This window comes from Monodon monoceros, unplaced genomic scaffold (assembly GCF_005190385.1).
Source record: "Monodon monoceros isolate NGI ecotype Baffin Bay Population unplaced genomic scaffold, NGI_Narwhal_1 Super_Scaffold_11, whole genome shotgun sequence".
Lineage (NCBI taxonomy): Eukaryota > Metazoa > Chordata > Mammalia > Artiodactyla > Monodontidae > Monodon > Monodon monoceros.
In genome coordinates, this window is record NW_021703767.1 from 114,728,780 (window position 1) to 114,790,670 (window position 61,891).

General features: G+C 37.9%; 1 protein-coding gene across 1 annotated transcript; it reads right to left on the minus strand.

The window, feature by feature from the left end:
* Nucleotides 1-30,193: 30,193 nt before the first annotated feature.
* On the minus strand, nucleotides 30,194-60,213 carry CPA3 (carboxypeptidase A3). Its single transcript, XM_029215143.1, is given in 14 exon segments — nucleotides 30,194-30,381; nucleotides 42,069-42,099; nucleotides 42,101-42,154; nucleotides 43,837-44,039; nucleotides 45,035-45,125; nucleotides 46,021-46,131; nucleotides 47,495-47,596; nucleotides 48,634-48,735; nucleotides 48,845-48,947; nucleotides 57,109-57,233; nucleotides 59,975-60,024; nucleotides 60,027-60,049; nucleotides 60,147-60,195; nucleotides 60,198-60,213. Coding segments are annotated over 14 exon segments (1,248 nt in total).
* Nucleotides 60,214-61,891: the final 1,678 nt, after the last annotated feature.

Sequence of the window (61,891 nt, forward strand, 5' to 3'; positions counted from 1 at the left end):
CTCTGAGCAGATGCGGTTGAGGCGGAGGAAGTACGGACGGCCTTCCAGTAACAACAGCCGCAAAACAGTACTGGGCCGCTAGGTCCTCGCCGCCCGCCTCGCCGCCGGGCTGCTGCCGCGGCTGGCAACCCGGAACCGGAACCCCTGACACGCATGCGCACAGTGCACAGAGCGAGGAAGCGGGAGCGGCGGTCTGCGTGGGCCTGGGAAAGCTACGACGGCCTTGCGTCTTTGTCCCTGTCAGTTCTAGCAGCTGGACGCACCCAGATATGTCCCTGCCCCAGGGGTCCCCAGCCCTGGCTGACCCGGCCGCAGCCGCTCTGGAGCCTGGCACCAGCCAGAGACCGGCAGTGGATTGGCCCTGCCCGGACCCTCCTGGAGAGCTTAACCACTGCACCCGAGGAGGCCGTGCCCGGCACAGGTAACCTTGTCCGTCATTGAGTTTGGAGTCATTGGCGTTGAGGATGTGAATCCCTTCCTGGCTGCAGATGCAGCGTGCTTGGCCCCTGGGCTGCACTCAGAGAGGCCCTGTTAGACTGAAACTGTTGGCTACTTGGCCACAGGCGGGTGTGTGTGGCCAAATTGGAGATGGGACTGCCGCGGGGCCTTGCCTCTTTGCGACCCTACCCCTCCTTGTGGGCTTCTCTGCTTCAGCGTACTTCAAGGACTAGGGTGAGTGGTGGCCCGGCCATGGGCCCCGCCCCTCCCTACAGGCACCACCACTCTGCGCCGGGCTGAGGCCCACTCCGTGGGCCCCATCTGGCAGCTGGATACCCACCGGGTACCCGGCAGCCAGCAGAGGAGAAGGAAAGGCGACCTTGCCCAGCATCCCCATTATTGACTGCCTGAGTGCTTGTGTAAGTAGATATGATTGAGCAGTGAAGAGAAGATTCTTTGCCAGCCTCTGTGGGATAAGCAGGTGGACACCATTGAGTGCTGCCATACTGGCAGTGGTCACCAATACACCACACATATTCAGGAGGGGGAAGTGGGTGAAATGGGTGAGGGGGTCAAAAGGTACAAACTTCTAGTTACAAAATAAATGACACGGGGATGTAATATATTGCATGATGTTAGTCTTATATTGATATATTATATCCTGTGTTTGTAGTTGTACTTAGAGGGAAGATTTGGTAAAAATACATCTGTCTTCCTGGAAGTGAAAGCTGCTTTTCTTTTTATATAGATTATTTTTATCTCTACTTATTTAGATTTTATTTTACTTATTTTTAACTTTATGTGTATATACACTGTGGTTTGTTCATCCAGTCACCTGTGGATGGATATTTGTGATGTTTCCAGGTTTTTACTAATGTGAATAAGCTGGTGTGAACAGTCTTTTACATGCATCGTGTCTTACATGTGCTAGAGTTTCTCTTAAAATATACCTAGGAGTGGATTGCTAGGCTATAGATTATGTAAATCTTAAACTATAGAAGATAATGCTAAATTATTTTTTAAAGTGGTTGCACTAATTTATGTTACTACAAGTAATGTGTTAGAGATACTACAGATCCTTACTGAGCAGCAGCCTGAAAACTTTCCCCAGGCAGTAAGCTGGGGTAATTATGGGGCTCCCCTCAAATTTTCCCCTCTCAGGCATCACTCACTGTCTGTTGTTGCCTAATGACCAATATGTAAAAGTTACTGTTCTATATTTTTGGATTTTTTTTTTTTGGTTGTTTTTGGCAGTTGAGTCAATCTGGTCCCAGATTCTCCATCTTGTTTGGAAGTAGATGTCTTTTAAAACCATTTTAGCCCCTACTTTTTTTGTAGTAATTGTCTCAGTTTTTATTTATAAAATCATTTGTGTCGTCTCTCTACTTGATTAATTTTGCTAAAGTTTTATTTTGTTAGTTTTTCCAAATAGCCATTTTTTTCTTTGTAGTCTTCTCTATTTTATGCTTTCTTTTATCCCTTATCTTGTATTTTCTTTAGTTTTTATCCTGTTATTTTTCTAACCTCTAAATTTTGGCAATTAATTTGTTAATTTTGGGGCTTTCATTTTTTTCCCTTAATATTCATGTTTAAGGCTATAAGTTTCCCTCAGATCACTACTTCTGTTAGGTCACGTGAATTTTGATATATAGTTTAAAACCCTTTAAATCAGTTCTAGATATTTTAAATTTTCATTATGACCTCGTTGTAACTCATGAGTTATTTATCAGGGTTTAAAATAGAATTTCAAATAAGTGGGGATAAAGAATTTATATTTGTTTTATTAATGTCTAACTTAGTTGCATACTTATTTTTATAAAATTATTGAGGCTTTCTTTATGACCTAATTCATGGTAAATTTCATTAGTAGTCGTATATACTTGAGAACAATATTTTGATTGTAATTGGTGGATGCAGAATTCAATGTATGTTCATTAACTTAAGTTTCTTAGTTCTGTCCTTCAGATCTTGTATATCTTGGCTGATTTTTTAAAATTAATTTTTATTTTTTTAAATTTATTTTTTGTCTGTGTTGGGTCTTCATTGCTGCATGCGGGCTTTCTCTAGTTGTGGTGAGCAGGGGCTACTCTTTGTTGTGGTGCGCAGACTTTTCATTGTGGTGGCTTCTCTTGTTGCGGAGCATGGGCTCTAGGCGTGCAGGCTTCAGTAGTTGTGGTGTGTGGGCTCAGTGGTTGTGGCTTGCAGGCTCCAGAGCACAGGCTCAGTAGTTGTAGTGCATGGGCTTAGTTGCTCTGTGACATGTGGGATCTTCCCAGACCAGGGATTGAACCTGTGTCCCCTGCATTGGCAGGCGGATTCTTAACCACTGCACCACCAGGGAAGTCCCTGCTGATTTTTTTTTTGTCTATTTGACTTCTCAAGAATTGAGAGAGGTGTGCTGAAATCTCTCACTATGATGGTGGATTTATTACTGTGTCCCTGCAGTTCCAATAAAATTAACTTCGTATGCTTTAAGGCAATTTTATTAGTAACTGTGAATTTAAAATTACTTCATCATTTTGGAGAATTGAATTAAGTAGTAAATTGAATTATCTCTCCCTAATAATACATTTTACTTTAATATTTATTTTATCTATTATTAGTATAGCTACAGCAACTTTCTTTTAGTTGTATTTACTTCATATTTCATTTTCTATCCTTTTACTTTTAACCTTTGTGTTTTCTTATGGTTTAGGTATATCTTTTATAAACAGCATATTTTAGATTTTATAAAATCCAAACTGTGACTTTTATCTTTTAAAGTTTTAGTTCATATTTATTTATGCTAATTGCTAATATACTTGGACCAGTTTTAAATATCTTAACTTATTATTTCTGTTTTTTTCTCCCATTTTTATTTCTTTCCCCCGTTTCATTTCCTTCCCTCCTTTAAATTGATAGCAGCTGTATCTGCTCAAAATACTGATCTGGGAGTTGTTTGTTACTGATCCACAATGAGGTAAGGACCTCATGCCAGAACTTAAAGCACTGCTCCCTTCATTGAGAAAGTATGTAAAAATCATATCAGCAGTGTGGGTGGTGACGTGGTTGATGTACACTCTGGTGCAAAATCCTTCTCTTGTCAAGAACTGATAAATTGTTCACAGACCAGCTCGGTGGACTGCACTTTGAGAAATACTATTTAGCGTGTTTTCACATCTCTTGTGAGATCCCAACGTTCAACATACTGATAATATCTCAGCTTTTAAATAAGGGTTGTTATGAATATGTTTCTTTTTTTACTTTGATAATAGAGTTCTTTCTTTTCCTCTCTTTAAAATAGCAACCAACTTTAAGATAACCAATATATTGGGTGTCTTTTTTTCATATATCACAGCATCTCTTGTATTTGTTCTCTTATTTAAGAATATCCCCACCCTATTTTCAACATGGATCTTTGCATGGCAAACCTTCTGAGGCCTTATATGCCTGACAGTATGTTTATCAAGCCTTTACATTTGACTGATATTGGGCTGGATATAAAATTCTAATTTCTAAGTTCTTTTCCTTCAATATTTTGGAAATTCTATTCCCATAGTCTTGTAATCAGTGTTGCTTTTTTTTTTTTTTTTTTTTGGTGGTATGCGGGCCTCTCACTGCTGTGGCCTCTCCCATTGCAGAGCACAGGCTCCGGATGCGCAGGCTCAGTGGCCATGGCTCACGGGCCCAGCCTCTCTGTGGCATGTGGGATCTTCCTGGACCGGGTCATGAACCTGTGTCCCCTGCATCGGCAGGCGGACTCTCAACCACTGCGCCACCAGGGAAGCCCAGTGTTGCTTTTCTTACTCCTTTGATTGATGTGGATATGCTTTTTCTTTTTGTTAGCTTTTAGAATTTTCTCTTTATCTTTCTTATTCTTAAATTTTAGTATAATGTGTAGATTTTTCTTTCTTCTCTTTGGTACTCTATAGGTTTTTTCAGTCTTAGTCCTGTTATCTTTTTAAAAATCTGGGATGTGTATCTACATTATTTCTTCAAATATTTACTCCTCTTTTAAAACTTTCTTTTCCTTCTGTGATTTATATTATTTGGATTTTAGCACTTCTGTTTCTATTCTTTATACCTATTGACTTTTATATTTCTCATTTCTTTGCCTTTTCTTTCTTTTCTCAGAAAATTGTCCTTTTTAAAATGTATCTTTCTGTTCTTTGTTTCAACTATTATAATCATTAAAGTATCTGCTTGACTCTTTATAATGTATTTTTTCTTTTATCATATTGATACATTCTTCCCTTTTTAAAAATATATTTCATTAAGGTGATTTAAAATTATTAGTTTAAACATTTTGCTTCTGATGGAATCTAAAATACAGATAGTTGTACTCCTCAAATATCTTATCCTCTTGGTTTGTGGGCTTGTTTTTCCTGGAGATATGTTTGACTCTGTCAAGCCATACATATATGGGAAGGCCAGACCCCTGTCTTTGTCATTACAACCAGCTCAGGGGGTGAAAGTGGCGTGTATGCACGAGTCCTAGTGTGGAGAGGTCCAGGCAGTGAGGTCCAGTCACTCCTCACTCTAAAAAAAGAAAGCAGGGCTTTGCTTGCCCCTCAGCTTTAGAGATCTTCCTTAAACATAACAACTTGCGAAAGTCATTACCTTGTTTTTCTACACCATGACACAGTGGCTTCTGCCATTGATTTTCTTTTTTTTTGAGCTCACTTATACCAAGTCTGAGTTGCTGTAGGTGTGGGGTATACTTTGTCCCAACAGTACCTTTTCTTTTTTTTTTTTTTGGTTTTGTTTTGTTTTGACTATGTGCCAAGCATTGCATTAAGTGCTTTATTTTTTTTTTTAACTTTTTATTTTATATTGGAGTATAGCCGATTAACAATGTTGTGATAGTTTCAGATGCACAGCAAAGGGACTCAGCCATACATATATGTGTATCCTTTCTCCCCCAAACTCCCCTCCCATCTAGGCTGCCACATAACATTGAACAGAGTTCCCTGTGCTATACAGTAGGTCCTTGTTGGTTATCCATTATAAATACAGCAGTGTGTACATGTCAATCCCAAACTCCCTAACCATCCCATCCCCCTGTCCTTCCCCCTGGTAACCATAAGTTCATTTGCTAAGTCCAACAGCACCTTTTCCACTTTATACTGGGCTGCCTCTTGTGCAGGTTGAAGCCACTCTTTCTCTCTTATAGTAATTCAGAACAACCTTCTGTCTTTATTTCAAGGATTTCTCATATCTTTCTCAGTCTTTGGTTGATCTTGGGTGTGAGAGCCAGTAATAGTGCCCGTTCACCTTCCTAGTAGGATCTGGAAATGGATCCACCACCCTTTGCTACTGTTTTTAGGGACTAGCATTTTTTTTTTCAGCACAAATTAACATATAGTTTTGTCTCATGGTTTTATTTTTACAAAGAGTGTTTAGCATGGAAATATAAATGTAGAATATAAAATACTATCCTGAAGCTCTTTGTGTTCCATTTCCAATCTTTAGCCATACACAATCACATTTTTTTATGCTGCAAGTTTTTTTCACCTTATTATTTTGAGTATACTTCTTTTGGTTTGTTCTTTTTGTTTATTTTAATGGTTCCAGTGTTTATTCTTAATACATTGCCTAATATTCTAAAAAATTACATACTAAAATTTATTAAAGCTCTCTTATGTTTAGGTTATTTTTACTTCTCACTACTAGAGATGATTATAACATCTTTAAAAATATATCTTTTTCTTTTGATTTATTGGTTTAGATTTATTTTAAGAATGAGGTTACAGGGTCCATGGATGTAAAAACTTTATGGCTCTTGATAAGTATTGCCAAATTGCCCTTCAAAGAATTATGTTATTCTTTGAATGGTTTTCCATACACTTATTCTGATGTATACTTAATTGCATATGCACAAACTTGTATATCACTTAAGACAATTCCTCTTCTGTCTTTTTACACTACTCTGATTACATTTTTTAAGGATACATTAAATTTAAATGGCGATGGACCATCTTCCCTTTTTTAAAACCACTATTACTTCCAAATAGCCCTGTAAAATCCTGTTAATTCTAATTCTAATTTAAGTAATTAGGAATATAAATATAAATTGAGACAATGGGTGACATTTACTCCCTCAGATTCTACCGGTATAGAGAGTATGTATTATTTATATAGTTTGAAGTCTTAGGTGTCCCAGAAAGGTACAAAATATTTTTTGAAATCAGTGTTACCTTCAGAAGTTGTCTGAACGTGTGACCCTCCCCTTCTGTTTGGAGCCACGTTAGCCCTGGGGTTTTGTTATGTAAGAAAGGGATGGGGATTGAAAAGAACAGCTGTTACGCTTCTTGCCAACCCTAATGCCTGGTATTCAAACTAGATTTAATTTGATCTAGAAAAATTGCAAAAATGTAACATTGTGTACATATTGAAGGTCTGCTATTCATACCTGCTGTTATCTTTAATGAAGACTCAGAATATATTGCTTACATTTTTATTTTCAGTGTAATTTATAAGATTCCTGAAATAATTATGGTCAATATGTGCTAAACACTGTTTTAGATACTATATGTTTAATCCTCTCTTTAATTTTTGCTGCATAACAGTGTCAGAATCTTGGGGATTTACAATAATACACATTCATTTTCTCCTTCACAGGTCTGTGGGTTGTCTGTGGCTCAGCTGGGCTCCAGGATTGGCCATCCTTGGCTCCAGGCTGTGGGTTGGATTCCCGTCTGCTTCACCAGTGCCAGCAGCTCTCTGGGGCATGCTCTCCTTATTGCAGACCACAGAAATGTAAGTCGGCAGGCCAAATCACACAACCATATTTAAAACTTCTGCTTGCATCACATCTGCTAAAATTCCATCATCCCACGCAAATCACGTGGCCAAGACCAACTGCAGTAGGCTGGGGTATATACTCTGCCCCCACTGGGAGACCCTGAAAAGTCACATGGCAAAGACTGTGGATGTGTAACTTTATTAGGCAGTGAGTGAGGAAGTGAGAATAATAATCCTATATATCGTAATCCTCAAAGCAACAGTGTAGATGATCTATTGTTAACTCACCATCATCCCCATCCCTTTTATTATATTAAAGGTGCTGATTGCACTGCATTTCATGGGGGATGCCTAGTGTATTAGTCAGCTTGGGTTGCCATAACAAAATACCATAGACTGGGTGGCGTAAACAACAGACATTTATTCCTCACAGTTCTGGAGGCTGGGAACCTGAGATGAGGGTGCCAGCACGGTTGGGTTCTGGTGAGAGCTCTCTGCCTGGCTCGCTGCCTTCTCACAGTGCCCTTATGTGGTGGGTAGTGAGAGGGAACAAGCTCTCTGGTGTCTCCTTATAGGAGCACCAATTCCATCATGGGGGGCCCACCCTAATGACCTCACTTAAACCTAATTATATGCTAAAGGCACTGTCTCTAAATACTATCACATTGGGGGTTAGGCTGTCAACATGTGAATTGGGGGACGAACACAATTCAGTCCATAGTACCTAAGAGCAACATTTCCCAGAACCCCTAGCCAGCAGAGTTCCGGCTCAGATTCTGTTGATGAGAAACATTGACTTGACATATGAAAAATGGAAAATTAGGAGAAAGCATTATTTTCTGCCAGCAGGTGGGCAGGTAAAGGGCAAATGGCAGTCATGAAGTTTACTTTGACTTCTGGGCATGTTTTTGAATCACTTGCTTTGGTGCTGGGGGCAGCTGAGAAGGATCATTAGCAGAGGTTTTCCATGATTCTTAAGCCTTCTCATCTCTGAAAGCCAGTGATGCTTTCCCTGACTTTTGCTCCCTCAGACCTTTCCATGACTTTGTAAGTACTTATAATATTTTATTGAAGTTAAGATCCCATCAGTTGTGTCACTATGAAAGAAAATAGAGCTACCAAGTAGATTAAAAAATGTTAATCCCTAGGATTTTTATTCCATACTTTTAAAAAGCGCTCTTTTAGACTTACTTAGACAGGTCTCAAAGATATGTGTGATAAAAAATATATCACAATTGTACATATATAAAAATGCAAATATGAGCACAGTAAATTTGCTGTTATTCCTGAAATAACCTCATATTCAGAATTTTGCTCCTGTGAGTAATTTTTCTCCACTTAGAGGCCTCAGTGTGTGTGTTTTTCCACTCAACAGGAGGCATCAGGAGCATTGGTAACAGATCATTTCTTTAGAGTGTTCCGTCATTATCTCCTGTCTTTTTTCTTACAAGCTGCGAACAACTGTTCTGCCAGTTTGGTTGGAGTTATCTTGATTTTATGTCAACTCGTATTCCATTCTCAAGGAGTACTCAAACGGTCTGTGGGTTCAATATGTGAGGATTTGCAATGGTTCAGTTAGGCCACTGGGAATGACCATGAGATTCTGCACTTCTCAATGGGCTTATTCTTTACCCATCTTAATACACATTTCTGCAATGTATCAAGAGCTAACCTAACTGGTGGGTTGTGTAGGGTTCCTGGATATCTATTCTGAGGACTTTTGAGTTAGCTCAGTGGCAACCCATCTATGTTTTTTGAGCACATACTATAACATTTTGGGGGAAGATCTCATTTTTGTATATCGTTTTGCAGTTTAAAATTAAATATAAAACCCATGGAATGTACAACAGCAAGAGTGAACCTTATCGTAAATAAGGACTGAGTGACAGGGATGTGTCAGTGTTGGTTCACTGATTGTAATAAATGTACACCGTGGTGGAAGATGTCACTGAGGGAGGCTTTGCACATGTGGAGGCTGGAGTTACATGGGAACTCTCTATGCTTTCTGCTCAGTTTTGCTGTGCACCTAAAACTGCTGTAAAGAATAAATAAAGTCTATTGAAAAGTAAATATAACAACAACAGTTACTGGCAATTATGCATAGCTTTGCAGGTTTCGGCTGCTTTTTATAACCTGTGTCATGATCTTGATCTCTTTAGCACCTTTATCAGTGATGATATCATCACTAGAGTTTCTTTAGCATTTTTTATTTGACTGATAAACAAATAGTTTTATTAATTTCCTCAACTGAATCACATGTTGCTGGAAATTAAGTAACTTCAGTTCACAGTTAGCCAAGAGTTTCTGACAAATTGATACGTAGGGCCTTAAGGATAATCCTGGGTGGTACGCGAATTATTCACATAAGCCTCTCTTTCTTCTCTTCTGGATGATTTGGCCATTTCTCCTGCCTTCATTTCCCTTTTAGTTTGGGTTCCCCTAAAAGCAGAGCCTGAGACAAGGATGTGGGTACATAGAGAACATATTTAGAAAGTGATCTCTGGAGGCAGGTGGCCTTCTAGGGGCATTAATGTCACCCCTGGGGGCATTTACTGTCCCTTGCCCCCCAATTTCCAGGCTTCTCTACGGTAGAAAGCAGAAACACCCTTATTGTTTTGAATAAAGGGAAAGAATGATGATAAAGACAGAGTGATGGCTACTGGGAGGTGCTAAGCTGGTTTTGTTTTTTCCATGATACTTGCTAGGCCAAAGTGCATAAACTTGAGACTTAGCATGATCTTATGACATTTATTCTCCCAGCCTGTTTGCATTTCTGCTTCTTTAACAACTGCTGGGGATGGATGCTGCTTGTCTATCCCAAGTGTGTCTACTCCACGTTCTCTAGTTCACTCCAAACCTGTATCAGCCCACTGTAAGTTAATAATTTGGCAGTCTCATTGTAGAAGTCAATCCTAGTGAGTCTGGTTGACATGCGTTCATTTAGCAGAGGCTGTTCACTCCTCATCACACTTCTGCACCTCAGATTCTGAACTGTGGTCCCTCCACCTAGGCATTGCCATCCTAGGAGGCCCTGCTGAAGCAGCCTGCCAGCGTTGGTCTTATCTTTTACCATGTCATAGATGTGGTAGGTGCTATGGGGAATAAAAAAGAAGTTTATGCAGTAGTAGCTTATTTCCAGGAGTATAGATGCATGCTCAGGAGTAACCCTACACAAGGGGTAGTTTATCAAAGTCAGTGACTCAAACTCTGGGAACAAATGCAAGGGAGGAGGCTCCCATAGACTGGAACCTTTTGGAAAGGCCCCATGAAGGGGCTGGTCTGAGCAGTGAATTTGAGTTGGATGAGTGATGTTGATAAAGACTCCTAGGACACGTTCTTTTTAGATTCTGGTCCTCCAGAGCAAATGCCATGTTAAAACTCGATCTTATTCCTCTCTGGTCACCAAATTGTCTAGTAAATTAGCTGAAGTCTGTAGACACTAAGAGCAGGCAACTTGATTGTGGGATTGAGGTTTTAATGTAGGTCCAAATGCTATGTTTGCTGAGGAGGTTGGTGACTGACATTTAGCAATGTCCTTGGAGAGGCTTGGTGGCTTACTTGTGTATGGGAAGTTCAGTTTCTGAATGCCTGGAAGCTCTGGATAAGAGCCATAGATGCAGTGGGACCCATAAAGGGGAGAACCTGGTAGCTTGCTCTTTGAGACAGCCAGATGTACTACGGTCCACACACTTGGGTCCAAGCCGTCGTGTCACCTGGGCCGGATTGCTGGGGGAATTGCTGTCCCTGGCCTGGTGGGTGACACTGACCAGCTCCTGGGTGGACCTGCACCTTCTGGAGCCATGCTCCCCTCTTCTTCATCACTACGGAAGAGCTGTAACCATTGCTTTTCCATGGGCTATGGTAGGATGGAGGCAGGGGTCTAAGGTGGCTGGGAGGAACATTAAACCTTCCTTTTGTTTACTCATTCCTTGTGAGCCTGTGGTGTCTGTAGAGTCTCACTTGTTAGGAAACGGTTCACTTTCAGTTCCAGAGGACTTGAATGAAGTACCACAAGAACTTATGGTCACTTTTGGAAGGCACTGTGTTTGGGGCTCAGACATGGGTTCAAACCTTGATGCTGCCCCTCCAGTGAAAACCACGGGTGATTCTCTTAGATTCTTTGAGTCTTGGTTTCCTCCTTTATATGGTGGTTAATTATACCTAGCTCATAGCATTGTTGGGAGATTAAATAAAATGCTGTAAGTACCTGGCATGGAGCTCCAGAAGTGTCAGCTAGCTCCCTTCTACTACAGCCTAATATGTCAGTTGTGATACCTGACGCTAAAGCCTTAAAAGTCCAATTTAAATTTAATGAAAAAATAAGATATTTATGCATTATTTTAAAAAGATACACTGTGAGGAAAATCTTTAGATTTAAGCTGAGGAACTTTGAAGGTGGAATTATAGTCTTATTTCCTAAATGCAGTTGTTTTCAGTGACTGTTTTATTCGCTTTATATGGAAAAAATATGTCATATAGAAGAGATAGCCTTGGTGTATGGGCATCTGATGAAGTGCAGCTAATTAAACACATAATTTGGTACAGACTGTGTACCCAACATATTTTGGCACATAAAATATTTGCTCTGATAGACAGAAGCTGTTACTCTGAACTGGGTCTGAGTTGTTATTGGGACTGAGTGTTTTTAATCTAGCAAACGATAATGACTTCATTACTTCTGACTTTGTGTGTCTGGTTTCAGCCTGGAATGAGATTTTATTGCTGTGCTTTCAGCTTTTGGTAAGATTGCTTGATACACTGTCTCTGCTAAGTTCCTGTTTTTGAAAAGAACATTAAATACTTTTTATCTTTTTTAAAATTTTAATTTATTTTTTATTGATGTGCAGTTGATATACAATATGATGTAAGTTACAGGTATACAATATAGTAATTCACAATTTTTTGATTAAACTCCATTTATAGTTATTATAAAATATTGGCTATGTTCCCTGTGTTCTACAATACATCCTTGTAGCTTATTTTATTTTTTTAATTTTTATTTATTTATTTATATTTTGAATTTTATTTTATTTATTTGTTTATACAGCAGGTTCTTATTAGTCATCCATTTTACACACATCAGTGTATACATGTCAATCCCAATCTCCCAATTCATCACACCAACACCCCCACGCCAGTTTCCCCCGTTGGTGTCCATACGTTTGTTCTCTACATCTGTGTCTCAATTTCTGCCCTGCAAACTGGTTCATCTGTACCATTTTTCTAGGTTCCACATATATGCATTAATATGATATTTGTTTTTCTCTTTCTGACTTCACTCTGTATGACAGTCTCTAGATTCATCCATGTCTCTACAAATGACCCAATTTCATTCCTTTTTATGGCTGAGTAATATTCCATTGTATATATGTGCCACATCTTCTTTATCCATTCATCTATCGATGGACACTTAGGTTGCTTCCATGACCCGGCTATTGTAAATAGTGCTGCAGTGAACATTGATTGCGGTGCATGTGTCTTTTTGAATTATGGTTTTCTCTGGGTATACGCCCAGTAGTGGGGTTGCTGGGTTGTATGGTAGTTCTATTTGTAGTTTTTTGAGGAACCTCCATACTGTTCTCCATAGTGGCTGTATCAATTTACATTCCCACCAGCAGTGCAAGAAGGTTCCCTTTTCTCCACACCCTCTCCAGCATTTGTTGTTTGTAGACTTTCTGATGATGCCCATTCTAATTGGTGTGAGGCGATACCTCGTTGTAGTTTTGATTTGCATTTCTCTAATATTTAGTGATGTTGAGCAGCTTTTCATGTGCTTCTTGGCCACCTGTATGTCTTCTTTGGAGAAATGTCTATTTAGGTCTTCTGCCCATTTGTGGATTGGGTTGTTTGTTGTTTTAATATTGAGCTGCATGAACTGTTTATATATTTTGGAGATTAATTCTTTGTCCATTGATTTGTTTGCATATATTTTCTCCCATTCTGAGGGTCGTCTTTTTGTCTTCATTGTAGTTTCCTTTGCTTTGCAAAAGCTTTCAAGTTTCATTAGGTCCCATTTGGTTTTTTTTTGTTTTTATTTCCATTACTCTAGGAGGTGGATCAAAAAAGATCTTGCTGTGATTTGTGTCAAAGAGTGTTCTTCCTATGTTTTTCTCTAAGAGTTTTATAGTGTCTGGTCTTACATTTAGGTCTCTAATCCATTTTTAGTTTATTTTTGTGTATGGTGTTAGGGAGTGTTCTAATTTCATTCTTTTACATGTAGCTGTCCAGTTTTCCCAGCACCACTTATTGAAGAGACTATCTTTTCTCCATTGTATATCCTTGCCTCCTTTGTCATAGATTAATTGACCATAGGTGCGTTGGTTTATCTCTGGGCTTTCTATCCTGTTCCATTGATCTATATTTCTGGTTTTGTGCCAGTACCATATTGTCTTGATTACTGTAGCTTTGTAGTATACTCTGAAGTCAGGGAGTCTGATTCCTCCAGCTCCATTTTTTTCCCTCAAGACTGCTTTGGCTATTTGGGGTCTTTTGTGTCTCCATACAAATTTTAAGATTTTTTGTTCTAGTTCTGTAAAAAAATGCCACTGGTAATTTGATAGGGATTGCATTGAATCTGTACATTGCTTTGAGTAGTATAGTCATTTTCACAGTATTGATTCTTTCAATCAAAGAACATGGTATATCTCTCCATCTGTTGTTGGTATCATCTTTAATTTCTTTCATCAGTGTCTTACAGTTTTCTGCATAGAGGTCTTTTGTCTCCCTAGGTAGGTTTATTCCTAGGTATTTTATTCTTTTTTTTTTTTTTTCTTGTGGTACATGGGCCTCTCACTGTTATGGCCTCTCCTGTTGCGGAGTACAGGCTCCGGACGCGCAGGCTCAGCGGCCATGGCTCACTCTGTGGCATGTGGGATCTTCCCGGACCGGGGCACGAACCTGTGTCCCCTGCATTGGCAGGCGGACTCTCAACCACTGCGCCACCAGGGAAGCCCGGTATTTTATTCTTTTTGTTGCAGTGGTGAATGGGATTGTTTCCTTAATTTCTCCTTCTGATCTTTCATTGTTAGTGTATAGGAATGCAAGAGATTTCTGTGCATTAATTTTGTATCCTGCAGTTTTACCAAATGCATTGATTAGCTCTAGTAGTTTTCTGGTGGCATCTATAGGATTCTCTATGTATAGTATCATGTTATCTGCAAACAGTGACAGTTTTACTTCTTATTTTCCAATTTGTATTCCTTTTATTTCTTTTTCTTCTCTGTTTGCCATGGCTAGGAATTCCAAAACTATGTTGAATAATAGTGGTGAGAGTGAACATCCTTGTCTTGTTCCTGATCTTAGAGGAAATGCCTTCAGTTTTTCACCATTGAGAACAATGTTTGCTGTGGGTTTGTCATATATGGCCTTTATTATGTTGAGGTAGGTTCCCTCTGTACCCACTTTCTGGAGAGCTTTTATCATAAATGGATGTTGAATTTTGACAAAAGCTTTTTCTGCATCTATTGAGATGATCATATGGTTTTTATTCTTCAGTCTGTTAATATGGTGTATCACATTGATTTGCGTATTTTAAAGAATCCTTGCATCCCTGGGATAAATACCACTTGTTCATAGTGTATGATCCTTTTAATGTGTTGTTGGATTCTGTTTGCTAGTATTTTGTTGAGGATTTTTGCATCTATATTCATCAGTGATATTGATCTGTAATTTTCTTTTTTTGTAGTATCTTTGTCTGGTTTCGGTGTCAGGGTGATGGTGGCCTCATAGAATGAGTTTGGGAGTGTTCCTTCCTCTGCAATTTTTTGGAAGAGTGTGAGAAGCATGGGTGTTAGCTCTTCTCTAAATGTTTGATAGAATTCACCTGTGAAGCCAGCTGGTCCTGGACTTCTGTTTGTTGGAAGATTTTTTATCACAGTTTCAATTTTATTACTTGTGATTCGTCTGTTCATATTTTCTATTTCTTCCTGGTTCAGTCTTGGAAGGTTATACCTTTCTAAGCATTTGTCCATTTCTTCCAGGTTGTCCATTTTATTGACATAGAATTGCTTGTAGTAGTCTCTTAGGATGCTTTGTATTTCTGTGGTGTCTGTTGTAACCTCTCCTTTTTCATTTCTAGTTTTATTGATTTGAGTCCTCTCTGTCTTTTTCTTGATGAGTCTGGCTAATGGTTTATCAATTTTGTTTATCTTCTCAAAGAACTATCTTTTATTTTTATTGATCTTTGCTATTGTTTTCTTTGTTTCTATTTCATTTATTTCTGCTCTGATCTTTATGATTTCTTTCCTTCTGCTAACTTTGGGTTTTGTTTGTTCTTCTTTCTCTAGTTCCTTTAGGTGTAAGGTTAGATTGTTTATCTGAGATTTTTGTTGTTTTTTTGAGGTAGGCTTGTATAGCTGTAAACTTCCCTCTTAGAACTGCTTTTGCTGCATCCCATAGGTTGTGGATTGTCATGTTTTCATTGTCCTTTGTCTCTAGGTATTTTTTGGTTTCCTCTTTGATTTCTTCAGTGATCTCTTGGTTATTTAGTAACGTATTGTTTAGCCTCCATGTGTTAGTGTTTTTTACGTTTTTTTCCCCTGTAATTGATTTCTAATGTAATAGTGCTGTGGTCAGAAAAGATGCTTGATATGATTTCAATATTCTTAAGTTTACTGAGGCTTGATTTGTGACCTAAGATGTGATCTATCCTGGAGAATGTCCTGTGTGCACTTGAGAAGAAAGTGTAATCTGCTGTTTTTGGGTGGAATGTCCTGTAAATATCAATTAAATCTGTCTGGTCTGTTGTGTCATTTAAAGGTTATGTTCCCTTATTAATTTTCTGTTTGGATGATCTGTCCATTTTTGTAAGTGAGATGTTAAATTCCCCCACTATTATTGTGTTACTGTTGATTTCCTCTTTTATAGCTCTTAGCAGTTGCCTTATGTATTGAGGCACTCCTATGTTGGGTGCATATATATTTATAATTGTTATATCTTATTCTTGGATTGATCCCTTGGTCATTATGTAGTGTCCTTCCTTGTCTCTTGTAACATTGTTTATTTTAAAGTCTATTTTATCTGACATGAGTATTGCTACTCCAGCTTTCTTTTGATTTCCATTTGCATGGCATACCTTTTTCCAACCCCTCACTTTCAGTCTGTACGTGTCCCTAGGTCTGAAGTGGGTCTGTTGTAGACAGCATAAATATGGGTCTTGTTTTTGTATCCATTCAGTGAGCCTGTGTCTTTTGGTTGGAGCATTTAATCCATTCACGTTTAAGCTAATTATCGATATGTGTGTTGCTATGATTATTTTCTTAATTGTTTTGGGTTTGTTTTTGTAGGTCCTTTTCTTCTCTTTTGTTTCCCACTTAGAGAAGTTCCTTTAGCATTTGTTGTAGAGCTGGTTTGGTGGTGCTGAATTCTCTTAGCTTTTGCTTGTCTGTAAAGCTTTTGATTTTCCATCGAATCTGGATGGGATCCTTGCTGGGTAGAGTAATCTTGGTTGTAGGTTCTTCCCTTTCATCGCTTTAAGTATATCATGCTACTCCCTTCTGGCTTGTACAGTTTCTGCTGAGAAGTCAGCTGTTAGCCTCCTTGGAGTTCCCTTGTATGTTATTTGTCATTTTTTCTCTGCTGCTTTCAATAATTTTTCTTTATCTTTAATTTTTGCCAGTTTGATTACTGTGTGTCTTAGCATGTTTCTCCTTGGGTTTATCCTATATGGGACGCTCTGCACTTCCTGGACTTGGGTGGCTATTTCCTTTCCCATGGTAGGGAAGTTTTCGACTATGATCTCTTCAGGTATTTTCTCGGGTCCTTTCTCTCTCTCGTCTCCTTCTGGGACCCCTATAATGCGAATGTTGTTGCGTTTAATATTGTCCCAGAGGTCTCTTAGGCTGTCTTCATTTCTTTTCATTCTTTTATCTTTATTCTGTTCCATGGCAGTGAATTCCACCATTCTGTCTTCCAGGTCACTTATCCGTTCTTCTGCCTCAGTTATTCTGCTATTGATTGCTTCTAGTGTAGTTTTCATTTCAGTTATTGTATTGTTCATCTCTGTTTGTTTGTTCTTTAATTCTTCTAGGTCTTTGTTAAACATTTCTTGCATCTTCTCGATCTTTGCCTCCATTCTTTTTCCGAGGTCCTGGACCATCTTCACTATCATTATTCTGAATTCTTTTTCTGGAAGGTTGCCTATCTCCACTTCATTTAGTTGTTTTTCTGGGGTTTTATCTTCTGAAGTCTAGAATTTCTTTACCTTCATCTGGTACATAGCCCTCTGCCTTTTCATCTTGTCTGTCTTTCTGTGAATGTGTTTTTTATTCCACAGCTACAGGATTGTAGTTCTTCTTGCTTCTGCTGTCTGCCCTCTGGTGGATGAGGCTATCAATACTTAATTTATATGTATATTCAAAACTCTAAATCCATGCTAAACATAAGCATGTCTCCTAATTATGAATTTCCTTCCTATTTTCAGTTTTATGTGAAAGCCAAGAACTTGCACAGCACAAAAAGTAGCTCAGCTGAAAGTTTCTTTTCAAAATGCTTTGATGTTTTGTCTCTACTGTCCGCACTTCCTGATGCATTTGTATTATAAGAAAGGTATAGTTTTGTTCATGTTCAAAGTAGATGTATTTTCAGGGAAACCCCCTCAAACCTGTGCTTTAAGAAAGCACTGCTTGGGTTTATTTCAATTTCAAGAGTGCTTAGTATTTTTGTCTACTTCCAGAGATGCAAGTTCTACTTTAGCTCAACTTTAGTTTCCTTCACTAAGTCTCTGTGGGGCTTTTAGAAATTCTAGACTTCAGATTTGTGACCTCTCAAATTAGGGGCATGGTCTGAGAATTTGCTCATGTTATCTAAAGCTCACGATTTAAAATTCTTTCCAGCTATAAATATCTCAGGCACTATAGCATAGTGTTTTAGTACAGATTGTGGGTCAGTTAGTTTAGGGTAGGCGTGGTGCTGAGAGTCTGCATTTCTATCAGGCTCCCAGGTGATGCTGAGTAGAAGGAGTTCAGTGTGCACATTTAAAATTTTAACTGCTAGAAGTTGAATGCCTGTTGTTTCACTTATTAGCTCTGTGACCCTGAGTAGGGCATTCCGCTGCTCCGTGCCTCCATTTTGCATCTGTCAAAATGGGAGTGATTAAAATGGCATTTAGCCCTAAGGGTAATTAAAGAATAACTGGTATAATTCATGTAAAGTATTTAACATCTAATAACAATGATAACTACTAATGAATATTGATATATATTTTATCTGGTGAAGTAGTCTCTCAAGAATTGGAAGGGGAGGCGTCCTAATGTTTATTTTTGCTTGAGAAGCATTTCAGTAGAAGTCAGTGACCAACTGTCCCAGTTTTCCCAGGACTGTCTTGGTTTTAGCACTGAAAGGCTCAAATCCTGGGAAACCTTTCACTTCTGAGCAAACTAGAACAATTAGTCACCCTTATGTTTTATATAGTTATTTTAAATTTTTCACAGTAACCTCGTGACATAGGTAGCATTACCTGAATCTCACAGATGGACCATAGCTAGTAAGTGGTGAAGCCTCTCTTCAGACCTGTGTTTGAGTGACTTAAGAGTCCTTGTGTGTTCCTTTACATCTGCTGTACATTCAAATGTTGTTCCTGTATTATTAGTCTTTCAAAATGTATATCAGAAGCATATTTGGTTTAGAATAAGGTAAGGGAATAAAAAATCTTTAACTTCCACAATGTTATTTTAATAAAAAAATCAATAAGCAGTAAATAGGAATATACTAGACACACCAGAATCATGAGGCTACCCTGATCCACAGTCTGAGGAAAGTTGACTCATCTCAAAGCCTTGCTTTTTGTAGACCAAATGAAATGGACAGTTGGGTTAAGATGAAGCTTAGAGGCAGAATATTTAAATAATTCTGGGAGAAGGTGGTATTCGGGGAAGTGGCTAGGGAAGAATCTGATTTTATTACTTTTTTCTTCTTGACCCTTTTTTCCTAGTCTTCTGCAAAAATGACTAGACATGTGTTCTTTACCTTTCTTCATTTCTCTGTCTTTGAAAAAGATTAATTGCAGCAGATTCAATTGAGCTTTGTCCAGTGGCAACATCAAGGGTTGCCAGAACATAAGAAAGTCCTCAGATTATCCCATCACCCTGTCTGAGCTTTTTATGTGACAGCCAAAGAACCATATCAGCTGGAATCCTCCCCTTAAGTCTTCACTGAAACAAATGCTGTTAACTCCAGAAAGACTTTTGCAGATACTTCTCATAAAATTTTCTCAGTTTTACTATTAAGAAAGCTACTGCTCATTGCTGAAGAATTTTTTAGTCCAAAACAAACCAGAGTTTCCTCATATAGATATAGCCATAGTGAACCTGGGCCTTGGCAGAAGTGTTATTTATTTATTTATTTTTTGCGGTACGTGGGCCTCTCACTGTTGTGGCCTCTCCTGTCACGGAGCACAGGCTCCGGACGTGCAGGCTCAGCGGCCATGGCTCACGGGCCCAGCCGCTCCGCAGCATGTGGGATCTTCCCAGACCGGGGCACGAACCCGTGTCCCCTGCATCGGCAGGTGGACTCTCAACCACTGCGCCACCAGGGAAGCCCAGAAGTGTTATTTTTATGTTCTAAAAATGGATTTGGATATGACTTTAACTTAAAAACTTTAAACATTTAAAAATTCAATAAATTGATAAATAAAAATGTTATAAATATAAATAGTAAAAAATAAATTAATGCCAGTTAAAATCTGTAGAATCAACAGAATTTCAAAGGAGGGACCCTTTCTTATTTATTTATGTATATTTTAAACTGTTTTAATATGTAATGGATTTGAAATGTATAAATCTTTGTTGAAATACTTATTTACAAACATTTTTGTGGAAAGATAGAAATTGAAATATTATCCCCATTTCATCTATTTGATATGTCTACAATTTTAATTGAAGATAAAACCTATGAGTAAATTACTTTTGCAAATAAACTGCATACTTCAATAAAGATCACCATAATTATTGAGAAAAACAATCATTGAAAGATAGTTATTTTTATTTTAGAACATTTAGAATTATTCTATATCAGTGTTTCTCAAAGTGTGATTCCTGGACCAGCAGCATCAGCATTATCTGAAAACTTGTTAAAAGTGAAAATTATTGTGCTCCACCCCAAATCTAATGTTTCAGAAACTCTGGGGAAGGGGCCCAGCAATCTGTACTGTAGTAAGCTTCCCAGGTGATTCCAATACATGTTCAAGTCTAAACCATTTAGAAGAGTGTCTGATGGGTTGTTAAGAAGATATATTGATACCTTTGGCAGGGTTGGAGAATTAGAACCTAAATTGATGACTCACAAATTATATAACCTCTTTGGCTCTCTCCTTCTAGGAAAGTGATGACCATTGGACAGTGTGGTGTAAGGAAAAGAATTTGAATTTTTAATTGTGAAGGTCTAGTTTCAAGTTGCAACTTTATATATGCAAGTCACTTAAGAGCCATGGTTTCTAATACATAAAGTGGAGATAATACTAGCCTCCCCCCAACTCAGTCTCAGAGTTGTCGTGATCAAAGGCAGACATGCAAGTGAGGGTAATTTTTAAATTATCCAGTGCTATGCAAATGTTACTTTTCATATGATCATTACTGCCAGTATGATTACAATTCCCCCAATTTTTCCTTCTCACCTCCCCTCTCTTTGTCCCATTAAATTTGATTTCCTCTTGAAATTTGTTTTGCAAAGCAGAGATTAAAAAAAAGAAATTGGAGACTTTTTAAATAAGAAGAGAAACCAATGTTCTTGCAATTTCTTTTATATATGAAATGATACATATATGGATTTTTTCTTTGTTTCATGAATAGTCTTTTAAGTCTCTAATCCACGATGTAAAATGAATCAATAGCACATTTCAGTGATACCATGGCAATAATAATGCATTTGGAACATTAAGTGTCAAATTTCCCTCACATATTTCAAAAATTGTTTTACATTTTGCTGGTTTAACCTCTCTTGACACCAGTGAACTTAAGGCTTGTAATTGAAGGATAAGTGAGCAAAAAAGCAGTTCAAGTGATAATACATCCATTTCAATTCCTATTTTCTGGACGGAGACCTTTTATGCTAAGTTCATGTGAGAGTAAATTTTTATGACAAAATTATAACCCTCAGATAGATGCTACTCAGGCAGGCTGAGATCTCTCCTGGTATAATGGATTTTGTGACAATGAAATGCAAGAGAGTGTCCCAAAAGCTTTGCCTAAGGAATTTCTGACAGTAGCCTATATGCTGCCGAAATTTTCAAGATGCTATTATGACTCATTTCTACTCATTATAGAAAGATGGCTTGGTATTTTAATCGTGAAATACCATTGTGTTGAAAGGAGAAAGAAGTATAAAGCATAGTCTGAAAAATTGCCATGTATTCATTAGTTGCACTATTTAGTAAATTTTGTTGTTTTTGCTGTGATTTTACATAATAAAACCTTCTAATTTAGAAGGTCGAATATATTTGTTACTCCTAATTTGAGTTTCACAAATAATTTTCTCTTTGTCACTAGTTGAATGAAAAGGAGGTGTCCTCTGCCACCAGAGGTAGTCTGAACTTCCTATAATTCTGTATAAGTTCTCTCTTCCCTGAGTGGTAGAATACTGCTTCTTCTCTCATTTCAATGGGTTATTTTTTTTTTTTTGAGGGTAAGTTTGTAAAGTTGTCTCATAATATTGTAACATGTGCAGTTAAAAATATTACAGCATCATAAGGGCCAAATATTTTTTCTTTTTCTCCCCCTAGTTTTATTGAGATATAATTGACACACACTGTGTACGTTTAAGGTGTACAACCTACTGATTTGATATGTGTATATATTGTGAAATGACTACCACAATAGGTTAGTTAACACTTTCATCACCTCACATAATTACATGTTATTTTTGTGATGAGAACATTTAAGATTTACTTTCTTAGCAGCTTTCAAGTATGTGATATAATATTGTTAACTGTAGTCACCATGCTGTACATTAGATCCCTAGAAATTATTCATATTATAGCTGGAAGTTTGTACTCTTTGATCAGTATTTTCCCATTCCCCCAACTCCCAGTGGCAGGCAGCCTCTCACTATTCTACTCTGTTTCTATGAGTTTGGCTTTTTATATTCCCCATATAAGTGATATACAGTATTTGTCTTTCTCTATCTGACTTCATTTCACTTAGCATAATGCCCTCAAGGACCATCCATGTTGTTACAAATGGCAGGATTTTCTTCTTTCTCATGGATGAATAATATTCTTCTTTATCCATTCATCTATAGCTGGGCACTTAGGTTGTTTCCATTTCTTGGCTACTGTGAATAATGCTGCAATGAATATGGGAGTGCAGATATCTCTTTGAGATCCTGATTTCTTTTTCTTTGGATATGTACAGAGAAGGGGGATCATATGGTAGTTCTATTTTTAATACAGTGAGGAGCCTCCATACTGCTTTCCATAGTCGCTGTACTGATTACATTCCTACCAACAGTGCCCAAGGGTTCCCTTTTATTCACATCCTCGCCAACACTTGTTATCTCTTGTCTTTTTTGTAATGGCCATTATAACAGGTGTGAGGTGATATCTCAATGTGGTTTTGATTTGCATTTCCCTTGATGATTAATGATGCTAAGCATTTTTTCATGTACCTGTTGGCCATTTGTATGTGTTCTTTGGCAATGCCTATTCAGGTCCTCTGCCCATTTTTTAATTCGATTTTTTGAGTTTTTTTTTTTTTTCTTGCTATTGAGTTGTGTAATTCCTTATATATTTTGGATATTAACCCATTATCATATAGATGGTTTGCAAATATTTTCTCCATTTCCACAGGTTGCCTTTTCATTTTGTTGATTGTTTCTTTTGCTATGCAGAAGCTTTTTAATTTGATGTAGTCCCACTTATTTATTTTTGCTTTTATTGTTTGTGTTTTTGGTGTCATATCCCAAAAATCATTGCCGAGACCAATGTCAAGAAGCCTTTTCTCTAAGTTTTCTTCTAGGAGTTTTATGGTTTTACATCTTATGTTTCAATCTTTAATCCATTTTGAGTTAAATGGTTTCCATCTGAGTGGAATATCTTTTCCCCTTCCTTCACTTTGAACCTGTGGATGATCTTAAAGCTGAAATGAATCTCTTATAGGCAGCATGTAGTTGGGTCTTGGTTTATTATCCATTCTGTCTTTTGATTGTAGAATTTAATTCATTTACATTTAGAGTAATTATTAATAGATAAGTGCTTACAATGCCAAATTATTGTTTTCTGGCTGTGTTGTACTTCCCTTGTTCCTTTTTACTCTCTGTCTTCCTTTGTGAACTGGTGATTTTCCATAGTGGTATGGTTTAATTCCCTTTTCTTTATCCTTTGTGTATCTACTGTAGGTTTTTGCTTTGTGGTTACCATGAGGCTTACATAAACTACCTTACAGTCTGTTTTACATTGATGACAACTTCAGTTGCATACAAAAACTCTACCCTTTTATTCCCTACATTTTATGTTTTTGATGTCAAAATTTACCTCTTTTATATTGTGTATTTATTAACAAATTACTGTAGCTGTAGTTATTTTTAATACTTTTGTCCTTTAATCTTTTTTTTACTAGAGTTAAGTAGGTTAATATGCCACCATATCAGAGAGTATTATGAATTTGACTATATACTTACCTTTGCCAGTGTGTTGTATATTTTCATATGTTTTCATGTCACTAATAGTTTCCTTTTATTTCAACTTGAAGAATTCCTTTCACCATTTCTTGTTAAGTCAAGTCCAGTGGTGATGAACTCCCTCAGCTTTTGTCTGGGGAAGTCTTTATCTCTCCTTCATTTCTGAAGGAAAACTTCTCTGGACAAAGTATGTGTGGTTGGCAGTTTTTTTCTTTCAGCACATTGATTATATCATTCTGATCTCTCCAGGACTGTAAGTTTTCTGGGAAGAAATTCACTAATAGACTTATGGGGATTCCCTTGTAAATTACAAGCTTCTTTCCTGTTGCTGCTTTTAAGATTCTATGTTTGTCTTTGATATTTGACAGTTTTATTATCAATATATTGTGTCTTGGAGAAGATCTTTTTCAGTTGAATTTTTGGGGGGACCTGTGAGCTTCATGAACTTGGGTGAGCAAATCTCTCCCCAGATTTCAAAGTTTTCAGCCATTATTTCTTTAAGCTTTCTGGCTCTTTCTCCCTCTCTTCTCCTTCTGTGACTCTGTAATTTGCAGATTGCTTCTCTTGATGGTATTTCATAATTCATGTAGGCATTCATTTTTTCTTCTTAATTCTTCTCTGGCTGGAGAATTTCAAAGTTCTCGTCTTCTGCTTCACAGATTCTTTCTTCTCCTTGATCTATTTGATGTTGATGCTGTCTAATGCATTTTTTTCATTTCATTCATTGTATTCTTCAGCTCCAGAATTTCTGTTGGGTTCTTTTTTTTTTTTTAAATTTCTGTCTCTATTAAACTTCTCATGTTTTGTGTATATTGTTTTCCTAATTTCATTGCATTATTTTTTCTGTGTTTTCTTGTAGCTTATTGAGCTTTCTTTAAACAGCTGTTTTGAATTCTTTATCAGGTAAATTCCAGATCTCTATGTCTTTGGGGTGAGTTACTGGAATATTATTGTTTTCCTTTGGTGGTGTCATGTTTCCTTGATTTTCCATGTTCCTTGTAGTTTTGTGTTGCTGTCTTCACATTTGAAGTAGCAGTCACTTCCTCCAGTCCTTACTGACTGACAGTAGGAGAGAAATAACCTTCCTTCAGCCGTTCTAGAAATCCTGAGACCTTCTCAGACTTTCTGTAGATATGCCAGCCCCACACTTTTTACTCCATCTTGTGGCAGAATTCTTAAGCTTGTATGCCTTCTCTTGATCCTGCAATATACCAGGCTGGGTGCTGACAGCCTCCTTTTTTACTTTCCCAGGGGAAGTGCTAAAAGTTCAAGTTTGTGGTTTCTCTTTGGCCCACAGATTCAGGCCTGCTTTGAGCATGTGCTCACTATCTGTCTGCCAAAGGTTGCTCTCACAACTATTGGAAGCACACACAGGGAGCGGCCATGGGGTGTGGGTATGTGTGTGTGTGTGTGTTTGTGAAGAGCTCGGAGTGACTGGGCTGGTTGGGGGGAATCTGCAGGCAGGGCATCCCAGTGACCCTTAGGCAGGTCTCTATGATGGAATCTGTGATATGGTTAGTATCATTCATGTCCCTTTGATATGTTCCAAGCCCTGGCTCCTGTTCTCCTAGCTGCTCACTGCTCGCAGTCATGCAGCTCATGACTCAGTACTCTGGATGAGATGAGAGAGAAATGGGCCTCTTTGCTAGTGTCCCACATAGCTGGGGAAGCCAGGTGCTCACTCACATGCTCTCCTTTTCCTCTGTGGGAGAAATTGCAGGCCAAGAAGGGCTCTCTTAGGCTGAGTTGTGCCACCTTGGGGGAGAGGTGATGAGAGTAAAGTCAAACTATTCCTCTTACCCTCTCCAATGTGTCCAGTCTTGGATTTTTTTGCTCCAGTGGTTCAATGGCTAGAACTTCTCCATCGAACTCCTGGATTTTCACAAGGCTGATTTTTTAAAAAAATAAGTTTATTTATTTATTTATTTTTGGCTGCATTGGGTGTTCGTTGCTGCTGTCAGGCTTTCTCTAGTCACGGCAAGCAGGAGCTACTCTTCCTTGTGGTGCGCAGGCTTCTCGTTGTGGTGGCTTCTCTTGTTGCAGAGCATGGGCTCTAGGTGCACAGGCCTCAGTAGTAGTGGCACATGGGCTCAGTAGTTGTGGCTTGCAGGCTCTAGAGCATAGGCTCAGTAGTTGTGGCACATGGGCTTAGTTGCTCTGTGGCATGTAGGATCTTCCCAGACCAGGGCTCAAACCCGTGTCCCGTGCCTTGGCAGGTAGATTCTTAACCACTGTGCCACCAGGGAAGTCCAAGGCTGATTGTTTAAGTCATTATTCTCCAGGGACTCCCAGACTGTGGCCAAGAGGGGCTAGAACCAGTTCATGGGCCACTTCAGGGTCCATAGCCAGGGTTGAGGTCTGTATGTTTATTACCCTTGGCATATGGGGCTGGATTCTGTTGCTCCCACAGAGGCACCTTTGTCCATGGATGGATGCCAAATTGTTGTTGTTGAGGGGGGGATATTAGTGAGGGACATCTTATTTGGCCATCTTGGTGATGTCACTCTCCATATACTACATTTGGACAGCTCAGGGTCAGAACGACTGGGGAAACTGTAGGTGGCACTACAGAGCAGGGAAACATTCAGGCCACATACTGTAACAAATACGTTGTCATGCTTTAATTATTTTATAAAATTTTAGGGCGTCTAATTTACTTGTTTTTGATAATCGGAAATGTTTTATATTTTCCAGCTATCTAGTAGACATTTTATTATGTATTTCTTCTGAATATTGTTAAAAAAGCAAAGAAAAAAATCAGTATTAGTAAACAACAACAAAAAAGAAACAAACTTCTCTACAAACTCTGAGTTCTCAGGGTTAAAGTTCATTTTTATGTGTGCAGATACTTTTCAAATTATGTTGGATTTTGTTTTCGGTTGTGCTTGTAAACTTTTGAGCGTCAATAACCCTTAGATTGTAATAATCTGATGAAAACTTTGCATACAGGGAAATGTCATATGCACACATCCCTTTGTACCTCATTATAGCAGAGCCCTGGGGGGAAAAAATCACACCTGAGGGCAGCCATGGTGCCATGTTTCTGTCCCACCTGACACCTACCTCAATTAGGAGCCACCTGAGCCAACTCTCTTGAGGATAAGTGTTCTTTGTCTCAAATATAAACAAAATGGAAATAAGTAGCTTACCTTGTTGAGCATCTATTATCTCAAATCCCAACAAAAATCTAGGAGATAAGGAGGGCAGGCAAAGGGTGATTGTGTCTTGCTGAATATCATTCAGTGGATTCAGGAGTCTAAGCCAACCTCCTGATTTCTAGTCCTGTGATTTTGTATAACACCCTCTGGGGATTTTCATCCAGATCACATCTGGAACTGTTATGATAGCTCCTACTATCGTATTTTTAGCTTCAGTTCTCAAGAACATTTTATGGTCCAAGCTGATTGCTCAGCCTCAGTCATCACAGTTGTATTCCAGCCAAAAGAAAGAGAAAAGAACAGAAAGGAAGGACCAAAGTGTATATGCCAGAGGTCTATGAAGTTAGCTTTCTAGACTTTGCCACATGGTGTTTCCATTTGCAACTCACTGGCCAGAACAGTCCAAGAGCCACTCTGTTTGAAAGGGAAGTTTGGAAATTGAGCCTTTGAGTAGCCATGTGCCCAGTTCAAAATTGGGAGGCCTATTACTAGGGAAGAGGGGAGAATAGATTTTAGGGGACAACTAGCAGTTTATAAGCTTGGGCACAGTTTCTAGGTGCCATTGCTTCATATAAATGAGTGTTCAACTCAGATTGCTTTCTGCTACTACTTCTTATAATTTGTATCCTGGGAAATCAACATCAGTTTAATACTACCATATTTCATTGTAGGTTTTGGAACCAATGCACGTTCTCTTTTAGAAAAACTCCCATTTACATTTCGTATGTTAAAGGTAAAAGGTTAGAAGTTCTCTGTCTTTGATCTTTTCCCATGTCCACAAAAGCCCAACATTCATCTATTTGAAATGACCAAAATAATTTAAACACTTTGTGAGAACAAGTTGGTAGAACCTGAGGATAGAGAGAACTTGAGTATTTTCAGTGATTTCTTGCACGTTTCTCTGGGAATTACTTGATTGTTTTTTCATCTAAAGAAAATGAGGCATAAATGTTTGTTTCAAATGAGAAACGGAAACTCTTGTCAATAAGCCTAATGTTTACTTAGGCAGTGAGCACTTATGTAGTTATAGAACGTATCCGATGTGTAGGGTATGGGGAGGGTACTTCTGATATGACATTTTAAAATCAGTTTGGAGTCATAATGCCCATTGGAAACTCAAATTTATTTGCATTGCTAAAAATAATCAGTAAGATGTTTCATTTTCTCATGTAATGGAGGTCTGTGTCTCAGCTACTAGATCATGGCCATAAAAATTTTCAAAATATGCAGCAATGTTTCTTGAGTGAATTTGGTGGTATGAAAACTAAAAGAGGAATGATGACTTAGAAGATTTTTTTTGTGAGACATTGTCAAGAATATTTTAAGAGACATCACTACTTGTAACTTGGGCACCAGGTCATTTTACTGATAAATGAGAAATATGACCAGGGAAGAATCAAGCACTGACTACTTAAACTTTTCCATAAATAAAATGAAGCTTTATAGTTTTTAAATTTTAATATATTGATAGATATTTTTCTTCACATGTTTATTTTCACAATTCATATGAAGTCAAGCGAAATACCCTGAGATGTCATGCAAAAGGTATTCAGTTAAGATAAGGAATGATCTTGTTAGGATTTTTGATTTTTAGTCACTCAAATGCTTTCTCTCTGAGAAAAGAAATATTAAGCTACATAAAGTCTCAAATAAAATGGTGAGTAGAACTTTTGTGTCTTTTATAAACTAGGTGAGCACTGGATGATATTCAATAATTGGGATTATCTCTTTTACCTCCACCACCTAAAGACCTAATGGAATTAGAAATATTTATGTAAATGTTAAGATTACAGTTTCTTTCAGTCCTTTATCAGTTGAGTAAGTGTGAATGAGTGTATAATTCCCATATGGCACGTTTAATGGAACAAATTTGCGTTCCTGGGTTCAGAGCCAGTTTTGAATGCTAAATATTTAGGTATAGATATTATATTTTTTATAAGGGACAGTTTAACCTCATAATCAGAGTTTTATGTTTTACTTTCTTGCCATTGTCACCTTTCCCTCCTCCACCTGTAAAGCAATTTTGTTAGTTTGTATTGGTTTCCCCTAGACAATTCTGCACGGGAAACTTTTACCTGCCTTCTAACTATCAGAAATACCATCACCTTGTAGATTTGATGGCACTCTTTCTTTTATGGGCCCTTAAAGGAGTCATGAGGAATGTCCTAGATTATTTGTTAACCTGGTTTCTCAGGATCTTTTAAGATCCTCAAAAATTTTATCCAGATTGTTCCGAGAAGTAAGTTTATAGGAAGTCAAGGAACTCTCTACTTGTCCCTCAAATTCTGGTCAGGCATCTATGTTCTGGATTTTTACAGTGTAGATGCCACTGTTGTCACATGATGCAATATTGAAGAATAAAGTTAGGGAAAAGGTATTTTGTAACACTATCTTAAGCAATACTATTATAGACAGTATAAAGGTAATAAGTTACTCCGATTGCCCTTGGTTGACATGACTTTCTCTTTTCCTTTTCAACTTTATTTCCAGGCTTTTTTTCTATCCATCATTAGGCAGGGCTCACAGCTGACCAGATGTTCTGGCTGTGTCTGTAACTGCCAAGAGGTGTTTTGGCAGGTAATTTCCTCTGATTATGGCAGTTTAAACTATTTTGAATTTTATGTACATTATGTTGATGAGAACTGGATTGGTTGTTTAAGGCACTGAGATTCATCTCTAAATAAACCACTTTATTTCCTGCTAGAAAATCCTTTTGCTAGTGTGAAGATATAAACATTATCAACTTGTATTAAAAAAATATGTAGGCAGAATATGTTTTGAAAAATTGAAGGTGTTCTTTCTTATTAACAGAATGCATAAGAAGCATTAATGCATGATTATTAATGCTAATAGAGGAATGTAGAGAACATAATTTATAAAAAACAGAAGGTGCACTTTGGAATATGTTTTATTTTTGTTATATTGGCACATGAAATGATGAAGCCACATGGTGAAAGTCTGGTTCTGGAGAAAGGGAAGGTTCTCATTTCCTTCCCGTGACCCACTGTATATCACCTTTCAAAATACTCAAAATAATACTTTGTGCTGGGTTCTAACTTAACTTGGTTAAACTTTCACCTGAGGCTATTTGTTAAGATACTGTTGAGAGTAAATAAAAGCAAAAAGAAATAACATAGGACTTAAGTGAACAGGAAAGGACCTATTCAGGTGATGTGGAAACCACATTTAGGGATAAGCAAAGATTGACTTTCTAGTGAAAGGCACGGGAAGAATTAACTGGCTTATTCCAAACAGAGGGCAGTTCTTTAGGAAGTATGCTTGAGGATATACTTGACAATAACTTCGACAGCTAGCATGGTCTCTTTACAAGTTGACTTTATCTGAGATTCTGGAAGGAGAAAACCAAATTTGCCTTTATCTCGGAGCTCAAAGGCAAATGTGTGTTTGATGCCCAGGTTGTAAGCCCAGTCTAAAGAAGAACCTGATGTCGGGTCTGTAAAACATAAGGAATAAATATTTAATTAGAAACAAATGTTAATGTTTTTCTTGAAATGGAAATTCACTGGTGTAAAATTAGCAATAAAAATAATTTCATGTACAGTTAATTGCAGTAAGGAATGGGAGTATTGGTCTGCATAGTATAGTGTCGAGTAAAAAATAATCATGGCTTTGGAATCCATCACACGTTTTAAATATGTGCTGCATTTTCAAAATTACATTTTGCTTGGATCATTTTGAGTCTAAATTGCGTTTGTCTTCTGGGTGCACATTGTCGTAGATGGAGGTGGTCTGAGTAAGTGCAAGCAGTTGAGGAGACCAGCTGAGGAGGGGTCACTGGTCACTGAAAACCCACCAAGGAAAACTACACATACAAGCTATGCAAAGTTACATTCTAGTAGTTCAGGTCTCTTTCCATTCATGTTGCTAGGATAAACTATTTTATAGTTAAAAGACCAAGAAAGTTTAAATCAGTTATTTTAAGGATATATTTAATCCCCTAATCCAATTTTTCCATGTCAATTTTTGTGAAATTTTACTAAGAATGTTATTTGTTAAAAAGACTGAGAATATAAACATCTAGAGGTTATATACATATAAGGTTTATACAACATACCTTACATACAGTGTATGTAAATACTGTAAAAGCATTTATGTATATTTTGATTTACATAATTGAAAAACTAATTTTTTTGTACATAAAATTACTTATGTTTTAGGAAAAGTAATGAGTTTGATACAAACATTTTAGATTTGAAAGATAAAAATTCAAAGCTGTGATGAAGAAAGAGAGAAGGAATATTTTGGTAGAGAGAGACAGGGTTGGCTTTCAAATTATTCAACAAATATTTATTAAAACCTTTCATATGTGCAGTGCACTTTACTTGGCACTGTGGAGGGTGGGTGGTGCAAGGGTACAAAGATGAAGAAGATGCTACTGGTGTCTTTGGAACTTACAGTTGGGAGAGAAGTCAACTATGCAAATCAACAGAGATAGGGCAGAATATAAAAGTACCATAGGAAAGGTACAGTATCTTGTGAAGATTTAAAGGAAGAAAGCAATTATGCTTGGTGAAGAGGATGGCATTTCATGCTCAATACCTGCTCAAATACCACCTTCATGATGGAGGTTGTATTTGGGGAGAGCCTTGAAGAAAGGCTAGTATTTTTCCAGATGGAGATTGAAGAAAAGCATTCTGGCCAGTGAACTACAAGGATGGAAAGCATGGAGGCATTTTTAGGGACCAGTGAGATATAGTTGGACTGGAAAATGGGGCAGTAAGAGTTTGTGGGGAAAGCTCAGAAAACCTACTAAAAAAGGAAAGATGTTTTGTTTGGCAGCACAGGAGAGAGACCAGTTAGGAGGTATTGTGAAGTGAAAGCCTGAACTAGTGTAGAGTCACCACACCGGGGAGAGAATAGGTGGGACTCTATGTAAGAAACGTTGGAATGGAAGAGTCACAGAATTTGATGAAAATGATTGAGATTTCAATCTGGGAAAAAATTTCAATCTTGGAAAAAATCCACATGTTATTAACAGAAACAGGAACTCAGAGAGGGTAGTGATGGGGAAAAGAAAGGGTAAAGGAAGGAAGAAAAAAGATGTTTAGCATCATTCAGGCAGGGGATGGGTGCTTCCTGCTAGGGATCTGGGGACTGGCGGCAGAACATTGCAGAGCTGTTTGGGCTGGAGCAGTCAGATGAGTACGGTCAGATGTCCAGCCTTGGCAGAATGGAAGAGTCATGTCCAGCCCTGGGATAGAAGGCAGGGGGGACTCCATGGGCGGGGCTTGTGCAGGGTCCTTGAGGCAATAGTTGGTCTCTGTGTGCCTTTTCCCCTCAGTCCTGTGCACAGCACCTACCAAATACATAGTGCTTGGTGCAGAAGGATATGTGAAGCCTGGGTCCTGCATTGAAACGTGAGTTTGGAGGGTGGGGAGGCTGGTGAAAGCCAGGGGTCGCTGCCACCTTTCTCTGATTTACTGTGCCATGGAGGAAGGAGCCTGGGAAAATGGATTTGAAAACTTGGCAGAAACATCATAGGTGAAACTGCCTTGCATACATTCAGGATTATTATGTCGTCTTGGTGGATTGATCCTTTTATCGTTAATGTTCCTGTTTGTTTCTGGTAAATTTCTTTGTTCTGAAATTTACTTTATCTGATGTTTAATATAGCCACTCCTACTTTGATTAATGTTTGCATGGTGTATCTTTTTCCCAGCCTTTCAATTTCAACCTGTGTTATATATGAAGTGAGTTTCTTGTAGCCAGTGTATTGTTGAATCATATTTTTCTTAATCCACTCTGCCAATATCTGTCTTTTAATTAATATATTTAGGTAAATTATTGATATACCTTAAATCTGCCATCTTACTATTTGATTTTTGTTCGTTCCCTCTGTTTTTCATTCCTCCATTTCTCTTTTATTGCCTTATTGTTGGTTACATGAACATTTTTAGGATTCCATTTTGATTTATTTATAATAATGTTTTTGAGTATATCAGTTTGTTTAGTTTTCTTAGTGGTTGCTCTATGTATTATAATATACATACATGACTTATCACAGTCTACTGGTATCAGTGTTTTATCATGTCAAGTAAGATATAGAAATCTTACTTGCAGTTAGATTTTTTTCCCCTTCCCACTTTTTTTTTTTTTTTTGCGGTACGCGGGCCTCTCACTGTTGTGGCCTCTCCCGTTGCGGAGCACAGGCTCCGGACGCGCAGGCCCAGCGGCCATGGCTCACAGGCCCAGCCCCTCCACGGCATGTGGGATCTTCCAGGACCAGGGCACGAATCCGTGTCCCTTGCATCGGCAGGCGGACTCTCAACCACTGTGCCACGAGGGAAGTCCCTCCTTCCCACTTTTAAAATACAGTTGTTTTGATTACTTCGCTACATATATTAAACATCACATCAGATGGAATTATACTTTTTGATTCAATCATCATGAGGAGAAAGATAGTCTATTTATCCTTCATTCATCCACCCATCCATTCATTATTCATTCATTCATTCCCTAATCTATTGTTTTTCCTTCCTTTCCACAGTTTCAAGCCTCTGTTACCATGTCTTTCTTATTTGGAGAGCTTTCCTTATCCATCTTTAAAGGGTAGGTCTGTAGGTGACAGATTCTCTTAGTTTTCCTTTGTCTGAGAATATCTTTATTTCCTCTTCATTTCTGAAGGGTATTTTTTGCTGAATATAGAATTAATGATTGATAGTTCTTTTAGCACTTGAAAAATGTTATCCCTTCCTTTTGGCCTTCCACGTTTTCGAATGAGAAATCTGCTGTCATTTGAATTGTTTTGCCCTTTCTAGATTGTTTCTCTCTCGTTGCTTTCAAGAGTTTTTACTTTGTCTTTAGTTTTCAGAACTTTAATTATGGTGTGGCTTGATGTGAGTTTCTTTGAACTTATTCTGTTTGTGGTTCACTTGGTTTCTTGAATATGTTGGTTTATGTCTTTAGGAAATTTGGGAAATTTCAGTCTTTATTTCTTCAAATTTTTTTTCCAGCACTATTCTCTCTCCTCTCCTTCTGAGACTTTGATGATATGAATGTTTGATCATTTGTTATTATGCCACAGGTCCTTTAGGCTTTGTTTATATATTTTTTCAATTTGTTTTCTCTCTTCAGACTGGATAAGTTCTATTGTTCTATCTTCAAGTTAACTGATTCTTCCCTCCATCATATTCATTCTGCTATTGATCCTCTCCAGTGAGTTTTTAAAATTTAAGTTACCGTGTTTTTCAGTTCTATAATTTCCATTTGCTTCCTTTTGATACCTTGCATTTCTTTTTTTTTTTTTTTTTTTTTTTTTTGTGGTAAGTGGGCCTCTCACTGTTGTGGCCTCTCCCGTTGCGGAGCACAGGCTCCGGACGCGCAGTCTCAGCAGCCATGGCTCACGGGCCCAGCCACTCTGCGGCATGTGGGATCCTCCCGGACTGGGGCACGAACCCGCGTCCCCTGCATCGGCAGGCGGACTCTCAACCACTGCGCCACCAGGGAAGCCCAATCCCTTGCATTTCTTTGATGAGATTTTCTGTATTATCATTTGTTTCAAGGCTATCTGTAATTGCTTGTTGAAGCATTTTTATGATGACGATTTTGGAATTCTTGTCAGATAATTCCAACACCTAAATCATCTCAGTGTTGGCATCTGTCAATGTCTTTTCTCATTCGAGCTGTGCCTTTCTTTACTTTTGGCATAAGTGATTTTTGATTGTATCCTAGACACTTTGGCTATTATGTTAAATCTTAAATTTTAACGGAAATCTACTTTAGCAGGCAGTCACCCTGTTTAGGTTTAGCATGCAGGCCCTGGTCTTCTTTAGTGACTTCTGGTTCCAGTGTCAATGTAGTTTTCAGAGCCTTTGCATTGCTGTTTTCGTCTAGTTGGTTCCCGTGGTGCTGCTGGGCTCCCACTGATCCCTGCAGGTAACTGCTGTGTGGGTGAAAGGTGATTTCCTAGCTGGGCCACCCCGGCGCCTCTAGGTGGCAAATGCAGGCTCCAGCCTGTGAGGATAGTGAGTACTTCCCTGATGAGGAAAGAAGCAGAAGGAAGAGGAGGGGCCTGAAGAGACAACCTTGTGGAATATCTGCGTGATACCTATTTTTGGGAAAATATCTGCTTTTAGAGGCAGTCACCAGAGACGAAGTGGGAAAGAAGGAGGAGGAGGCAAACCAGGTGAGTTTGGTGTCAAGGAAGCCAAGGGAATGGCAAGAAGAAGGTATATCAACAAGGGCCAATGTTGCAGGGAGTTTGTGGAGCATGTGAGCTGAGATAAGTATCCTGGCTTCAGTGATCAAGACGGCTGCCATTTTTAGCAAGAGCTGAGTTTAAGTTCATTAGTAAAAAAGAACATAAGAGGTCTGTAGCAGTGGAGGTAGGATAAATAGGAATTGTGTCTTGCATGATGGTTTAGAGTGTGCTAGACATTTCAATAAATGTGGCCAGTTTCTAGCTGTACCAGCCCTCCATTTGCAGTTAAGTAAACTGCTGTAATTTCAAAGAGTTAAAGAATATTGATATTTCATTTTGAAAAATTTACTTTATGAGAAATTTCTCATTAAGATTAATAGTGGTGATTGAGAATTTATTTAATTTGTGATTTTTCATAATTGTGTGATGTTATTGAGTGTAATACATTTTCTTTTATGATACCACTTTCTATATCTTTAAAACCTTAAATTTGCAAACAAAAACTATATTAAGACATAAAATAAATACAACATTGAAAGACTTTTACTTGTAAGAATATATTATTATACAACTTAATTTGTTGAACATGCTGCTTAGCCTTTTATTTATCTCCATCTATACCCACTAAAATATGTGTATATATTTATAGAATATAATAACAATCACTTGCTAAATACCAGGCACCCTTCTAAGTGCTTTATGTATGCTAACTCATTTCATTAATTCTTATCACAACCTTATGATTTAAGTACCAATTGCTGTTTTACAGAAGAGGAAATCTTGGCACAGAGAGATGAAGCAATTTACTCAAAGACAACATAGCTAGATGTGTAAAATAGATAGGTGACAAGGATATACTGTATAGCACAGGGAATTGTAGCCGTTATCTTATAATAACCTAAAATAAACTATAATCTGCAAAAATACCGAATCACTATGTTGTACACCTGAAACTAATATAATATTGTAAATCAACTACACATCAATTAAAAAAAAAGATACATAGCTAGTAAGTGGTTGAGTCAGGAATCAAACCCAAGCTGCATGTCTTCAGAGTTTGCGTGACTAACCATTGTACTGTATTACCTACCATATATGTCAATCTATAGTCCTGTCAATAAAAAGTCTTAATTGAGTTCTACAAGATAATTTTTTTTGTTGTTAACATTTTCTTAAAATGTTGACAATAAGAAAAAAATTTCCTACTCCTTTCAAGGCACATTAAGTGCAAGGAACTGACTGTAATACAGTCAAAACAAGTCAAGATAAAACCGAACTGAGCTAACACTCTTGTTTCATCTCAAACAAATCCACGTAAAGTGACACTGGTGACTTAACTTCTATGTTTTAAAAAAAATATTATTGATAGGCATTGAACATAATAACACACACTTTTATGTCAACAAGAGTGGAAATTCTATTTGAAGCAAGAGCTGAAGCTAGAGATGCATGGGCATGAACTGAAATATTTACTTTGCACTTCTGTTGCCCTTAGTATAATTTCAGCTTGAATGTCTTAGGGGATAGATAGTGGGTGTTGAGCTACAAATTCGGGGTCTTGATTTTCTCCTTTTCAAAATGTAGGGTAGTAAAGAGTATAGAAAACAGTACAGAGTTGAGAAACAAGAGCAGTTCTAGCGATTTTGATGTGTGGGGAAGGCAACAAGAAAGGCATTTTGAAATTAACTTTTTTTTTTTTTTTACATCTTTATTGGAGTATAATTGCTTTACAATGATGTGTTAGTTTCTACTTTATAACAAAGTGAATCAGTTATACATATACATATGTTCCCATATCTCTTCCCTCTTGCATCTCCCTCGCTCCCATCCTCCCTATCCCACCCCTCCAAGTGGTCACAAAGCACCGAGCTGATCTCCCTGTGCTATGCGGCTGCTTCCCACTAGCTATCTGTTTTACGTTTGGTAGTGTATATATGTCCATGCTACTCTCTCACTTTGTCACAGCTTACCCTTCCCCCTCCCCATATCCTCAAGTCCATTCTCTAGTAGGTCTGTGTCTTTATCCCTGTCTTACCCCTAAGTTCTTCATGACATTTTCTTTTCTTAAATTCCATATATATGTGTTAGCATATGGTATTTGTCTTTCTCTTTCTGACTTACTTCACTCTGTATGACAGACTCTGGGTCCATCCACCTCATTACAAATAGTTCAGTTTCATTTCTTTTTATGGCTGAGTAATATTCCATTGTATATATGTGCCACATCTTCTATATCCATTCATCCGATGATGGACATTTAGGTTGTTTCCATCTCCTGGCTATTGTAAATAGAGCTGCAATAAATATTTTGGTACATGACTCTTTTTGAATTATGGTTTTCTCAGGGTATATGCCCAGTAGTGGGATTGCTGGGTCATATGGTAGTTCTATTTGTAGTTTTTTAAGGAACCTCCATACTGTTCTCCATAGTGGCTGTACCAATTCACATTCCCACCAGCAGTGCAAGAGTGTTCCCTTTTCTCCACACCCTCTCCAGCATTTATTGTTTGTAGATTTTTTGATGATGGCCATTCTGACTTGTGTGAGATGATATCTCATTGTAGTTTTGATTTGCATTTCTCTAATGATTGATGATGTTGAGCATTCTTTCATGTGTTTGTTGGCAATCTGTATATCTTCTTTGGAGAAATGTCTATTTAGGTCTTCTGCCCATTTTTGGATTGGGTTGTTTGTTTTTTTGTTATTGAGCTGCATGAGCTGCTTGTAAATTTTGGAGATTAATCCTTTGTCAGTTGCTTCATTTGCAAATATTTTCTCCCATTCTGAGGGTTGTCTTTTGGTCTTGTTTATGGTTTCCTTTGCTGTGCCAAAGCTTTGAAGTTTTCATTAGGTCCCATTTGTTTATTTTTGTTTTTATTTCCATTTCTGTAGGAGGTGGGTCAAAAAGGATCTTGCTGTGATTTATGTCATAGAGTGTTCTGCCTGTGTTTTCCTCTAAGAGTTTGATAGTTTCTGGCCTTACATTTAGGTCTTTAATCCATTTTGAGCTTATTTTTGTATATGGTGTTAGGGAGTGATCTAATCTCATACTTTTACATGTAGCTGTCCAGTTTTCCCAGCACCACTTATTGAAGAGGCTGTCCTTTCTCCACTGTACATTCCTGCCTCCTTTATCAAAGATAAGGTGACCATATGTGCGTGGGTTTATCTCTGGACTTTCTATCCTGTTCCATTGATCTATCTTTCTGTTTTTGGCCAGTACCATACTGTCTTGATTACTGTAGCTTTGTAGTATAGTCTGAAGTCAGGGAGCCTAATTCCTCCAGCTCCAGGACTCATAGATGGATGATATTAATGATACAAGCTACTTGATTCCTATCAGTTCAGTGAACTATTCTTGCTAACTGGGAACTTTCTTCAGTTATTTCTAAGATGGTAAAGGATTGGCTATGCTGTCAATATGCAAATATAAGTATTTCACAGTCTTTCAATATCAATTTTTGTGCCATCTAAATATTGCTGCTTCGTGGCAAAATAGTTGGTATACAATTTGACTCTGGTCTGGAATGCTGATTTTTGACCCTATACTGCCCCTAAGTGGTGAAATCTTTCTGTATCTCAATTTCATAGTCTGTAAATGAGGGATTTAGCTTATATCAGTGGTTCTCAACCCTCCTTTCATCTTAGAATCGCTTTGACCACTTAAAAAAATTCAAGTGCCTGGGCCCCACCAGGGACTAATGGAATCTGAATCTCCGGGTATAAGACCTGATCATCTGCGTATTTTAAAAGCTCCTCAGATAATGCTAATTGGAAGTCAGGCTTGAGAACCATGAATTAGGTAATTTCCTAGGTTTCCTCCTGGTTTCAAGTTTTATGGTTTTAACTTATTTTTTATTTGGTTCAAAGTGCAAACATATTTTTCTGGAGGTCAGAGATCTCTCCACAATTTGGGTTTTAAAAATGCTCCCTCAGTCCTTTTCTTCTGTCTCCATCAAATCAAAGAGAGAAAAATACTAGTAAATGTTAGATGCGTCCCCCAAATCCTGGAACTTGTTAAATGACAATTAGGATATTGGAATGACTAAACTTTAATTGTGGGGTGCTCCTATTTTCTTTTCTTACCAAGTGCTTTGTTACTGCCTGCTTATTGTGAATGTTTGATTAACATTTAATCAGGTGCTTTATTAAAGCAGTCACTCCTAAAAGCTTTGAACATCTATCAAGCTGCTGTAGCCCCATGTGGAAGAGGCAATTCTTTCTAAATCTGAATTGCTTAAAAAAACTTATAATATAATAAAATAAAAGAGTTAAAAATACTACTACACAGTTGTATAGAATAGTAATTCCTCTTTATCCTCCCATATTGAAAGTGACACATGATAGCATGGAACTATGTTATCTTTAGTGATCTCCTGCTTCCAGTTAGAATGTAACTCTTTGAAAGTAGTCATTGTGTCTTCACTCTTTTCACCTATCTCTCAAAGCTCCAAGTGCTGGGCTATTAGGTGGGTGCTCCATAAATTCTTGCTTATTAAATGATTGTGATTCAGTGCAAATGCATAGCTCTAATATGCTCATAATTTGCATATACATGCAAATATACATCATGTATATACATGTGCGCATGTGTGTGTGTGTGTGTATATATATATATATATATATATATTTATTTATATATATATAGAAAGTGAGAGTAATAATCCTTTGATGCCCTAGCTGCCATTTGCAAAGTTTTCTCCTGTTTGGAACCCTTTGTTCTTTGCTGCCAAGAAAATCTGTGTGTTTTTCCTCCTTACGATGTAGGAATTCCTCTTACATCATATCTGGGTGGCTTATCTGGCCCTGCTATTTCTCAGTATCCACTAAGTAGGCCGCCATTTTAAACTGGTGTCCTAGTCTGTCCTTTGGTCCTTTACTTTGCTTACTTTTGTCCACTTATGTAGCTGGGTATATCATCTGTTTTGAAATCTTGTTGTCATCCACTTGTATGTGGAATGAATCCCTGGCCTGGCTATGTTGCAGCAGATCTATCTGGATGCTGGTGATCGGCTGTGTCACTGTACTTTCTCTTCTGCCCTTTAAAGCACACAACTGGTTGATATGTGATTGCTGATGAATGTTCTCTACAAATGGATTTTTTCTTTTTTTGCGGTACGCGGGCCTCTCACTGCTGTGGCTTCTCCCATTGCGGAGCACAGGCTCCGGGCGCGCAGGCTCAGCGGCCATGGCTCACGGGCCCAGCCGCTCCACGGCATGCGGGATCTTCCCGGACCAGGGCACGAACCCGTGTCCCCTGCATCGGCAGGCGGACTCTCAACTACTGCACCACCAGGGAAGCCCACTTGTCTGTTTTTTTAAGTCATTTTTCTAATTCCACCAAAGGAACCTCCAGTAAATAGGCTCTAGAAGTTGTTTGTGGTGACTAAAGCATTTTCAAATTCCATAGCAATTGTTGAGGGTGTAGACTTCTAGTTACAGTTTATTTTTTCAGCTTGGATTAGGGAAGTGGTTTATGAGGTATGGCCAGGTAGAGTTATTGAGTGGAATCCACAGATGCACATATTTATTTTTTCAATCCACACATTGTAAAAGTATCATGGAAATAATCAGTTGTATTTGGTGGTGGTGAGTTGTTCCATGAAATGTTTAAAAGTTAAACAGCAGTCTTCATGCTAAAAATGTTGGATATCTTGGCTCTAGAGAGTGATACAGGCTTAAATCAAGTCTAATTTTGTTGTGGTTTCAATCCACATTCACACCTTTTTGACAAGTCAGGACACCATTTTCTTTGGCCAAGTTTATGAGAATTAATTCTGTTATTGTTCCCTGCCCCATACTAGATATTGTATGATCTGAGAGGAGATCTGAAGTGTAATCCTTGCTTTTGAGGAATTAAATTTTGTTAGGAAGTTAAGGTTTTGTGAGCAGTTTCATTGGAATTTCCTGTAAAGTTTGGCACTAAGAACTTAAACTTGGAAACAGTTTGGAGAAAAGGCGAGTTTTACTAAAGAATTTCCAAACTAAGATCAGTGGGATCTGAGGAGAAGTAGTCTCACTTCCCAGGGTCTGAATTAATGGTCTTTGGTGAAAACTAAATGAATTTATTTCTATTGCTTGAAAACAGAAATCCCTAGTTATTTTAGCTGCAAAAACCAAATGGGAAAGCAGTATGCGCAGTGGTCAAGATCACGGACTCGGTTTTGTTAAAACCTGGGACTGAATCCCAGTTAAGCTAGTTGCAAGTACTGCACACCTCATCGAACATTGTGAGGAGTAACTGAGATTGTGAAAATCAAGGGCTGAGCACAGTGCCTGACTTGTAAGAAATCTATGTCAATAATTAAAAAATGCAAAGACAAAGAAAGTTTAAAAATAGTGAAGACTAAGAAGTGGTGCTCAGACACTAAAGCAAAAGCAGCAGAACTAGGACCTTGTGACCTCCTTTCTTAATCCACCATATAGATTTCGGTTGAATACAGTAGGAAGGGGCTGGGGAGAGGGACAGGAGACTGGCTTTACCCGAGCAGAGTGGCTGAAACTGTGGGCCTACCTGTTTTACCCCTAGGAGCTAGGGAAAAGACTGTGCTTGCATAGGGACAAGGCCAAGGAAGAAAGAGTCCAGTCAGAGTTAAATGGTTAAAAAAAAAAGAATTGACTCTGCCCCAGTTAATTCTTGTTAGTTCCTGTGAGGATAAAATGGTGGTGGTAGTGGTGGTAGAGAATAGGATGATGAAAGAATTAAACTGTAAATTTGTCTTGATGTAATTACTTCTGTCGACCTTGTAGCCTTGTAAAAGTTCAGTATAATTTGTTTCTAGAAAAATCTTATCCCCCCCCCAAAAGGGTGGAATCTGTCTCCTAGATTCACGTATAATTCAGAATCTCCTGTTAAAACCAAAGTTTAAATTAGCAGTTCCAAGATGTTCTAATCCTAACTTACAAATTGTATAACTTTCTTTAATGTCTCTAAAAGAGAATTAGGGGAAGTGACACAATAAATAATAGGAAAAATGTACAAATGGTCGACGCTGTTGGACCACAGGTGTGGAGTGGGTTCATACTGAGTTGATAGGACATCAGTGCCAATCTTTGCAACTTTGGCCTGGAGAGAAAGGGAAGTAGGAGTGGGATAACTGGATACCATGTGAATGCCGTTAATTCACTGGAGATTAAAAAAAGTCGATTTTACTGGTTATTTGGCATTTGAAGATCAAAATAAAATAAATGATTGAGTGAGAAATTTATTTTCAGTAAGATATACATATTGTCATCGTGAGGCCTTCTAAATGTGAAATCAGTTATGTACAGTAATATCATAGCTCATGTTTCTATCCTTTCTTCATACTCACTCTTCTTTCCTCTCTCCCTCCCTCCTTTTCTTCCTTTTGACTTCTGACCTTCCTTCTAAAAAAACATATTCTTTCTTTTTCCTCTCATTTTTTTTTGGCTTCAGATATTTGTCTCTCTCAAAGTCAGTTTCTCCCATGTTCCTCCTTCCTCGGTCTTCATAGGTTCCGTACCACCATATGTCTTTCTCCACATATGATTTTAGTATGCCAAGGGAAGAAAGGTGCTTGACTCCTTTTTAAAGTACTTCTGTTTAAACTAGAGTTTTTCTTCTTGAGTGGCAGCTTATGACCTTTAATACACAATAGTGTTTTGTGCTATGGGAATGATTATTGGAATTCATTTTAATGGAGTATAGTCACTAACGTTTTTGTACTCTAGTGAAGATTTTGTTTAGTCTACATGTATAATGTATATAACCAAAAAGTAAGTTTTTTTCTTAATCAATTTCGTTGCTGTGTAAGAACACTTAACTTTACTCAGAATGGTTTGTTTTGTATATTTGTATTTTTTTAATCCATAATACCGTTTTCCTAAGGGTAGATTGAATTGCATTGCTGTACCTTTGCATAAATTAATAAAACTCATGGGTTCAGATTCTCAACTAGATTGATTAAATAAATGGCTCTTTGGGCCACATACTGCTTGTATATTTGTTGTATATAAACAGAGGGTTTTAATGACTGGTTCAAATCTTTGCTCCCACTCAGAATTGAATGCTGAAAACAATTGACTCAAGTCAGAAAGGCAATTGTAACCTCTAAAAAATTAAAAAAAAAGTTTGTGAGGCAGTATTTGAATCACAGCTTTTATTTTTTCTAGAGCAATTAAAAATATTTATCCCTTATATGCAGAATTTTTTTTTTAAAGCTAACATGATCAAATAGTTTTCATAGAAAGGAAAAGAATGCTTAGTGGATCATAGTTTTGGAGAGAGTATGTTTTTAGCGCAGAAGCTTCACAATCATTCAAAATTTCTTTCCTTGGTTAATAAAAGAATTAATGTAATTTCTAAGTTGATCAGGAGGATAAAAATACAATTGCTCTCCTTAAATCTGGTGTCTCGGTGACAGGAATAGCAGATGTTTTTGCTATTGTCTTAGGCTTTTGTTGTGTATGGTTTTATGTTATGATCCATGGTAAATGTTTAACTAGGCAACATCTGTGTAGTAATGGAAATCTACTCTGGTAGCCTAGACCTTTCTTCGTACTGGCTTTATCTTAGAATCATATCAAAAGATTCTATTACCTATGTACTTTTATCACATGAAAAAATTAACCTAAGGTTATGGTTTTAACTCTAAGGTAGACTTTATTAGTTCTCTTCTTTGGTATTCAAATGTGAAATTTTTTCAAGATAACCCAAGTTGTTAATGATGAACAGACTGAAAGTCAATGGTCGTGTCAGTGCATAAACCACAGCCTTTTCCTACATACCAGTTCCTCGTGGTTAGGTGGCAGTTCTGATGTATATCCGTAGGGAAACAATAGCATCTGGGAGTAGGAATGGAAGGTAAGGTAAGCCTTGATTGATTTTCGGTGGCTTCGAATGAAGTCAGTGACAGCTTTGGTCTCTTTCTCAGACTCTGGTGCAGGGCCCCCATAGATCTCCCGACATGGGTCCTTGGTGTGAGGGAAAGCTGCAGAGGACATGGAGGGATGAGATCAGAATCTGCCCCCCATCAGTACAGCCCTTACTTCGTTTGACAGGGATTCACAAAATGTTTTTAACATTTTAGTCTCCCAGGTTTACAGGGCTGCCTCAGTGTCCCTGCAGACTAACTCTGTACGCATAACTCAAGAGTATAACAGAGTTAGCCCACTTGAATATTCTTATTCTTAGCCTTGTTTATTTTCCCTCCGTTTCCCAGGGTCACAGGAATAACGCATCAGAAGCAGCCCAGGGCCTGGAGTCAGTTCCAGTTCAGCCTCAGCTCTAACTCATTGGAGACTGCTGTACATTACCTTCTCTGAGCCTGAGTTTCTTTAACCTGTTTCAGTAGGCAGCTTTCACTTAGGGATATGTGCTATTATCATATTCATTATGGTACAATAGAATTAGATGCTGAGGTGGTATTTTCAACAAAGTTAGATGAAGAAGAAATTTATGAGTTGGGATAGCGGCAGTTTCTCTTTGAACGTATGTAATGATAAAGTAATAGTGGTGTAGCAGCTGCAGCATCATCTGATGTAGCAGGCCTCTGCTTTTCATTGCTTTTTCCTGCAGCCTTTTCACTTTCTTTGCCCCAGATGTTTCTTTTCACTACACATCTGAAGAACTACCTATATGTTGGTTCTAACCACTGGTATTTCTCAAATTTTATCAGATCGGGAAGAGGAGGGACCTGAGATCTCTGTTCAGATTATCAGAATTTCTGGATTGTGCCTGATTTTTAGCAAGCTAGATATATTGAGTAAGAGATTGTTTGATAAACAGCCCTACCTCCTACTTCCACCCATTCAGCAAAACCTTCATAATACTTCTATGGTAATGATGATTATCTTTCATTTTTTAGATTAGAAAATTAACACTTAGGGAATACCTATCTTTACTGAATAAGTAGGTAGTTTAACTAAATTCGGTGTCTAAACACTCTTTAGAGCTATTTCCCTTGAGATCTTGTCTGCTACTCACAGTTCCATGAGACATTAAAGTTCCTATTGAGGTCAGTTCCAATGCATTTGGAACGTTGGTTCTTGGAACGATTTTTTCTCCACATGCGGTCCTGCAGTATTGAATGACGAAAGTGTTTACACAAGCTCAGTTAGCATTTTTCAGTTTGATCATTTCAGATTCTCCCTGCAGGTGTCTACAGCTTGATTTGAAATTTATCTAGTTAACCTGAGACCCATTATATAAAGAAAAAAAAATTTTTCTTACAACTTGTAATATTTTCAGAAATGTTTTTTATATTAATAGTTTAAGGCCTTGATAAAAAATTCAGTTAGTTTTAAAAACTGTTGATTAGTTCTGAGTATTAAAAAATGGTCAATTTTGTTCTGAAATTACCTATAATTTGAATTTTACCTTCGTTACATCTTTCACCATTTATAGATTCAGATATAATACAGGTCAAATTGTGATTGTTGGAGCATAATTTTCAGAAAATAACTTTTTGTGATAGTATCTGTCTGAAATCTCAAAATCAATCTTATTTAGCAACAGCAGGGTATAAAGAATTCTCTTAAAAGACAGATATCTGTGTCACTCTTTTATTTATTTTTTGATACAATTATTCCACTGCAGATTCTGTCCCAAATTGATGGAATACAATGATTTTGTTTTGAAATCATTATGTTCAGAATGTCTCTAAATGACTTTTACTCTTAGCTAGAAATACTTTTGTCATATTGTATAATATACATTTCCTTTATAATTAGTGCTTTATTTCATTTTTCTGCATTACTAGCTTCAGCAGCGGAAATTTCATATTATTTTAAGAACTCCTGCGTAACCAGGAAATCATGCTTTCCTTAGTTGAAACTGAGTTTTTAAAAATATACTTTTCTGAACTGGAATTGATTAACCAAACCTTAAACTTAATGCATAACACTCAACGTTCATGAAAGTCGGTAAATAATATATTACCTAAATGCAAACAAGAGACTACAGAGCAGTACCTGTCTCCATGACCAAATATATCCATCAACATTGAACACAGGAAGAACATAAAAATTCATTCGGTCCAGGAGTTTGGTCATAATTTTGTTTTTACCATAAGTTTTGGTTGCCTGTAGGGGTAGGAAAAAATTAAGCTATTGGTACAAAGTTTAGCTACCGTGTGGAAAGCTGTGGTTATAATTGTAATGACTACCACTCCTTAAGTCCATTTGCCCGTCACATGATTTCAAACTTATTTCCCCTAAACTGCATAAAGATAAATAACCCATATATATGACAGAAAAAAATGACACTTATTCAGACTAGTGAAATTAATTGAACTAAATATTCTTTGAAGGATCATTTAATTATCAAGACTTGTAGCATTCCAAATGTAGGATGCAAGATATGTTTTATGGAAAGAAGAGAGGCCAAGTGAAAAATTAGCAATGCAACTTGTTTTAAATAGATTCTTTTCCTCACATCTTTCGGTAAATATATATTGAATTTGTAAGCATAAGAATATGTAAATATTGGGGAGGATTCATGAATTAATTATAAATAGGATTAAAGGAAAAACACCTTGTTAATAAAAAAATTAGAGCATTTAGATTGACCAATCAACTTGTTTTCTCACATCAGATGGAAATTTCTCTAATTATCTGGACTTTCTATGGCTACCTAAAATCTCTCATTATTCTTGGAAAATCTCTTCCAGGTATATCTGTACTGGAGCCAAGACATTTCTTGTAGCCCTATCTTGTGTGTTCCTTTATGGCTTACGTAAGCGAGCTTATTACTTAAGTAAGCTGAGCTCTCGGCCCTCAGCTGGAAGAACTAAAACAACTGCAGGGATAAATGAGTTCTACTGGCATATTCATTCCTAGTGAAAAGTATCCTTGCCCTGAAAGCAGTTGTGATGTCATATTCCAGCAGCATGATGTATGCAAAAGCTGGCAGAGAAGAGAAAGTTAAAAGATAGTAGGAGTCAGAATACAATAGAAATAGAGTGAGAAGAACAACAAGCTTATAAAGTGGATTTACTTTTTTTACAAAATGAGTCATTTTTCACTTGGAAAGGAAATTTAAGCATGAAAATTCCAAATGTGTGCATAGCCAATTCAATATCTAAACAGGAACTAATGTTCTGTGCTTTGAACTCACTGAAGAAAGGCCAAGTTTGTAGGTTGTAATATAAAGATAGTTTCAGATTTCCCATACTTAACTATAGGAAAAACCATATTGTAGCCAAAAGTTGTTTTTTTAGTTTTATAAACTGTCAGCTGGAGTTCAAGAAGTTTAAAGGAAGGTGTCAATTTTATAAAAACCTCAATGATGAGTAAAATCCAGAGTGTTTATTTCCTGACAGCACCAAATGTGGGCTCTTCTTGTTAAGAGGAGCTGCACTCATTTGTAAAGGGGTGTTGCCACTCAGTGAAGTGATGGAGACTTGACAATCAAAGGAGAATTGTGTGACTGTTCCAATTGATTTACCTGATAGACAAACCACTGGCAGAATGCTGGGGAGATCCATTCTCGTGCGTGAATGCCACAATCCATAAAAATAGCCTTTCTTCTTTCATCCTTTTCCCCAATCTTTTAAAAAATAAATTTGATATATTATTTTACATGAACTTACACACTGATCTCTTGTTGTCCAAATACTCATTCATAGTATCAGAGCAATTCTTTCACCTGTCTTCTGTTGAATGAGTAACTGTGTATGCACATATTTTTCTTAGGGAGGACCATGGCATGTATCCTTAAAATACATAATTCATAATCTATTTCATAGTGTAGTTTTCAAAAAATTTTCTTAGTGTCAGAGTTGCTTTTAGGGTTTAAAAAAATCACAATCTATTGTTATTTTATTGCTAACATCCTTTGGCCTGAGAAAAAGATTATAAAGTTGCTTCTGTTTCTGCCATTTCCTTTTGTTTTTCATACTTCATAAACATGATGTTTAGCCTGGAGTGGAAAAGATTTTGTAGTTGTGTTTGCAGTGGGGAGGAGGGTTAGTGGCTGCATATTTGAAGAACTGTCATTTTAGAGAATTTAGATTTGTTTTGAGTGATTGGAGAGCATGAATGGATGGGAAATCAGGGTAAGGAAGGGCTTCTCAGTTATTAAGGGGATGCTTTAGGGAGCAATGTCTTTGGATATACAAAAATCCAGTAGCAGCTGAATGGCAATTGTCAGCTCGGTCATAGAAGGGAATTCCCTATCAACACAGAGTTGAAATGCCTCACTTACTGTACTGGGATCCTATGATTATATGATTCTTCAATTTATTTTCTTCCTGACATTTAGTCAACAGTTTCACTGAATTTTAATGGATGGAAAACTGTTTTATACACCAGGGACATCATAAACTCTTGTTATAAAGATATGGGATAAGAAACTTGTCTGGTTTTGTCCACTGTGTCTGTCAGGTGGTTTATTCAGGGACTTTCTTGGTTTTACGTAAAACCACCTGGCACTTCCATTCTTGAATGGATGTCTGGAGCTTATATGTTCTTCAAAGAAGTAAGACTTTTTATTGTCTAAAAATTAGCTAGTTGTGTCACCAAGTAACTCTTACATTCATATTTTTCAATAATAGTAAGAATCTGTAGTTCTTAAATTACTTTTACCTTGAGAACATACAGTGGATTATCTTCAACAGTAGTTCCAATTTTAATACGAGAGACCATTTTAGGATGCTTATGTACCATTTTTTCAGTCCAAGCAACAGTCTTAAGAACAAAAACAATTTTGAGAGATTAGAATAAAAGAAAACTGAAAGACAACAAATGTTGAGGGTGACGTTTTTCTTTTTGGAATTGCGGGCATTTTATACTATACCTTGTCCCAGTTATTGTATTTTGCATAGCTGTGCCTGCCTGGGATATCTTCTTTGACATCAGACTGTTTCTCAACCTCTTCTTGTACATCGTGAATCAAGATTCTGTTTGACAGGGGGAATGATAAAATACACATTTACTGGAGAAAGAAAGACAGTTATCTTTCATTTACAGAAATTTTCTCTTCCTTCATCTCTATCTTAGATCAAGTTTACCTTGTTTCTTCTTTATTCTGTAACCATGTCTTTTAGATCTGTCATGTGTCTGGCTTCCAATCTTCCCATTTATCTAGAGTTGTGCTGTTCTTGCTGATTGACTGATTGAGTGTAGAGGAAGAACGTAAATGAGGTATACTCTTAATTAGAGTTTATTTAGCACATGAGACCAAGTACTGCTCATGAATATTGATTCCCATTAACATCACTGACAAGCACATTATTATGCATATTATATCTAACTCACTGTATGCTTGGCTTTTGACCTAGGATGAATCTGGGATTTCTTTGAAAAAAATTATGACAACAAATTTGGAATCAGGTGGGGCATGTTGCACTAAAACTCACATGAAGTCTGAGAAGTTTGGAAGTTATATTTTGGGTTGTCTCTACAGACATAATTAAGTGTCTTAAGCTCTAAAGAGGGTATGTGGCTTTTGCTCCACCTGCATTAATAGAAGTAGAGGAACCAGGGAAAAGAGAGATTTTATGGTCTCAGAGGTTGATTTGTAGCATACGGCAGTATTAATTAGTCACAGGAAGCTTGTATCTAAGAATATTTTTAGACTTACACATATCAATTTAGCTCTTGTGATAACAGCAGCAAAAGAAAATCGTGTGAGACCTTTCCACAAATGCAGCTGCATGAAGACATCAGAATGGTAACAGATTGTTGCTGATAAAGACTAGAAATTAAGCCTAAGGCTGGAAATTAAGAACTATGGCCAGATGTTATTTTCATGAGCCCTTCCACTAACCAGCAGCCAGGTTTAAGTAGATGAAACCAAATTACTTCCTCTCAGATATTATTTTAGCTCTCCAAGGTTTGTTTAATTTGTTAAAAATTGGTCCTAAATATAGGTGAAAGGATAAATAATTATCCCTGAGGAGTTAATGATAGAAATGGCTGTTTACTGAGTCTTTCTTATGTACCAGGCACTCTGTTCAGCATGTTATTTACATTTTTCCCTTAATCTTTACATCAACACTCTTAATTGGGTACCATTATAACTCCCATTTTTATAGAGGTTAGGTAGATTTCCAACATGGATATAACTAAAATACAGAAGTTGGGATTTGAACTTAGAGATGTATGACTTCAGTACTCTAGCTAAACCATATACAGCAGTGCCTCCATCACAAGGAGTGAAATCCCTGGGTATTGCTGTCAGATCTGTAGTCTTCTTAGTCTACTGAGGCTTGTGCAAGGTTTGCCCAGTTGACCAGCTCTCCAGGAAGCCTGAGTCCCAAGATCAGAGAGCTGGTAAGTTCAGAGAAGAGGCAAAATGAATCCTATGTTGACAATTTCAAGACTCCCTCCTTCTGCTGCTTTTAGAGAGTAAAAAAGAAGGAATGGAGATTGCTTTGGCAATATGTGGTCTTTTGTGGGTACATATAAATTTTAGGATTATTCGTTCTAGTTCTGTGAAAAATGTCATGGGTGTTTTGATAGGGATTACATTAAATCTGTAGGTTGATTTGAATAGTATGGCCATTTTAACAATATTAATTCTTCTAATCCAAGAGCATGGGATTTGTATCATCTTCAGTTTCCTTCATCAGTGTTTTGTTTTTTTTTTTTTTTTTTTTTCGGTCCGCTGGCCTCTCACTGTTGTGGCCTCTCCCGCTGCGGAGCACAGCCTCCGGACGCGCAGGCTCAGTGGCCATGGCTCACGAGCCCAGCCGCTCCGCGGCATGTAGGATCTTCCCGGGCCAGGGCACGAACCCGTGTCCCCTGCATCGGCAGGCAGACTCTCAACCACTGTGCCACCAGGGAAGCCCTTCATCAGTGTTTTATAGTTTTCATAATATAGGTCTTTCACCTCCTTGGTTAAGTTTATTCTCTGGTATTTTATTCTTTTTGATGCAATTTTAAACAGAATTTTTTTTTTTTTTTACTTTCTCTTTCTGATAGTTCATTATTAGTGTATAGAAAAGCAACAGATTTTTACCTGTTAATCTTGTATCCTGCAACTTTGTTGAATTAATTTATTAGTTCTAATAGTTTTTGGATAGAGACTTTAGGGTTTTCTATGTAAAGTATCTTGTCATCTGCAAATAGTGATAATTTTACCTCTTCCCTTCCACTTTGGATGACTTTTATTTCTTACTCTTGTCTGATTGCTGTGGCTAGGACTTCCAATACTATGTTAAATAGAAGTGGCAAGAGTGGACATCTGTGTCTTGTTCCTCAATTTAGAGGAAGGGCTTTCAGCTTTTCACCTAGCTTGAACCCAAGCTTGGATTTGTAATAAATGGCTTTTATGTTGAGATATATTCCCTTTATACCTACTTTGATGAGAGGTTTTGTCATGAATGGATGTTGAATTTTGTCAGATGCTTTTTCTGCATCTATTGAGATGATCATGTGATTTTTTATTCTTCCTTTTGTTAATGTGGTATATCATATTGATTGATTTGTGAATATTGAACCATCCTTGCATCCCTGGAATAAATCCCACTTGATCATGGTGTATGATCCTTTTTATATATTGTTGGATTCGGTTAGCTGGAGGTATCACTCTTTCTGACTTCAGACTATACTACAAAGCTACAGTAATCAAAACAGTAGAGTACTGGCAGAAAAACAGACACATAGATCAATAGAACAGAATAGAGACCCCAGGAATAAATATATGTACCTATGGTCATTAATCTGTGACAAAGGAGGGAAGAATATATGATAGAGAAAAGACATTCTCGTCTCTTCAATAAGTGGTGCTGGGAAAACAGGACAGCTACATCTAAAATAGTGAGATTAGAACGCTTCCTCACTCTATATACAAAAATAAACTCAAAATGGATTAATGATCTAAATATAAGACCTGAAACCATAAAACTTCTACAAGAGAACATAGGAAGAACAGTCGTTGACATAACTTGTAGCAATATTTTTTTGGATCTGTCTCCTTAGGTAAAAGAAGCAAAAATAAACAAATGGGACCTAATTAAACTTAAAAACTTTTGCACAGCAAAGGAAACCATCGAGAAAACAAAAAGACAACCTACTGAATGGGAGAAAATATTTGCAAATTATATGACCGACAGGGGGTTAATACCCAAAATGTATAAACAGCTCATACAACTCAATTATAAAAAAAAAACAACCCAATCAGAAATTGGACAGAAGACCTGAAAAGACATTTTTTCAAAGAAGACATATGGATGGCTAACAGGCACATGAAAAAGATGCTCATCATTGCTAGTTATTAGAGAAATGCAAATCACAACAATGAGATATCACCTCACACTTGTCAGAATGGCCATCATCAGAAAGTCTACAAATAACAAATGTTGGCGAGGATGTGGAGGAAAGGAAACCCTCCTGCACTGTTGATGGGAATGTAAATTGGTGCAGCCCCACTATGGAAAACAGTATGGAGGTTCCTCAAAAAACTGCAAATAAAACTACCATATGATCCAGCAATTCCACTCCTGAGTATATATCCAAAAAAAACAAAAACACTAATTTGAAAAGATACATGGACCTGAATGTTCATAGCAGCACTATTTACAATAGCCAAGATGTGGAAGCAACCCAGGTGTCCATCAACAGACAAATGGATAAAGAATACGTGGTGTGTGTGTGTGTGTGTGTGTGTGTGTGTGTATACAATGGAATATTACTCAGCCATAAAAAGAATGAAATTCTGCTATTTGCAGCAACATGGATGGACCTAGAGAATATTATGCTTAGTGAAATAAGTCAAACAGAGAAAGAGAAATACTGTATGATATCACTTATTTGTGGAATCTAAAAAAATAAAGCAAGCAAATATATATATATAGGAAAACAGAAACAGACTCACAGATTTAGAAAACAAAATAGTGGGGAGAGGGATGTGGAGAGGGAAAAGATAGGGGTATGGGATTAAGAGATGCAAACTACTATACATAAGAATAGATAAGCAGCAAGAATATATTGTACAGAACAGGGAATTATAACCATTATTTTATAGTAACTTTTAATGGAGTGTCTTCTGTAAAAATACTGAATCACTATGGTATCCACCTGAAATGAATATAATATTGTATTCATGTGTACTTCCATAACAAAAAGGAAGGAATGGAGAACTGTGTGCCAGTATATGTGACTGCCATGAGCTTCGGGGTGTGTGTGTGTGTGTGTGTGTGTGTGTGTGTGTGTGTGTGTAACTGTAGTGGGGAAGGATGTTTCAGGGAGGCAGAGTCATTGTTATGGTGTCTTATAAACTGGTCTGGACTGCGTTTCCCCCATGCCCACATTCCTACAGGATAGGGTCTACTCACAAAGCATGATTTCAGGTTTCTACAGGATCTCATTTGTCTCCAGTAACTCCGTAATTGGGTTACTTTGTATCAGACTTGGCACTTTTCGACATGGATTTCCCCCAGCATTTGAGGCATACCTCTGTGTTGGATAATAAACTGTAAGGCACTAATTTATTCAGCAGGAGGGAAAAGGTGCAGCTGATGATAGTCGCTCATTATCCCCCGTTGCACAGTGTGTGCGCATGTGTGTGCACGTGCTCATGTAAGCACATGTATCAGTGGTCTTTCTTGCACTTGCATTAATAAAAGTAGTAAAGGAACCAGCCAAAGAACATTATATGGTCCCAGCCAACCTTCATGAAACCCCTATGAAACATCATTTTAAAGATGAAGAAAATGAGATGGAGAGAAGTTAAATGCACTGTCAATGTTAAATACCTAATGCATGGCTTAAATGGGACTAGATTCACACACCTTCACTCCAGAATCTACATTCTTATCTACCACACTCTTCTGCTTTCCACCATGACCAACATCTCTTTGACATTTGTATCAGGTATTAACAATACCCATTTTATTCTTGGGTAAGGAATATATAAAAATGTGGAGCAGAAGGAAAAATGAATAGGATGAAACACTAGAATGATTTATTTGATTGAAATACTTATTTGATAGGACCATGCATATACTTGGAATATGGATTTGTATCTGACTGAACATTATTAGGTAATTAGACATTAATATGAAGTGTTGATGATCAGTTTGGTATAGATCTCTTCCACATTTCTCACATAATCTTATGTGGGTCTTAATAAGATTTTACTTAATTGTATCATTTGAGTTTTACTATTATATTAGTTGTTGTTTCCGGAATTACCTTTCGTTAACAACTCTTTATTTTCTAATTTTAACTTTTGATCAAAGAAGAGATAATCTAAAATGTATCTAAAATATGAATATCTAAAATGTAGAAAAATTAATAAAAACACTAGGGTTTTCAACTGCTGTTTCTAAATATGGTGTCTGTCCTTTAAGGGTCAGTCCAAGGGATGTGCATTCTTTTAGACATTATTGAACCAGTCTGTTCAGGTTTGTTAGTATATACATATTATTTGTTTTTTAGGCTTGGCCTTTTGTGATTTTGTAAGAATGTAAAGGGAAAGAAAGGGAGCAAATATGCTACTTTAAAATAAAATCTGTCTTGGTAATTTAATTTTCTGAAAATTAAAAAAAAATATCACACAGATGCTTTAAACTAAGTAGTGGTTTATATGCACTGTCTAATGAAGGGTGTCTTAGTAAATCATTGTGTCAAGCCAGCCTCTTAATGTTTTATTCTGACTGGTGTCTGGGTCCAACCAGATGTTTCTGTTCTTAGAACCTTCTTCTGTTACTGACTGACACCAAGTAACACAGGTAATTAATATGCAGATAAAATTATCTATATAATTAGTACTTGGAGACAAGCTTTTAAATAGTTCTTGTCTGCACAGATCACTTTACATATTTATATTTCTGAGGGAGGTAACTATCTAATTATGTGGCTTTCTCACAACTGTGGCTAATTTGGACCAATTTCTAGAAATCATCTCCTAATTAGATAAAACTAGTTTTTTGGGTTTTTTTTTTGGCGGTACGCGGGCCTCTCACTGCTGTGGCCTCTCCCGTCGCGGAGTGAAGGCTCCGGACACGCAGGCTCAGCGGCCATGGCTCACGTGCCCAGCCGTCCCGTGGCATGTGGGATCCTCCTGGACCGGGGCACGAACTCGTCACCCCTGCATCGGCAGGCAGACTCTCAACCACTGCGCCACCAGGAAAGCCCCGATAAAACTGGTTTTTATAGGTAGTTAACACTTTGGTTCTTGATGTAGAGAGCAAGGAAGTATTTGGCATAAGGCAAAGTGAAAACCACAGTACTCGCGAGGATCTGGATTTAGACCTCTGTTTGAGTCAGAATTGTTCCAGGCTAGGAGAGGACCAAAGAGGAGAAAGGGCTGATGTGAGTTATTTGATAAAATGGAAAGATGGCAGCCCCTTGCCTGGGTGTCTTCTGTGACAGTGATTTATTCCACTGTGGACACTCAGTGTTGAGCAACTTGCTGCTTGTCTACATTACCAGGATATTAAGGAAGCATACTGCTTCATTTCTACCCTGCTGTTCAAACCAAATTATACAGTTTGCCAACTAAAATATATTTTAGCTTGGGCTAGATACTTTGTAAGAATTAGTTGATCATAGGAATCTGGGTCAGGTTTATATTAATGAAGTAAAGTGAAGATTGTAATAATTGAGGCACATATTTGAGAAGTCTGGCTGTGAAGTGATTCAAGAGACATGGTCACCAGGGAGTATATAGGGTAGAGGGGTGATTTCTTTTAGATGAAAGAAACAAGACGTCATATCGACCTTAGCAAACACATACAGTCCATAACACACTACTAATTTCTGTGATTTGAAGGTATATTTATAAACTGTCTACTTCTAATTTTAATGGTACAATTTATAAAATCATAGAAAAACATATATCAGTATATTAGTTAAAAAGGTTTAAATGCTGGTATAAATTAATTTTGAATATGTTCTCCCCATATATTAACTTCTACATTTGTTTTACAGCCCTCTTGAAACAACAACAAAAACAAAGACAGTGATAAAAACAAACACACATAATAGCCTGTGACTTTAAGCCATTAAGCCACAGACAGGAATATTTTTTGTTTACTTGTCTATGTATGTGTTTCCTTCATTTCAATAGTATTTATATTTACTAGGAATATTGAAGCAATATAATAAATACAATCAAGTCATGATGAGCTGCAGTAAATCCTGCTCTGTAATATGACATTATAGGATCTTTGTCTGAGCCAGAAGTAGAAGGCCTTTTGAGTTATAGCACTAAGTTAGGTAGCAGAGGCATGAAATAGCAAGTCAAAAAGAAAGAACTGGTGTTCAGCAGTTTTGAGTGGTGGGGTTCTTAATAAAGGGGACTACTGGAATGACAAGGGCTGGGGGAGTACAGGATCCCTCAGTACATCAAATTGCTAAATACTTTAAAGTATAAAAAGACATTTTGTTTTCTATACTGTATATTGATTTGTGATATTCATCTCCAGGCTCCCTTCTTATTTGTTGCCCCAGGGCCCAGACTGCGTGTGCATGACCCATGGTTAGTGCCAAGTTCCAGTTTCCTTTTATTTCTCTGAGGGACCACAGCGACTCATTTCTGCATCTTTGGCCATTCGAGAATTCTCTCCTCTTAGATTTGTCTTATTTTACTGCATTGTTTTTGCTTTCTCTGAGGAAGAATTTCTTGCATAAAGAATTATTTATTTATTATGTATTTTACATTCCTACATCTCTGACTCAAGGATGAACATTGTTAGGGTCTCCTTTTATGTATCAGGAGAATTCAAATACGAGAATGTGGTGCTGGTAGTCGTCAGTAGTGCTGAGCTCTGGGTTGATTACCCGGCAGGGGTGACGAATGTGACCAAACCGTCCATGCCTGATCACGTGCACTCTGTCCTTACCAGGGGCTGAGTTTTAGAGATGGCAGATATCGTAACTGTCGTTCTTGCAGATCATAGTGAACATAAGATAGAAGTTGAGTGGCCAACTTTGAGCTCATCACTTTTATAAGCAGGCCTCCCTAGTCTGTTTGGAAGTAACTATAAATTTTATCTCATAGATAGAGTTTTCATTTTGGGGGGCCCAATTTAAAAATTACACTTGCCTTTCAATTTCAAGACTCCAAGACTTTGAGTCTCTAGCACATTTGAATATTTGCATAGGACTTACTCATAGTGCATTCTGTTTTGATCGAAGGCAGCCTGAATGGACTGGAATTCCTTTTCACTAATTCAGAAATCCACTGTCATGTTAGCAGCTACGTGGTGGGTGATGTCTGGATACCAGAAGTCAAGCTGTGCAGATGAGTTCGGCGTTCGTCGCAGATGTTTATTTGCTCACCTGACGCTTATTAAAAAATGACTATGTGTCATACACAATGAAAGGAATTTGAGGTTCAACGTGACTGAAGTATGGACTCTTAATAAACCTATGAGATTTTTGCAAATGTATTTAAGAATTGTTGAATATTAGGGAGTGGGAAAAAAACTAGTGTACTGATCACTTTTTTAGGACGTAGTGTATACAGTTGCAAAAAGAATGAGCAGCTTTTGGGTAATCCATTTGCTTCTACCATCTTGGGGCCAATTGGAGTTGTTTCACAATTGATTTAGCCACAGCATCTGTCTCTAATTGGGAATATGGACTAATATATGGCATCACCCTCCCCTGCCCCTGCTCCTGAGTCAGGCCTCAGAACCACATGTCCCAGTAAACTCTGGAATTCCTGGAAGGTTTGTGTCCAATGAAAGCATAATCTCTAGCCATGTCATTTTTCTAGCAGTATGTCCTTGGGCAAATTACTAAAACTCTTTGAGTTTCAGTCCTCGCCCCTAAAAAAGAGGCTAACAGTCCTCCATTGGGAGTGTTGTGAAGATTGTGAAACGGCTGTGACATGTGGGCCATGCAGGCATTTAGCAACTGCTGATTCCCTTCTCTTTATCTTCCTGTAGCTGAGACTTTCAGAAATTCGGTGAATGAGACTATAAAGATGGCATTCAGATGAAAGAAATTTAAGAAGATTCCAATTCGTGTTCTTCAAAATCATACTCAATTGTGAAACCCAACGGAGTATAATTTCCCAACCTTGGAAATGTAGAGCAAGTGCTCACTTTCTACCCATCATGCCAAGCTTGCGGGCGTGTCTGTATCTACCTGGCTGTTTCGTGATTGACTTCCTCTCTACCTCTAGGTTAGTCAGTTATGTGCCAATAGGGGGCTGCGTGAACCAACCAATATTTATTGGCTTATTTGGGTCAGGAAGCTACAGCCTGAATTAGACATGTGAGAGATGTAACGTGTGATGTAAAGGTAGGGCCATCTAATCACAATAGCAATCTCTCTGTTCCAACAGGGTAATGTAGTACAAGAGTTAGGGCTCAGTGAACCTTCATGAGCATTTACTAAGCACCAGGCCCAGAGCTGGGTGCCAGGGTTGTAGAGGTTAATACAAGAGAAGCAAGAAGTTCAGTGTGGGAGACAGAGCCGTATATTTACTTCCAACATGCTGACCAATGCCAGAGGCAAGCACAAGTGTTCTAGGAGCATGACAGGCAACCCGAACTGGGTCATGAGAGTTGATGAACAGAGAAGGACTTCCTCCAGGAGGTACTGCCAGAGCTGGGTCTTGAAGAATAAATAACAGTGAGCCAAGTAAAGAGGGAAGTGCATTCCTCCTGAGAAAAGGTGTGTAGGGCCAAAGTGGGCGAGTTTTTGGTGTTTACGGTGCTTGAAGGGTGAGAAAGAGGGTGGAGTGCAGAGGTTGGAGATTATGAAGTGCTTGGAACAGCACCCTGATCCCAACAGAAGATGCTTCTACGGTGCTTATTACGGCCAGGCCCACTTCTGAGCATTATCCAAGTATTAGCTCATTTAGTCTTTACAACAACGTTAGAAAGTAGGTGTGACCGTTATCCCCACTTTACAGAGGAGGCAGTTGAGTTCCAGAGAGGTTAAGTAACTTGTATAAGGACACAGAGCTAGGGTAGAGCTGGGGTTTGAACCTCTGAAGACCATGCTCTTTCCAGACTAGGCTGCCTCTCACTAAAAAGCTTCAAGTGGAGGAATGCAGTTGTCCGGCTTTAGAGAGAGCAAGCAGGGTGCCATGCGGACTTGGCTTTATGGGAGGCAGGGCTAGACCCCTGAACACGAGACAAATTGTAATTGTCTATTGAAATTGTCCCTGTAAAAGGTAGGGCAGACGTGAACTTGGCAGGGACAGAGGAAGGAAGAGGAGAGTATGGATTTGAAAACCATTTGGGAATGAGTACAGGCAGAACTTTTGATTGATTTGATGTGGCGATAAGGGGGTATCTGACTAGATCTCAGATCCCATTCTGGCTTTAAATTTGATATGTCATCTTGGTCATTTAATTCACTGTCTTTGAACTTAAGTTATCGTTTTCAACAAGTTACATTTTGACACTGACATTGAAAGTCTGACGGAGAATTTGAAACGATGTGGCTGGCACAGTGTGTCTTGTGCATAGGAGCAGCTGAATAACTGGGAAAATGATAACTTTAGCCCACTGGATTTTAAAAGACTGACCTAACTTTAACAGTTTTCTTTCACCATGGACTTGCTCTTGGAAAGGGTCACATCTTGATATTATCAACCAGTGCATTGCTGTTATCAGGTAACCAGTCCCTTGATGTTATCATAATTTTGACAGAAATGATGCCACTGGTACAGATCAGTGTGGGAGTGAGGAGAATGGAGCAGGCAAGGCACTACCAGCAGGGAGGGAGAAGAGGCCGTGATAAAGGTGTCAGGAGCATCTCCCTATTTCACACTTTCACCTAGAAAAAGCTGTTGTTTGCAAAGCTTTTGGGTGGGAAAACAGAAGTGGTAATTTGGGGAAAAATAAATAAAAACAAAGGGAAGTACTGGCAACTGGCTGAATTATCCAAGTAGCTCCTGTCCCTTCCCCCTATCTTTGTCTTTGGTAGCTCCGTGGGCATTGAAAATAAAAGACAAAAGAAGCAGGTTTTAGGGAACAGAAAGAAAAGATTTAAAAAACCCCTCTATTTGCTTTACCTGGTTGGTTTTGGCCAAGTCCTTTATGATGTTTGCTTGTTTTTCATCCTGGGCTTCACACGCAACACCTTCTCCCTTTAAGAATACAAAAGATGAAACATGTAAACCGTGAAGAAGCGTTTCATAATCCTCTTCCCACATGGAGTCTGGAACACAGGGCGGCAAGATTCACCTGTCAAAGCGGACAGGAGCAATTGCAAGGGTGATAGCGGTCAAACCAGAGGCAGGATGAACCTCATGGTTCTTCTTTGCCTGTCCCAAGCCCCTCTGCAAGTTTTATGCCTCAGCTCTTATCTGGAGGAGCAGCTCATTTCCTCTTAGGGTTCTGGTGGACAAAATGCCCCCCCCCACCATATTTTCTAGTTGGGGAGGGGAGTAGGGTGGCAACACTAATACTAAATGCCCATTTGGTGACAGGTGAATTCCATGCTACTCATATACCTTTTACAGTTGGGAATACCCATTTTACAGATGAGATGAGAGGCAAATTCCTTCTTTAGCAAATAACTTGCCCAAGGAAGCAGAGCTAGTATGATGAGATTTGAACCCAGTTCTTTGTTCTAAAATACTACTCTACCATATGCTTGAATTGAAGGATGGAAGGAATCAGTTTAAGTTTGCACTTGGAACCCGAGATGAATTTGGGTATCTGGCCACAGAACCCTGATGGGTAGTCCTTAATAGGGAAACTTTTTTTTTTAACATCTTTATTGGAGTATAATTGCTTTACAATGGTGTGTTAGTTTCTGCTTTGTAACAAAGTGAATCAGCTATACATATACATATATCCCCATATCTCTTCCCTCTTGCGTCTCCCTCCCACCCCCCTCCCTCTCTCACCCCTCTAAAACAGATGTTTTTGAAGCTACGTTGTAAATTGTTAAAATAAGAACTTTTGATTACAAATTATTTTGAATATACTAAAAGCACTGTAAGTAATCTGGAAAACATTGATATGTTCACTGTCTAGATTTTATACTTTTGCCATCGTTTCTCGGTACCTCTCTTGGTAAAGAAGTAAACATTACAGAAATTGCTAAATTACTCACATCCCCACTCCTTTCCCCTTTCCCTCCCTCTGTCCTCAGGGGGAACCCCTATTCGTAAAGCAACTTGCGGACATTTAGAGGGCAAGATAATATGGTTGCTCAAATGTTTGTTCATGGGCTGCTGTCTTCAGGGTCTAGATGCTGTAGGTGCCCAATAAATGCTTTTTGAAAGTTGAATTACTGAAAGTCATTTATAAACCATTTTAAACAGTGTCTTGGGGGGAGGTCTTTAATCTTGAACAAAACTCGGTTAATTATGGATTATTTGGGAGAAGGCAACACTTTTACCCAGAATTATAGGTAACCTAATATACTGAGTGAATTTAATCAGATAACTTATTGGAATTTCCTTTAAAACTACCTCTTCATGTATAGATGGTCATACATGAAACTTCTCAGAGTCATAGTTGTATATTTTTATTATCAAAATAATGCTGTTGGGGAGATGCCCCTGTTATATGTATAGCAGCGATAGCTTCATTCCTCTCCACCTGATAGATGTGCAATGTGACGGGTCCCCCAAGAGGGTTCCCTTGCTGCAACCCTGCAGGTAAGGAAGTGGAGGGGTTTACAAATGCCTTCATGTTCTTGACATTGGACAAGCTTATCAGCACTAGAAAATCCCAAGGCAAATTCTTGCTCTGTTGATTCTAAGGGGGTGGCACTTGGCAGGAGTACAGAGAAAAAGGAAGAATTTGACTTTGGAGTTAGACAAACGTAACCTCAGGGTGGCTCCCAGACACTAGCTACTTTACCTTGAGCAGGCTGCCTAGTCATTCCAGGCCTTGGTTTCCTCATCTGTAAAATAGGGATGCACAGGGGACTCTAACAAGTGGCTCTGAGGGCTAAATGAGATGCATATGTAAGG